We start from the raw sequence: 72,089 nt of genomic DNA, 5'->3' as shown, positions 1-72,089 counted from the left end.
AGCACCTGAAGGTGGCCTATAACCAACATAGTAATTACTATGGCTCTGTGTCCTGTGAAGTACTTCAAAAGAAAAGGATTTTACAGGTAAATTGTTATAAAAATCCTATTTTTCCCCAAGAACCTACAGAGGGAGGGGAATGAGCATTCCAATTGAGAATTACTTCTCTTGTTGCATAATCAAACAAATAAGGGATCAACAGTTTAGTACATCTAGGCCTCTGCTCATTGTCTTGAATTCCCAACAGTGCCAGTTCTGAAAAGATCAGAAGAGTCAGCTGAAGATGAAAGTTCATAGGTTCAACCACTTTTCTCCAAAACCGAGCCACCCCCGAACAATTTTAGAACATATGAATATACGTGCCTATACTATCACTACATCTAAGGCATTCCTGCGACCAGTGAGGGTAGATTGTGCGCAGTCTCTGGGGGGTATACAGGGGCGGACTGACAACTCATGGGGCCCCCGGGCAATAGGAGATTATGGGGCCACACAGTATACACACACAGTATACAATCACACAGTACACATACATGTACACACAGTATACGCAGACATGTTTCTATACTGGAGAGTTGGGGCAGCTATAATCTCAGGATTTTTAGACCAAAAGGAAGTCGGTAAGGGACATTTCAGAGACAGATGTAAAAAAAACTGATTTTTACATACTGTCCCTGGTTTTACTGAGGCTGGCAACCCTGATGGAGCCCCCTAGTGGCCCGAGGCCCTCGGGCAGTGCCCGAGTAGCCAAATGGTCAGTCCGCCCCTGGGGGTATAGTAAACCCTGTGTAAGAATTTTATCTGAATCAACTTGTCCCGAGAGGAATTTAATAATTTGGTACCATCTTCAAAAGAGTCCTCCCATTCTTCCCTATCAAGGTCAGGAAGGTTTGTTTTCCACAATTCCCAAAGCCTTTCAATCTTAGGGGAGTCCACACTTAGCAATGCCAGGTAAAGAGTGGACGATGGTTTAGACAATGATTCCTGAACAAAGAGTTCCTCTATGGCACATTTGTCAAACACAAGGCCCGCGGGCAAAATCCGGCCCTCCAGGCCATTTCATGTGGCACTCGCACCTCTTCTGCAGCTGCGCCCCCCTTTGTCCCCACCTTGTCTCAGCAGTTGGCAGCAGAGAAGACAACAGAACTCCTCTGCCAGATCCTGCACTTCTCTGTACAGCCGCAGCACCAACTCATCTCCACCTCACTGGTCTCATCATTCAGCAGCTGACTCCAGCCTTCCTTTTAATCATTCTCTAGACCCTGCACTATTTTTGCTTCCCAGCTCCACCCTAGCTTCTTCCCAGCAGCAGCACAAAGTAAGGGGGGACTCTTGACTTCTGACAGTGGGGTGGCTTGCTCTGGACATCTAGTCACTAGGGATGAGCCGAACACCCCCGAGTTCGGTTCGCACCAGAAACTTCAAACGGACCTAAAATTTGTACGAACTTTATATTAAAGTCTATGGGACTCGAACGTTTGAAATCAAAAGTGCTAATTTTAAAGGCTAATATGCAAGATATGCAACAGACAACACCAATAAGGGGTATCTTCAGGTGTATACTGTGCTGGAGGCACACAACACCCACTTTAACTCCTGCAGATGCCTGTATTAGAGAACACCAGCAATAAAGGGTAGATACAGGTGTATACTGTGCTGTGCTGGAGGCACACAACACTCACTAACTCCTGCAGATACCTGTATTAGAGAACACCAGCAATAAAGTGTAGATAAAGGTGTATATTGTGCTGGAGGCACACAACACCCACTAACTCCTGCAGATACCTTTATTATAGAACACCAGCAATAAAGGGTAGCTATAGGTGTATACTGTGCTGGAGGCACACAACACCCACTAACTCCGGCAGATGCCTTAATTAGAGAAAAACAGCAATAAAAGGTAGATACAGATGTATACTGTGCTGGAGGCACACAACACCCACTAACTCCTGCAGATGCCTGAGAAAAGAACACTGTCCCTGCCTATCTAGCTCTTTCCCTGCACGCCGGAACACACTACACAAGGCCGCCACGCTGGCAGCCTTATATAGTGTGGGGGGTGTGTACTAAACCCCCTGAGCTATAATTGGCTACAGGCATCCTGCCTGTGGCCAATTATGGCTCTCCTCGCTGCCGGAGCTGTGATTGGCCAAGCATGCAGGGTCAGGCCGCGTACACACGGGCGGACTGTTCGCCCAACTTTGTCCGCTGAACAGTGTTTGGGCGGACAGTCCGCTCGTGTGTGGGCTTTCAGCGGACAGTTTCAGCGGACAGTTTGACGGACAAGGTTTTTCGGAATTTGCGAAAAACTGTCCGCTGAAACCTTGTTTCAGCGAACAGTCCGCTCGTGTGTAGGCTTGTTCGTCAAACAAAGTTGCGCGCATGCTCAGAAAGGATTTTCACGCCGAAAGTTATAATGCAGTGTATAGGACGTCGTATTTTTCGTCCCGTCGTACGTGCCGTTCACGTCATCGCGCACGGTTTCAGCAAACTGTTCGTCCGTCGTGTGTGGCCATGTCCGTCCATGCTAAGTTTGAGCGGACTGTTTGCCGAAACTGTTTGACGGACAAAGTTGGGCGAACAGTCCGCGCGTGTGTACGCGGCCTCACAGTGCATGCTTGGCCAATCATGAGCCAGCAATGCACTGCGATGGCGTAGTGGATTATGTGCCACACAAATTTGGTGCGAACGATCCACAAAGTTCTGAATTCGCCGAACAGGCGAACGGCCAATGTTCAGGTCGAACACTGAGCTCATCAATACTAGTCACACATATACATATGAGGGCAACCATAATGCTGATGTGGCCCGCGATGAAATGGAGTTTGACACCCTTGCTCTATGGGGTCCATAGTGAGACTCTGAGAAACAGGGAACTGGGATTGGACCGCATGATGCATTTGTAAGTACTAGAAATACATCCAACCTGGTCATTTGAATATAGCTCTGAGTTCAGAGAAAGGGAGCAGGGCGTCTGCCGTTAACAAGTCTCCCAGTGTTTTGACTCTATACCTGGCTCAGATCTGAGGGTCAGGTAACGAGCCAAAATGCTGGAGGTTGGGATTACCCCAAAGTGAGCTATAGAGGGACCACCTGTTAGGATGTAAAAATCTGTGCCTGTTCACAGTTCAGACCAGTGATTCTCAACCTTTCTAGTGCCATGACCCTTTGATAAAATTTCCCAAGTTGTGGGGACCCGTAACAGTAAAATTATTTTCATAGCGTGGGTTGTCAGCACCCAAGGCAAGACAAAGTAATTTGCACCCCTAACCCATGGACATTTAGCACTCCCTGAGTCCCTTCCACTCGTACAGTATTAAAACCCCCCGATGGTACATTTTAGGATGTACCACTCTCTTTGTTCTCCTTTCTTACCCGTTTATCTCTCTCTATCCTAATTTCTTGTTTTTTTCCCCCATCCCTCTCTCTAGCCATCTTTCTTATTCTTTCTCTTATTCTTTCTCTCACCTTTTCTTTGTTCCTCCCCCTCTTTTCCTCTCCCTTTCATGTATTCTCTATTTGTATTCCTTCTCTTACTCCTTGGTGGGGGGGGGGGGGTGGGGGGATCGGTGAGTGGCAGTGCTGGTGGGGGATGGGATCAGTGGCAGTGCTGGGGGGAGTTCTGATCAGCCAACTTAGGTGCTCTTGATCAAGGTCATCTGCTGATCTGAGAACTGTAGTGGGGACTTTTAATGGCAACTCTAATCACAGCCTGGTAGTGTTGCTCACTGTGTCTCCAGCTATGTGATGTCTCCAACAGTAACATCTATGCCAAAATCAGGAGATAGGGTCTCCTGCGGCTCCTCCTTCTTCACATTCCTTACTAGTCAGCTGGCCTCTAGTCTCTCCCCCCACCCATGCTGTGAACTGAATGGGCTGCTGCAAAGAGGATGAGTGGGCAGCCACAGGCTACAGGGACAGCCCTGTTGGTCGGCCACGAAAAGGCTGGGAGAGAGCGGTGCATGCTTCAGGAACAGCCTAGGATTCATTGACCCCTGGCAAATTGTCATTTGACCCCGAGAGGGTCCAGACCCCAAGTGTCATTCTAGTGGGATGTAGAAGATCGGGATATGCCCGAGGACCACTATAAAACAGATTGCCTAGTTCCTGAAGCGATCCCAAAATGGCCACCTCTAGGCAGACTGCTGTATTAGGCTGAGAGAGCATACACCACCAATGGACAGTGACTAAAATGGCTGTCCAGTAGTAGTATGTCTGATAGGCAATTCTGATCCTCCACACCTCACAGAATGGAGTAAAGTTGATCTTTCCAACCTAGGGAGAGCACCCTCCCATATGAATGTCCCAACACACCGATCGACCTCCCTGAAAAAGGAATTTGGTATCCAGTTATGGAAAACAAAAGTTTAGGGGGAAAGATCATTTTTAGGAGGTTAATATGCCCCATGTGGTTCAACGGTAGGGAAGCCCAAGAGGCACACTTTGAACGAAGTTGAGAAAACAACGGAAGCAAATTAAGGTCCTGAAAAGCTCACCAGTTGCCGCCGGACCTGGATACCCAAATATCTGAACTGATCAACCCATACCACGCCTGGGGGTCTAAAGGGAATAGCGTAGATTTGGACCAGTTAATGTGGATCCCAGAGAACTATCCAAAGAGATCAAGGGCGGCTGTAGGAGACAATGCTGTAAGTCAGCGTCCTGGAGATATAAGAAAACGTTCATCCAGGGGCCCCACTGGCAACCCCTCAACAAAACTGGATTCCTGAATCAGAATAGCCAATGGCTCAAGGGCAAAAGCAAAGAGAGAAGGGGATAGGGGACACCCGTATTGAGTACCTCTCTGCAGCAGGAAAGACTCTGGCAATCTGTGATTGGTTCAAATGATAGCCTATGGAGCATGATATAGCATTCTCAACCACTGGAGGAAATTGGGCCCAAAGCCGAATCTATGCATCACCTCCCACAGGAATTCCCACTCTACCGAGTTAAACGCCTTTTCGGCATCGAGGGAGGCGATGACTCTAAATTAGGGATGGGCGAATGGCTCGGGGCGAGCACAAGTTCGGACCGAACTTTGGTTGTTTGGATGTTCGGAGAGCAACGTACATTATGCCGTGTTTGTGGAAAATTCTAAAGCCGTGGTAACCCGTTAAAGTAAATAAATAAATGAAAATGTCCCGCGATGTAGTTCTATCTCACGCCACCTGACGAGCCAAAAAAAAAAGTGGCAATATTGCGGGACATTTTAATTTTTTTATTTTTTAATAAAGGACTTGTGTCTCCTGTCTTTTTTACTATTTTTGACACTTTTTTGTAAAATGGTAGGGGTACAATGTACTGTTACCAATTCACATGGGGGGGCGGGATCTGGGGGTCCCCTTGTTAAAGGGGTTCCAGATTATGATAAGCACCCTGCCCCCATACCCCTACAATCACTGGACAAGGGTTGTCCCTTGTCCCCTTCAACATGGGGAGCCCAACATGGGTAACCCAAAGCATCCTTCTCATGTTCAGTGGCGTCATTAGGGTTGGTGTCACCCGGTGCAAAAAAAAAAAATGGTGTCACCCCCCCACCAACTATAGTCCCCCCTCAGTACAGACCCCCCTCCACTAACTACAGACCCCCCTCCCGCAGTATAGCTCCCCTCCCTCAGTACAGACTCCCCTCCCACAGTATAAACCTCTGGTCTCAGTACAGACACCCCTTCAGTGCAGACCCCTCCATCAGTACAGACACCCCCACCTCGTTGCAGACCCCCGTTACAGACCCCCCTCAGTGCAGACCCCCCCAGTACAGACACCCCCACCTCAGTGCAATCCCCCTCTATCAGTACAGACACCCCCACCTCAGTGCAGACTCCCCCAGCATTACAGACACCCCCTCAGTGCAGGCTCCTCCTCAGTACAGACACCATCCTTAGTGCAGACCTCCTCAGCAGTACAGACACCCCCCAGTGCAGACCCCCCCCTCAGTACAGACACCCCCCTGGGTGCAGACACCCCCAGTGCAGACCCCCCCAGTGCAGACACCACTAGTAGTACAGACATCCACCCTCAGAGCAGACCCCCTCAGTACAGACACCCCCCCCTCCATGCAGACCCCCGTGCAGACACTTCCCCAGTGCAGACACCCCAGTACAGACATCCCCAGCAGTACAGACACCCCCCCAGCAGTGCAGACCCCCCTCCATGCAGACCCCCCAGTACAGACACCCCCAGCAGTACAGACATACCTCAGAACAGCAGATACACACAGCGGTGTGTGTCCCTTCAGCTCAGGTTCCTCCTCCTCTGTGGATGTAAACAGAGAGGAGGGGGAGGCCGCTTCGTTCCGATCTGCTCAAGGACACAGCCGCAGCAGGAGACACAGGGCAGCGGCGGTGTTAGCGGTACCTACCGCTACCCACGGGTGTCACCCGGGTGCGGCCTGCCCCGCCGCACCCACCTAGCAACGCCACTGCTCATGTTGAGGGCATGTGGCCTGGTACGGTTCAGGAGGGGGGGTGCTCTCTTATCCCCCCCTCTTTTTCTGTGGCCTGCCAGGTTGCGTGCTCGGATAAGGGTCTGGTATGAATTTGGGGGGACCGCTACACCATTTTTTAAAAAAAATTGTCGCAGGGTTCCTCTTAAAACCCATACCAGACCTGAAGGGTCTGGTATGGATTTTGGGGGGTCCTATGCCATTATCTTTTTTATTTGGTGCAGGGTTCCCCTTAATATTCATACCAGACCCAAAATGCTAAATTGTCTATTGCCAGATGCTGCAAGAAGCAGATGGTCTCTCTAGCGACAGCAAAGTGAAAGATCTCCTGGATCATAATGCATGTATGACCAGTATTATGCAGTATTCAGTCAATAAATTTGAACTTACCTGGGAGCCATGGCTGAATTATATGAATATCTCCCTGATTTAAATGGGGGGAGCATATTTGTCCCTGTGATTGATTGGATCAGACCTCTTCTACGTCCTTGATTGGGTCCTATTTTCTTCTTTCATACGTTTCTCCTGTTTTCTTTCATAGACTGAATGAGTTGCAGCCCATCCTCAGGGTGCTTAGAGGGAGGGGTTAGCTTTCGTTACTGACAAGATGGGCCATGGGCCCTCTAAAATAACTCAATAATGGCCAATTCCTTATATCAAGTTGTTATAACGCTTTATATTTCTATTTTACATATGCTGTATCTACACATTCAGAATGTCTTTTATATATTCTTTATAATAACAATAAAAAACGATTGAAAAATAAAAATGTATTAAGAGGGTGTTTGTTTGTTTTTTGTGTGGAGGGGAGGTGTATCTAGGGTAGTTAATTTGATTTGACTCATTTAGTGTTTTTTTTTCTTTTTGTGTGTGTAATCATTAGTTTTACACTTTCACTTTAAATAGTTACATAGTCTGACTGCATTTAACTTTTTTCACTTTTTCTATAAAAAAGATTGTAAAAAGAGTGGCCATTTTTTTCCACAAGAATAGGCCCAATATAGTTTAAAGGAGCTTCTGTAAACCTTCATAGCTCATTGCGCCCCTTAAAAACCACCAGAAATGTATCTAAATCAAATCCTTAAAGTGTTTGTTACATAATTACATAGTTGCATAGTAGGTGCAAAAAAGACACAAGTCCATCAAGTCCAACCCATGTATGTGATTATATGTCAGTATTACCTTGTATATCCATTGTATAGACATGTGCATTTCGTTTCGTTACGGATCAAAATTCGGATGAATTTTCATTGTTCGGACATTCGGATGCATCCGAATTACCGAATTGCAATGCTAACTAATTCAAACGAAATTCAAATCAAATTTGAAAAATGACATTTTGCGACCTGAATTTGGGGTCACATATCTCGGGGTCACTTATAGCTAGAAACACCAAATTTGGTATGCAAACACAGTAGAACTAGCACTACAACATATCCAAATGCTAGCTATAAGTGGTCCCGAGATATGGGGCCCCAAAGTCGGGTTGCAAAATGTCATTCTCTTCTGCAGAAAAGTAATATAAATGAAATAAGATGTGTGTGTTTTTTTGCACTGCAAGTATGAGAAGTTGATGTGACAGATGTATATAAGTAACTAACCATCTTCCAAAATGTATAATTCAAATAGAAAAGATTAGAAAAAAATATAATTTAATAGAATAAAATAGAAAGAACAACCATCTTCTGAAATTCAAATTTCAAATAGAATAAATTTGAATTTCGAATAGTATGAATTCAAAAATTAATTTTAAATTTGGATAGAAAAGATTATAATAAAATAGAAAATAGACTAGAAAAATGATAGAACAGAACAGAATAGAATATATTATATTTTATTCTGTTCTGTTCTATTGTTTTTCTAGTCTATTCTTTTATATTCTATTAAAATCTTTTCTATTAAAATTGAAATCATTATATACTAAATTCGAATTTCGGAAGATGGTGGTTTTATAATATATATATATTTCTTTCCAACATTCGAATTTTGTATAGAATGAATTCGAATTTGAATAGCAAAGATTAGAATGGAAATAGAGAATAGACTAGAAAAACAATAGAATAGAATAGAATATAGATACTATCTATTTCATTTTTAATTTCTTTTGCAGATTACTTGTTTCCATACGATCTCCTGCAGACTATTAGCATCTATTTACATTTTTTGCAGATCTCCTGCAGACTATTAGTATCTATTTTGTTTTCTAACCAGATCTCCTGCAGACCATTAGCATCTATTTTTTTTAGCAGATCTCCTGTAGACTATCAACAGCCATTTCACTTCTTTTTTTTTTTGCAGATCTCCTGCAGACTGTTAGAATCAATTTCATTTTTTTGGAGATTACTATTTATTTCCATCAGATTTCCTGCAGTATAATAACATATATTTCATTGTTTGCAGATCTCCTGCAGACTATTAGCATCTATATCTAAAGGAAATGGCTGTTCTAATGCAAAAAAATAAAAATAAAAATGAAATAGATGCTAATAGTCTGCAGGAGATCTGCAAAAAAATAAATAGATGTTAATATACTGCAGGAGATCTGATGGAAATAAATAGTAATCTGCAAAAAAAAGTAAAATTAAATTGATTCTAACAGTCTGCAGGAGATCTGCAAAAAAAGAACTGAAATGGCTGTTAATAGTCTACATCTGCTAAAAAAGAATAGATGCTAATAGTCTGCAGGAGTTCTGCAAAAAAAATGAAATAGATGCTAATAGTCTGCAGGAGATCTGGTGAAAAAACAAAATAGATACTAATAGTCTGCAGGAGATCTGAAAAAAATGAAATAGATGCTAATAGTCTGCAGGAGATCTTATTAAAACAAATGGTAATCTGCAAAAAAATTAAAAATGAAATAGATAGTATCTATATTCTATTCTGTTCTATTGTTCTAGTCTATTCTCTATTTCTATTCTAATCTTTTCTATTCAAATTCAAATTCATTCTATACGAAATTCAAATGTTGGAAATATATATATATATATATATATATATATATATATATATATATATATATATATATATATATATATATATATATATATATATATATATATATATATGTATATGTATATATATATATATATATATATATATATATATATATATATAACCATCTTCCGAAATTCGAATTTAGTATATAATGATTTTGATTTTAATAGAAAAGATTTTAATAGAATATAAAAAAGAATAGACTAGAAAAACAATAGAACAGAACAGAATAAAATATAATATATTCTATTCTGTTCTGTTCTATCGTTTTTATAGTCTATTTTCTATTTTATTATAATCTTTTCTATCCAAATTTAAAATTAATTCATTTAAAAATTTGAATTCATACTATTCGAAATTCAAATTTATTCTATTCAAATTTGAATTTCAGAAGATGGTTGTATATTCTTCCTATTTTATTCTATTAAATAATTTTTTTTCTATTCTGTTCTAATCTTTTCGATTTGAATTAGAAATTTTGGAAGATGGTTAGTTACTTATACTTACTTATATATATCTGTCACATCAACTTTTCATACTTGCAGTGTACCAGTGCAAAAAAAACACACACATCTTATTTCATTTATATTTATGGTATCAATGAAGTTGTCAGCATGCCTGATTGAAGAAGTCACGGATGTCGATCGCAAGGCAAGTGCATATGCTGTATGTCATTGTCTACTTGCCAAAAGTTGTGTATTGTATTTGTCCACTTGCCACGTCCCCTGCCACAAGTTGTGTATTGTCCACTTGCCACGTGACCTGCCACAAGTTGTGTATTGTCCACTTGCCACGCAGAGGCGGCTCTCTAATTAGGCAAATAAGGCGGTTGCCTAAGGCCCCGCGCTCCCAGGGGCCTCGCGACCGCCTAATTTGCCTGATGTGCGTGTGGAAGAATGGGAAGAATGTCCCCGGTCAGTGTCCCCAAGCTGGCAGGGTTAGCGGGCCGGGATTGTAAAGCGTCACCGTCTTTACTGTACTGCTGCAGACGAATTGTAAAGGAGGCGGAGCTGCCGGCCACCGCTGAACCCGCCAGGATGTAGGGGCGGACTGGGAAGGGGGGGCTCGTAAAAAATGGGGCTTGCTCTGCATCGCTGCAGACAGCCTTGACACCTGCCGGCCGCCGCTGCACTGTGTTAAATCTGCAGCAGAGCGGTGCGAGTATGCTATGGGCCCGTCCAACGAACGCATTCACTTCCCTGTCAGGCGGAGTAATCTCCGCCCGACAGGAGCTTCCTAGTCCCGCCCGACGTGATATCATTCACAGGCCGGGAGGCGGGATGAAAAGGCAGAGGAGACTGCTGCTGCACAGAGCTGCGAGGAGCCAGTGAAGCCCCCTGCAACAGTGTAAGTAAGTTTGCAGATGCTATTTGTAATTGCAGCATGGAGGGGGTTAATGCATTACTATGCATTAGTGACCAGTGGCAGTTAACCCCTTTGTGCTGCATTAGTGGCAACAGTATCAGTGTTAATTAACCCCTATATGGTGCAGCATGAAAGGGTTCATTAACACTGATACTGTTGCCACTAATGCAGCACAAAGGGGTTAATTAACTGCCACTAGTCACTAATGCATTAGTGGTATATTTGATACTACCCCCCACCATACACTACGCACCCCTCTCATCTACATACTACCCCCCACCATACACTACGCACCCCTCTAGTGTCATACTCCCCACCATACACTACGCACTCCTCTCATCTATATACTACCCCCTACCATACACTACGCACCCCTCTCATCTACATACTACCCCCTACCATACACTACGCACCCCTCTCATCTACATACTACCCCCCACCATACACTACGCACCCCTCTCGTGTCATACTACTCCCCACCATACACTACGCACTCCTCTCATGTGATACTACCCACCATACACTACGCACCCCTCTCATCTACATACTAACCCCCACCATACACTACGCACCCCTCTCATCTACATACTACCCCCACCATACACTACGCACCCCTCTCATCTACATACTACCCCCCACCATACACTACGCACCCCTCTCATGTCATACTTCCCCCCACCATACACTACGCACCCCTCTCATCTACATACTACCCCCCACCATACACTACGCACCCCTCTCATCTACATACTACCCCCACCATACACTACGCACCCCTCTCAACTACATACTACCCCCCACCATACACTACGCACCCCTCTCATGTCATACTTCCCCCCACCATACACTACGCACCCCTCTCATCTACATACTACCCCCCACCATACACTACGCACCCCTCTCATCAAAATACTACCCCCCACCATACACTATGCACACCTCTCATCTACATACTACCCCCCACCATACACTACGCACCCCTCTCATCTACATACTACTCCCCACCATACACTACGCACCCCTCTCATCTACATACTACTCCCCACCATACACTACGCACCCCTCTCATGTCATTCTACCCACCATACACTCCACACCCCTATCATATACTACCCCCACATGTCATACTACGACCCACCATACACTCCACACCCCTCTCATGTCATACTACCCCCCACCATACACTCCACACCCCTATCATGTCATACTACCCCCCACCATACACTCCACACCCCTCTCATGTCATACTACCCCCCACCATACACTCCACACCCCTCTCATGTCATACTACCCCCCACCATACACTCCGCATGGAGGGGGGGGGGGGGGGGTATCATGACACTCCGCGACCTCCTAGGTCAGGTCAGTACTCACCCACCATACACTCCCACACCCCTATCATGTCATACTACCCCCCATCATACACTCCGCACCCCTCTCATGTCATACTACCCACCATACACTCCACACCCCACTCATGTCATACTACCCCCACCATACACTCCGCACCCCTCTCATGTCATACTACTCCCCACCATACACTCCACACCCCTCTCATGCAATTCTACCCCCCACCATACACTCCACACCCCTCTCATGTCATACTACCCCCCACCATACACTCCACACCCCTATCATGTCATACTACCCCCCACCATACGCTCCGCACCCCTCTCATGTCATACTACTCCCCACCATACACTCCAAACCCCTCTCATGTCATACTGCCCCCCACCATACACTCCACACCCCTATCATGTCATACTACCCCCCACCATACGCTCCGCACCCCTCTCATGTCATACTACTCCCCACCATACACTCCAAACCCCTCTCATGTCATACTACCCCCCACCATACACTCCGCACCCCTCATGTCATACTACCCCCCACCATACACTCCGCACCCCTCTCATGTCATACTACACCCCACCATACACTCCGCACCCCTCTCATGTCATACTACCCCCCACCATACACTCCGCACCCCTCTCATGTCATACTACCCCCCACCATACACTCCACACCCCTCTCATGTCATACTACCCCCCACCATACACTCCGCACCCCTCTCATGTCATACTACTCCCCACCATACACTCCGCACCCCTCTCATGTCATACTACTCCCCACCATACACTCCACACCCCTGTCATACTACCCCCCACCATACACTCCGCACCCCTCTCATGTCATACTACTCCCCACCATACACTCTGCACCCCTCTCATGTCATACTACCCCCCCACCATACACTCTGCACCTCTCTCATGTCATACTACCCCCCACCATACACCCTGCACCTCTCTCATGTACATTCTACCCACCATACACTCCGCTCCCCTCTCATATCATACTACCCCCACCATACACTCTGCACCTTTCTCATATCATACTACCCCCACCATACACTCTGCACCTTTCTCATATCATACTACCCCCACCATACACTCTGCACCTTTCTCATGTACATACTACCCCCCACCATACACGCCGCACCCCTCTCATGTACATACTACCCACCATACACTCCGCACCCCTCTCATGTACATACCTCCCACCTCCATACACTCCGCACCCCTCTCATGTACATACTACCCACCATACCCTCAACACCCCTCTCATGTACATACTACCCCCACCATACAATCCGCAGCCCCCTCATGTACGTATTACCCACCGTCACACCCTCCACTTTCCTCTCCTACTCCAATTTACCACCATTGTAGAGTAGGGCCCCTACTAGGGAGATGGTGACCTGTAGCATACAGAAAAACAGTGAGCGTGGATAAATTATGTTACCTATTGGGCATGGCTTTTTAGTTTGATTCAAAATTTTAGTCCCGATTTTATTTTTAATTTTTTTTATTTTTTTATATATTCTTCACAGTTATATATATATATTTTTTACAATCTTTTTATTTATTTATTTTTACGTTTTTTGGTGAGAGTTTTTGGTATCTTTGGTGAGATATCAGGGTTCTAAACGGGCCCCTGAAGTCTCACTTTTGAGACAGAGAAAGGAAATGAGGAAACACGTTCCCCAGTTCCTTTCTCTATAGAGTCAGCTGCACTGTAGATGAATGAACAGGAGACAGAGGCTCCTGTTAATTCATAAACTAAAGCATAGTATTCTATGAATGAACAAAGTGAGCGATCAGTTCCAATCATGCACTGTGTTCTTTTAGAAAAGGTAAGGGCTGGTAAATGTAATTTACCAGACCCTTTTCCCAGCCTCCATCCTGAAGATCCCCCCCCCCCCCCCCCCACAGCAGTCAGCTGGAGAGCAGAGGAGGGAAGTCGGCAGGGCTGTGACACCGTTATTTTTTATCGCTTGAATTATTTTTCCCATTAGGGGCGTGAGTAGGGCCTCATGTCTAAGTTTTGCCTAAGGTCTCACAAAGCCTAGAGCCGCCTCTGTTGCCACGACACCTGCCACGAGTGCCACGTGACCGGCCACGAGTGCCACGTGACCTGACACGAGTGCCTGTTGGCCGGCCACGAGTGCCATGTGATCTAGCCACCAAGCGACTCCAGATATGGGCAATATGAAAGTACTTTTCTGTAGCAGAGAATGACATTTTGCGACCCGAATTTGGGGCCACATATCTCGGGGTCACTTATAGCTAGAAACACCAATTTGGTATGCAAACACAATAGAACTAGCACTACAACATATCCAAATTTGGGGTTTCTAGCACTAAGTGACCCCGAGATACATGGCCCTAAAGTCGGGTCGCAAAATATTTTCGAATCCGGTTGAAATAGTTTCGAATGCGGTTGAAATAATTTCGAATCATTTTGAAATCATTTCAAATTCGGTAGAAATATTTTCGAATTTGGTTGAAATATTTTCAAATGTGACCGATTTTTCGAATTCGGCAGAAAACTAAATACGAAAACGAATTTAAAGAATTTAACTAATATAACTAAACGAAATTAATTAATTAACGAATTAAAATGAAACGAAACTAAACAAATTTTTTCCTTTTGCACATGTCTATCCATGTATGCTGTGGTTGTTCAGGTGCTTATCTAAGCCCTTGTACACATGGTCGGAGATTCCGACAACCAAATCCGTCGGAGCAATTCCGACGGATTAATTCCGGAAGAGGTCCGGAAGTGATTTTGCATACACACGGTCGGACTAAGTTGTCGGAAAATCCGATTGTACATAACCTGATGACGTTATTTCGTTAGGACGGGACTACGTTCAGGCTAGTAGCCAATAGCTTTGGTCTAGGAATTTGATCTGAGCATGCGTCCGTCAGAGTAGGCTACACATGATCGGAGTATGTCAGATCGGAGCATTTTGTCGGAAAATTTTACCGGCAAGTTGGAAAAGTTGGTCCGTCGGATATTCCGACGGAAACAGTCCGATGCAGACCACACACAGTCGGAATATCCGAAAAGACGGTCCGATAGGAAACATTCCGTCGGAATCTCCGACCGTGTGTACAAGGGCTTATAGTTTCTTGAAACTATCAATGCCCCTCCCTGAGACCACTGCCTGTGGAAGGGAACTCCATATGCTTGCTGCTCTTACAGTAAAGAACCCTCTATGTAATTTAAGGTTAAACCTCTTTTCTTCTAATTTTAATGAGTGGCTGCATGTCTTGTTAAACTTCCTTCCACAAAAAAGTTTTATCCCTATTGTGGGGTCACCAGTACGCTATTTGTAAATTGAAATCATATCCCTTCTCAAGGATTGAAACAGGATTAGTCCCAGCACAGAACTCTGACTATTCTGAGTACTCCCCATTTATCACCACCCTTTGAACTTGCCCTTGTAGCCAATTTTCAATCCATGTACCTATGGTCCATGCCACTGGACCTTATTGTGTACAGTAAACGTTTATGGTTAAACTGTGTCAAATGTGTCAATATGGTTGAACTGTGTCAAATCCAGATACACCACTTCTACGGGCCTTCCTTTATCAAGATGGCAACTCGCCTCCTCATAGAAAGTTAATAGATTGGTTTGTAAACCTCAGACACGAAACATAAACAAAGCATATCCCTCTATAGTGTGTACTTGTCTCAATTAAGAGCACTAGAATGCCTTGAAAAAGTATTCATACCCCTTGACATTTTCCACATTTTGTCATGTTACAACCAAAAACGCAGATGTATTTTATTGGGATTTTTTGTGATAAACCATCACAAAGTGGCACATAATTGTGAGGTGGAAGGAAAATGATAAATGGTTTTCAGAATTTTTTACAAATAAATATCTGAAAAGTGTGGCGTGTATTTAAATATAGCCACGCGAGTAAATACTTTGTAGAACCACATTTCGCTGCGATTACAGCGTCAAGTCTTTTTGGGTATGTCTCTGTCAGCTTTGCACATCTAGAGAGTGACATTTTTGCCCATTCTTCTTTGCAGAATAGCTCAAGCTCTGTCAGATTGGATGGAGTGTCTGTGAACAGAAATTTTCAAGTCTTGCCACAGATTTGGATTTAGGTCTGGACTTTGACTGGGCCATTCTAAAACACACAAATATGCTTTGACCTAAACCATTCAATTGTAGCTCTGGCTGTATGTTTAGGGTCGTTGTCCTGCTGGAAGGCGAACCTCCGCCCCAGTCTCAAGTCTTTGGAACACTATAAACAGGTTTTCTCCTAAGATTGCCTTGTATTTGTGTCTATCCATCTTCCCATCAACTCTGACCAGCTTCCCTGTCCCTGCTGAAGAAAAGCACCCCACAACATGATACTGCCACCACCATGTTTCACCATGGGCATGGTGTGTTCAGGGTGATGTGCAGTGTTAATTTTCCACCACACATAGTGCTTTACTTTTAGGCCAAAAAGTAAAATTTTGGTCTCATCTGACCAAAGCACCTTCTTCCACATATTTGCTGTGTCCCCTACATGGTTTCTCGCAAATGGGACTTCTTATGTTTTTCTTTTAACAATGGCTTTCTTCTTGCCACTTTTCCATAAAGGCCAGATTTGTGGAGTACACGACCAGGGGCGTAGATAAGGGGGGGGGGGTTTAAAACCCCCCAGAGCGTCAGTACAGTTGCCAGAACTAGTAGTTAAGTTATGTGTGGCTCTGGCCATGCTGGTGTGGCTGCACTAAGTACTGACTTTCCCACACTGTTGTTGTGTGCTGCCTGGGTCTGGCCTGCTGTTACACTGCCAGACCAGTGAAGAGAGTGTGCTGCCTTCCAAAAGATGGTGCCCCTTTGCACCTGCCCAATAAGATTGGCTATTACAGTGTACCACCCTGTGATAGGCAGTCCAATGGCTGAGAGCACTGACCACTGTGTTCTAGTGAAGGGGAGGGGGGGCAACCCCCTGCCAGAACACAATAGCACAGCGGGGGGGGGGGGGGGGTGAGATTGCTGTTACTACAGTGATCTGTCAGGGTTTTTTTTTTCCGTTCAGCCAGTATAAGGCTTTAGACTGGACAATAGCCACCCACACTGGGTAATGTTCATAAAAACTGAAAGAAGGCAAAACTGAAATCAGGTTACATTTTCAAGAGGATCTGAGAAAATAGAATTAAGCATGTGATTGCTTACTATGTGCAACACATCGTTTTTCCTTTTTTTTTTCCAAAAATGTATCTACAGCCCTGTGCACGACTAATAGTTGTCCTGTGGACAGATTCTCCCACCTGAGCTGTGTATCTCTGAAGATCCTCTAGAGCAGTGATGCAAGGTGTTTTTTTGTTGGGGGGGGGTTATAAACAACCGAACCCCCCCCACACTAGCTCAAACCCCCCACCACCCCCCCCCCCCACTGTCCTCTGATCGTTCCAGCGGCTCTTAACCCCGTCTAGGCGGCGGGGGACCGGGCATCCATGCAGCAGAAGGGACCAGGCGCCTCTTCTCCTCTTCACTTCCGCTGTGCGTCTCCTCCCCTCCTCCTAGGCATCCAATAGGATCACCTGTCCTTTCAGCCAATCAGTCGCGCTTCCCAAATGGCCGGGAGGAGGATCGATGTTGCGAAAGTAAATATTCATTCTCTTTTGTAGCACACCAGGGTGGGCGCATGACACATCCATGTCCAGAGCCCACCCCATTTCAACTTGTGTCAGACCAGTTAAGACGGCTCTCATAGGGAAACATTGATTTTCACACATCATGTGACATGAGCTCCCAATGTCGGAGAACCTGTACCAGTGTGAACCCAGCCTCATACTAAGATTAAATTACACACAGGTGGACTTTATTTACTAATTAGGTGACTTCTGAAGGCAATTGGTTCTACTAGATTTTAGTTAGGGGTATCAGAGTTAGGGTCGGTTCACACTGAGGCAGCACGACTGCCTCAGGCGACCTGCTTCCGACTTCAGCGGCGACTTGCAAAATGACTTCTGTATAGAAGTCAATGCAAGTCACCTGAAGTCGACCCCAAAGTAGTACAGGAACCCTTTTCTAAGTCGGAGCAACTTGTGTCGCTCCTATTAGAACGGTTCCGTTGTACAGAACGGAGCGCGACTTGTCAGGCGGCTAAGTCACCTGATAAGTCGTCCCAGTGTGAACCGAGTCTAAAGGGGGCTAAATACAAATGCACGCCACACTTTTCACATATTTATTGTAAAAAATGTTGAAAACCATTTATCATTTGCTTCTACTTCACAATTATGTGCCATTTTGTGTTGGTCTATCACATAAAATCCCAATAAAATACATATACCTTTTATACATATACATATGTATATATATATATATATATATATATACCTCACAATGACGGGGACCGGGCACGCAGAGACTTATATAGGGACATCGCCGGATGATGTCCCCGCCTATTATGATGTTACAGTCCCAGCATCCTCTGGGACTGTGACACCATAATGTGCGGGGACATCATCCGGGATGTCCCTATATAAGTCGCCGCGTGCCCGGTCCCCGTCATTGTGAGCAGAGGACTCGGCAAGGCAACATCTGAAGAAGAAGAAGAAGAGAACAGAAGAACAGAAGGCGGCAGCGGCGACAGAAGACCGGGCCACCGCCTGTAAAAGAGCTAGAAGAAGGTGCAGTGGCCCGGCAGAAGAACCGAAGAAGGGGACAAGACCCCCGAAGTCGGAAGAAGGACGGCGGCGAGGAAGAAAGCCGGGCTCCTCCGCTAGTAAAAGAGCTACAAGAAGATAGCGGAGGAGTCCGGCGAGAAGACCCCCGAAGACGGAAGACCCCAGAGCTGTGCAATAAACTATTTTATCTTGTGTGTTTTGTACTTTATTTTACAGGTGAATGGGTAGGGGTACATTGTACCCCATACTCATTCACATAGGGTGGGGGGCCGGTATCCGGGGGCCCCCTTATTAAAGGGGGCTCCCGGATTCCGATAAGCCCCTCGCCCGCAAACCCCGACAACCAACGGCCAGGGTTGTCGGGAAGAGACCCTTGTCCTCATCAACATGGGGACAAGGTGCTTTGGGGTGGGGGGGCCGCGCGGCCCCCCTTCCCCAAGGCACCCCCCATGTTGAGGGCACGCGGCCTGGTATGGCGCTCGCTCGTCCCCCCCTTTCCTGGCCGGCTGGGTAGCATGCTCGGACAAGGGTCTGATGTGGACCTGGGGGGCACGCAGATTTTTTTCGGCATTGGGGTTCCCCTTTAAGTCCATACCAGGCGGCGGGGCCAGCGACGTCTCCTTCGCGGGCCCCGCCTATCTGGAGACCCGCTCGAAATGAGCGGACTTTCCTCCGCGTGCGTGGGCGAGTCCATTCATTTCAAAAGTAGGGCGGAGAGTACGGCGGACTTAGTACGCCGTATTAGTCCGCTGAAAATGTGCTGTGTGTGGGCAAGTAGCCCGTTCGGAAAGTCCGACGGACAGTCTGGCGGGAAGTCCGCCAGACTAAGTCCGTCAGATAGACGGCTACGTGTGTATGCGGCATAAGTATCACTTTTGTCTGCTGCCTTTTTTCTCTGCTATCAGCATGAATCACTGACAAGTTTTCCTGACACCAAGAGAAAAAAAGGTGACAAAATAGGGATCTTCAGCTGATTGACAGCTTTAGCTCTATTCCTGTGTGAAGGGGGGGGGGAGGGTTGGCGCATCCCGTCCTGTCCTGTCCCATCCCTTCCCTTCCCTCCAGTAAGAACTCTCCACACTGAGCTCTGCGGAGTGTAACTTCAGCTCTTTGACCCCTTTTTTCTGACTGCTCAGAGGAGCTTTATAAGTCCCGCACTTAAAAGAGGAAGTAAACTCTCCCACTATGATGCTTCTTTTCATTTAGCCCATTATAATAAGTAATTAAACTATAGCCACTGTACTCCAGCCCAAATTGCATATTACTTACTTTTAAAAGAAACTTTAAAAAACTTGTTTCCAGGGGTTAGGCATCGCCATCTTAAGTATTGTTTTCTGAGTCCACAGTGGAGTGTATTTCCGCCCTTACATTGAGCACTTCCTGTACTGTTAACCAAGCCTCCTTCTCAATCCAAGGTTTCTATGGCAACCCTGCTTCCCTGTTCATAGCTGATTTGTTTTATTTCATAGTATTTACTTGTGCCAATTGTCTAATGTTTGCCTTTATCAGTCTTATGAGCTTCTGCTGATAAGACTACAGTAATGGCCAGGTTTACACTGCATGTGATGTCACATGGTGTGTAGGAGAAAGCTCTGAATGATTCTACAGCCTCCTGGGAGTTCAGTGGTGTGCCATAAAAAGTCCTGATAACAGATAGACAAGCACATAGAGAGTGTTCCGTAAATCAGGGTAGATCTGAGCATTAGTGACATCATTCTAAAGAACAAAGAGGATTACAACAATACTAAGCAAGTAAGGAGAGATCTACAAGCAGTGTTCATTAGGGAGAGTTTACAACAACTTTAAAGCGTAGAGTAGGGAAGTCTGCAGATAAACAGATACAACTTAGGTAGGAAGATTTGTTTAATCTCTGTGTATCACCTGAGGCCAGTCACTTCACTGGGGGTAAATGTACCACTTTACAACCACTTTAAAATATATCTAAAGCCAACATCTTTTCTTTTTTTGGATAGAGTTGGAAAGGCTTAAGTACCGTATTTATTGGCGTATAACACGCACCGGCGTATAACACGCACCCCAAGTTTAGGAGGAAAAAAACTTTTAGGAGGGAAGTTTAAGGAAAAAAAACTTACATTTAAATGCCCATCAATGCAGCCTTATCTTTGTCCATCTGAAGCCTTGTCAGTGTCATATGCAGCCTTGTCATGCAGCCTGTCCATCATTGCAGCCTTGTCATGCAACTTGTCCATCATTGCATCCTGTCTATCATTGCAGCCTGTCTATCATTGTAGCCTTGTAATGCAGCCTTGTCCATCGTTGTCCCCTTGACAGTGTTATTTTCAGGTTCTATTTTTAAAAATGCCGCCGCCGAGATGTCCTGTGTATCTCGGCGGCGCCCGGTAGTTCTCGACCGCCTTCAGCCCTTCTCGGCGGCTTTTGGCCCTTCTCGGCCGCTCTCGGCCATTCTTGACGGTTTTCGGCCGCCAAGAAGGGCCGAAAGCCGGCGAGAAAGGCCGAAAGCCGCCCAGAAGGGCCGAAGGTGGCCGAAAGCCGACCAAAGGCTCAAAAATCGCAGAGGATGGGCGTATAACTCGCACCTGCGATTTTCCCCTGATTTTAAGGGGAAAAAAGTGCATGTAATACGCCAATAAATACGGTAGTTTCTTTTTTTATTGTTTGGGTCACTGCAGGAAAGAATATTATGCTAGCCATACACCAGTCAAAACATTGTTCAAACGCGTTTTCAAAAAATGAACACATGGTCGTGAGAGCAAATGATATTGCCATCATGTAATGAACGACTCGTTCCGTTCAGTGGACATAAATGAATCTTTTTCTTGTTAGTTTCTTGCTTCTGGGTCTGGACGAAAAACACATTAACTTTTACATTTATTGTCCGTTCAGCAGAAGTTTCCCAAACTTTTCCTTTGATTTTTTGGCTCAAAAACTTCACAAACGATTTTCAATTTGTGCCTATTAACTTGACGAAAAACGAACATCTAGTGTATGTACACTACTATGCCTTGTTCACATGGTCGGAAATTCCGACAGAAAAGGTCCGATCGGATTATATTGTCGGAAAATCCGATCGTGTGTGGGCTCTATCGGACTTTTTCCGTCAGAAAATCCGATGGAAATTTTTTTAGAGCAGGATCTTAAGTTTTCCGACAAAAAAATCAGATAGGACTTTTTCCAATCGTTTGTAGATAATTCCGATCGGACAAACTGTCACGCATGCTCAGATCAAATTACGAGACCAAAGCTACTAGCCTCAACGTAGTCCCGTCGTAACGAACAAACGTCCCCACGTTCCAAACAATCGCATTTTCCGTCAACTTTGTCTGACCCTGTGTATGCAACACCAGTTTCGGACAAAATCCGTCGGAAAAAATGCGATGGATTTTGTGGTCGGAATGTCGGACCGTTTGTACAAGGCATAAGTCCTGGTGTCCATTGCAGCAAGAAATGAGAGTGGTCACAGGAATAGGAGATGAGGAAATCTTCCAATGAGGACACCTGTTTCAAAAAAATGTAAGGGAACTGGGAACCAAAATATAGAGTATCGAAGTACTGCTTGACAACTCATCCACTCACTGTCCAAAGGACATGGGGCTCTGCGGCAAATGGAGCTGCATAAAAAAATAGTGAGACTATACCAGAGAGGGGACAGTCAAAGGTGCCACATAAATGAGCCACAGGGATATAGTAATCAAAAAATCTATGAAAAACTAAATAAAAAAAAAAAAGGAAAGATACAAAAGTGAAAATTTTCCAGGAGGGGAATTCCTCTTATTTGCAGAAATGTTATGTCACATCTTTGGGACAGGAAGTGAAGGGGATTTCTCTGACAGGGAATGCATCCATCTCTACTCAAGATTTAAAAAAGAAAAAAAAACTTTTGGCATTACATGCACTTTATTGTCACTTTCCCAATGCATTTCACAAAGTGATGACATTTTGCCAAAGTCTCCTGATTTTCACCATAATTTCGGGAAAATTAACACTTAAAGTGGTTGTAAACCCTTACAACACACTTTGGCCTACAGGTAAACCTAGATTAAGGCTTACCTGTAGGTCCAAGAAATATCTCCTAAACCTACACGGTTTAGGAGATATTTACCGAAAGACAGGCACGCTGTCTATGGCGCATGCGCCGTAGACAGCGGCACGCAGGCGCACTGAGCGCAGCACCATCAACGGTGAATATGCCGCGATTGGCGGCTCCCGTGCGCATGCGCGGGAGTGATGTCATCGTGGCTTCGCCGAATGACAACGGCGGAGCAGCGAAGACCCACCGAGAAGATGGATGTGCCGGACTACAGGGGACATCGGTGACATCGCTGGCTCCTGTGTCAGGTAAGTGACACATAATGGACTACTGTGCGATGCATAGTAGTCCATTATGCTTTACCTTTGCAGGGAATGAAAGAGGAAGTAAACTCATCAGGGTTTACTTCCTCTTTAATTTTGTTTATACTCAGGTATATAAACAGTAAAAAAAAAAACATACCGTATATACTCGAGTATAGGCCGACCCGAATATAAGCCGAGGCCCCCAATTTACCCCCAAAAAAACTGGCAAACTTATTGACTCGTGTATAAGCCGAGGGTAAGACATGCCTGTCCATCCCTGTGTGTGTGTCCGTCCATCCCTGTGTGTCCGTCCATCCCTGTGTGTCCGTCCATCCCTGTGTGTCCGTCCATCCCTGTGTGTGTGTGTCTCCATCCATCCATCCATCCCTGTGTGTGTGTGTGTATCCGTGTGTGTGTGTGTGTGTGTGTGTGTGTGTGTGTGTGTGTGTGTGTGTGTGTGTGTGTCCAGCCTACCTGTGTCCTGAGCCTTTGTCCCGAGCCTCCGTCCCGTGCCGAGCCTCCTTGCCTCCGTGCCTCGCCGCCGTGCCTCGCCGCCGTGCCTCACCGCCGTGCCTTGCCTCCGGTCCCGTCCCGTCCCGTCCCGTGCCGTGCCGTCCTGTGCCTTGCCTCCGTCCCGTGCCCTCTTCGTTCGTCGGCGGCCATTGTAAAATTCAAAAGCTGCGCCGCCGCCTTCGCCTGTGATAGGCGGAACACTGAATTTCCCAGCAGCCTGTGTTCCGCCTATCACAGACGTCGTATCATCCTCGTCCGTAGTACGAGGATGATACGAAGTCCGTGATAGGCGGAACACAGGCTGCTGGGAAATTCAGTGTTCCGCCTATCACAGGCGAAGGGGGAGCCGGAGGCGCGGCTTTTGAATCAGAATGGCCGCTGTCTGTCTGCTCGACACGCTGATCGAGCGGGCAGACAGCGATGACTCGAGTATAAGCCGAGGGGGGCACTTTCAGCCTCAAAAAAGAGGCTGAAAATCTCGGCTTATACTCGAGTATATACGGTATATATATATATATACTGTGAATCTGGATTTATGCTATCCGATTTTCCTTTACAGGCTGCTCTCCTTAAAGAGGAAATGCAGTCTGCTCACATAATTTGTAATAAAAACATCTTTGCCATTCTGAAGCTTCCCTCCAACCACTTTGCATATTATTTTATATATACTGTGATTTGGTACTTGCCAAATATGCTGCAGAAATCTCCCTCCATTGAGTCTGGCTGCAACCATTTTAACTGTGGGCAGCTGAAGCTGCTGCCTGTTCACTTCCTGGATTTACGCAGACACACACCTGCAGCTAGGGTTGCCACCTGTACGGGAATGACCCGGACAGTCCGGGTTTTGACAGCTATGCCCGGGTTTCTCTCCTCCTGAAACCCGGACACAGCAGCATAGGCTCCAGCGAGTGTGGGAAGTGGGTGTTCATACCTCCACCCACCAGCAGCATAGCCCCCTCCCTGCTTTAGTTTACTGTACTCCGTCCCGTGTCTAGGGTTGCCACCTGTACGGGAATGACCCGGACAGTCCGGGTTTTGACAGCTATGCCCGGGTTTCTCTCCTCCTGAAACCCGGACACAGCAGCATAGGCTCCAGCGAGTGTGGGAAGTGGGTGTTCATACCTCCACCCACCAGCAGCATAGCCCCCTCCCTGCTTTAGTTTACTGTACTCCGTCCTGTGTCCCGGCAGCAGCGCGCCCCCCTCCTGTCACTGGATAGTGATACACACTCTCCAACATCACCTGCCCCTCTCTACGGCTCCTGTCCTGTGTGGCTTCACTGGTGAGCATTCCCCTCCATCCACCTCTTCCCCCTTCAGTGTGTCAATACCGATCGGCAAATGCAGCCTCTCCCGCCAGCAGCACGCTCGCCCGGGCCCCCCTCCTTCCCCTGCTTCAGTAGGGCTAATGACAGTGGTGAGTCGGACCTGGTCTGGTCCCTCTCACCGTCGCTGAATCCTGAATGCTGCAGCTCACTGTTTGCTCTCTTCCCCCAGCACCAAGCCAGCCTCCCTCATCTGCCAGCCCCCCTCATCTGCCAGTACTCCTCCTCTGCCAGCCCCCCTCCTCTGTCAGCCCCCCTTCTCTGTCAGCCCCCCTCCTCTGCCAGCCCACCTCATCTGCCAGCCCCCCTCATCTGCCAGCCCCCTCATCTTTCAGCCCCCCTCATCTACCAGCCCCCCTCCTCTGCCAGCCCCCCTCCTCTGCCAGTCCCCCTCATCTGCCAGTACTCCTCCTCTGTCAGCCCCCCTTCTCTGCCAGCCCCCTTTCTCTGTCAGCCCCCCTCCTCTGCCAGCCCCCTCCTCTGCCAGCCCCCTCCTCTACCAGCCCCCCTCATCTGTCAGCCCCCTCCTCTGCTAGCTCCCCCCTCTGCCAGCCCCCTCATCTGCCAGCCCCCCTCCTCTGCCAGCCCCCCTCATCTTTCAGCCCCCCTCATCTGCCAGCCCCCCTCCTCTGCCAGCCCCCCTCCTCTGCCAGTCCCACTCATCTGCCAGCCCCCCTCATCTGCCAGCCCCCCTCCTCTATCAGCCCCCTCCTCTGCCAGCCCCCCTCATCTGTCAGCCCCCCTTCTCTGTCAGCCCCCCTCCTCTGCCAGCCCCTCCTCTACCAGCCCCCCTCATCTTTCAGCCCCTCATCTTTCAGCCCCCTCATCTGCCAGCCCCCCTCATCTGCCAGCCCCCCTCCTCTGCCACCCCCCTCCTCTGCCAGCCCCCCTCCTCTGCCAGCCCCCCTCATCTGTCAGCCCCCCTCATCTGTCAGCCCCCCTTCTCTGTCAGCCCCCCTCCTCTGCCAGCCCCCTCATCTGCCAGCCCCCTCCTCTACCAGCCCCCCTCATCTTTCAGCCCCCTCCTCTGCCAGCCCCCCTCCTCTGCCAGCCCCCTCCTCTGCCAGCCCCCCTCATCTGCCAGCCCTCCTCCTCTGCCAGCCCCCCTCATCTGCCAGTACCCCTCCTCTGTCAGCCCCCCTCCTCTGCCAGCCCCCTCACCTGTCAGCCCCCTTCTCTGTCAGCCCCCCTCATCTGCCAGCCCCCCTCCTCTGCCAGCCCCCCCAAACCTTCAGCCCCCCTCCTCTGCCAGTCCCCCTCCTCTGCCAGCCCCCTCCATCTGCCAGTACTCCTCCTCTGTCAGCCCCCCTCCTCTGCCAGCCCCCTTTCTCTGTCAGCCCCCCTCCTCTGCCAGCCCCCCTCCTCTGCCAGCCCCCCTCATTTTTCAGCCCCCCTCCTCTGCCAGCCCCCTCATCTTACAGCCCCCCTCCTCTGCCAGCCCCCCTCATCTGTCAGCCCCCTCCTCTGCTAGCTCCCCCCTCTGCCAGCCCCCCTCATCTGCCTGCCCCCCTCCTCTGCCAGCCCCCTCCTTTGCTAGCTCCCTCCTCTGCTAGCTCCCCCCTCTGCCAGCCCCCCTCATCTGCCAGCCCCCCTCCTCTGCCAGCCCCCTCCTCTGCTAGCTCCCCCCTCTGCTAGCTCCCCCCTCTGCCAGCCCCCCTCATCTGCCAGTTCTCCTCCTCTGTCAGCCCCCCTCCTCTGCCAGCCCCCCTCATCTGTCAGCCCCGCTTCTCTGTCAGCCCCCCTCCTCTGTCAGCCACCCTCCTCTGCCAGCCCACCTCATCTGCCAGCCCCCTCCTCTACCAGCCCCCCTCATCTGCCAGCCCCCCTCCTCTTTCAGCCCCCCTCATCTGCCAGCCCCCCTCCTCTGCCAGCCCCCCTCCTCTGCCAGTCCCCCTCATCTGCCAGCCCCCCTCCTCTGCCACCCTCCCTCCTCTGCCAGCCCCCCTCCTCTGCCAGCCCCCCTCATCTGTCAGCCCCCCTTCTCTGTCAGCCCCCCTCCTCTGCCAGCCCCTCATCTGCCAGCCCCCTCCTCTACCAGCCCCCCTCATCTTTCAGCCCCCCAAACCTTCAGCCCCCTCCTCTGCCAGCCCCCCTCCTCTGCCAGCCCCACTCTGCCAGCCCCCCTCCTCTGCCAGCCCCCTCCTCTGCCAGCCCCCCTCATCTGCCAGCCCTCCTCCTCTGCCAGCCCCCCTCATCTGCCAGTACCCCTCCTCTGTCAGCCCCCCTCCTCTGCCAGCCCCCTCACCTGTCAGCCCCCTTCTCTGCCAGCCCCCCTCATCTGCCAGCCCCCTCCTCTACCAGCCCCCCTCATCTTTCAGCCCCCCTCCTCTGCCAGCCCCCCCAAACCTTCAGCCCCCCTCCTCTGCCAGTCCCCCTCCTCTGCCAGCCCCCTTCATCTGCCAGTACTCCTCCTCTGTCAGCCCCCCTCCTCTGCCAGCCCCCTTTCTCTGTCAGCCCCCCTCCTCTGCCAGCCCCCTCCTCTGCCAGCCCCCCAAACCTTCAGCCCCCTCATCTGCCAGCCCCCTCATCTGCCAGCCCCCCTCCTCTGCCAGCCCCCTCATCTTACAGCCCCCCTCCTCTGCCAGCCCCCCTCATCTGTCAGCCCCCTCCTCTGCTAGCTCCCCCCTCTGCTAGTTCCCCCCTCTGCTAGCTCCCCCCTCTGCCAGCCCCCCTCATCTGCCAGCCCCCCTCCTCTGCCAGCCCCCTCCTCTGCTAGCTCCCCCCTCTGCTAGCTCCCCCCTCTGCCAGCCCCCCTCATCTGCCAGTACTCCTCCTCTGCCAGCCCCCCTCATCTGCCAGCCCCCCTCATCTGTCAGCCCCCCTTCTCTGTCAGCCCCCCTCCTCTGTCAGCCCCCTCCTCTGCCAGCCCACCTCATCTGCCGGCCCCCTCCTCTACCAGCCCCCCTCATCTGCCAGCCCCCTCCTCTTTCAGCCCCCCTCATCTGCCAGCCCCCCTCCTCTGCCAGCCCCCCTCCTCTGCCAGCCCCCCTCATCTGCCAGTACTCCTCCTCTGCCAGCCCCCTTTCTCTGTCAGCCCCCCTCCTCTGCCAGCCCCCTCCTCTACCAGCCCCCCTCATCTTTCAGCCCCCCTCCTCTGCCAGCCCCCCCAAACCTTCAGCCCCCTCATCTGCCAGCCCCCTCCTCTCCAAGCCCCCTCATCTTACAGCCCCCCTCCTCTGCCAGCCCCCTCCTCTGCTAGCTCCCCCTTTGCCAGCCCCCCTCATCTGGCAGCCCCCCTCATCTGCCAGTACCCCTCCTCTGCCACCCCCCCTCCTCTGCCAGCCCCCCTCATTTGCCAGCCCCCCTCATCTGCCAGCCCCCCTCATCTGCCAGTCCCCTCCTCTGCCAGCCCCCTCATCTGCCAGCCCCCTCATCTGCCAGCCCCCTCCTCTGCCAGTCCCCCTCATCTTTCAGCCCCCCTCCTCTGCCAGCCCCCTCATCTGTCAGCCCCCCTCCTCTGCCAGCCCCTCTCATCTTTCAGCCCCCCTCCTCTGCCAGCCCCCTTCATCTGTTAGCCCCCCTCCTCTGCCAGCCCCCCTCCTCTGCCAGCCACCCCCCTCCTCTGTCAGCCACCCCCTCCTCTTTCAGCCACCCCCCTCCTCTGTCAGCTACTCCCCCTCCTCTGTCAGCTACCCCCCCTCCTCTGTCAGCTACCCCCCCTCCTCTGTCAGCTACCCCCCTCCTCTGTCAGCTACCCCCCCTCCTCTGTCAGCTACCCCCTCTTCTTTCAGATACCCCCTCCTCTGTCAGCTACCCCCTCTTCTTTCAGCTACCCCCCTCCTCTGTCCTGCAGCTGGGTCACACTGCACTGTCTGTGTGCTCTCTCTCCCTCCCAGCCACCAATGCCGCCAGAGACAGTGAATGGAGGGCCACTGGACTGGTATCCTAGCTACTAGGGATGCTTTTGCAGGATAAAACATTGTATTACAGACTCCGCCCCCTAACAGGTTCACACACACACATCTTTGCAGCGGCTCCTGGAAGGTAAGGTTTTTTTTGTAATGGAGATCTCTATTGGGGGGGGGGGGGGGGGGGCACAGGCACAGTCTGATATTTAATGTGTTAGTTTCCACTGCTCTATATCTGCTCTACTGACACCATCCACTGCTCTAATGACACTGTCCTCTGCCCTACTGACACTGTCCACTGCCCTACTGACACCGTCCACTGCACTACTGACACCGTCCACTGCTCTACTGACGCCATCATCTGCTCTACCGACACCGTCCACTGCACTACTGACACCGTCCACTGCTCTACCGACACCACCCACTGCTCTACCGACACCGCCCTCTGCTCTACCGACACCACCCACTGCTCTACTGACACCGCCCTCTGCTCTACCGACACCGCCCACTGCTCTACCGACACCGTCCACTGCTCTACCGACACCGTCCACTGCCCTACCGACACCGCCCACTGCTCTACCGACACCGTCCACTGCTCTACCGACACCGTCCACTGCTCTACTGACATCGTCCACTGCTCTACTGACACCGTCCTCTGCCCTACTGACACCGTCCACTGCTCTACTGACACCGTCCTCTGCCCTACTGGCTGACAGTGTCCACTTTTAAGGTAGGCTAGTTTCATATTTTAACTGACATTTCTTTTATTAATCGAATCATATTTTATGGGTACACAAATGCTTTTGTCTTATTTAACCATGTGCCTTTAAGTCCCCCCTCGCTCTTAATGCAATTTGGCCACAGCCACTGTTCACCATAGAACACCTCATTACTACTCTCTTTGGGTAACCCAAAAGGTGTCCCAGGTATTTTACAATCCTATAGCGTGTACTACAAAAAAATTGCTGTGCGCCGTGAAAGTGTTCGGGTTTGGCTTGAAGAAAAGGTGGCAACCCTACCTGCAGCTCTCATTGTCCCTTTTATGACTCATCCCCTCTCCCTTCCTGGCAAACTCTTACAAGAGTGAGACAGAGAGCTGTGCATGATGTCATAAGCCTAGGCTTTTTACCAGACAAGAAACAGGAAATGGGCTGCATAAGGTATTTACTGGCAGAAAAAAAGTTTTACTAGCCAAAGTTAAAACACCAAGGGCAGAGGATTTAATAGATGGAAAGTTGAAAAAATTACTGAAGGTCCACTTTAATGAAATTAGCTTCCTGTGAAATCAGAGTAAGCAATCACATTGTGCATTAGAAGCAGGAAGTCATACAGAGCTTGTATCATTTTTGGAATGTAGGATATCCTCTTTCATTGATTTATTGGATTTCACTTCTCACAATAATAAAGGCTGCAAATAATACCTGCCTAGGAATACTCACTCCTCCAGTGTGAAACCTGCCATCGGTTGCAGGCGGGCGAGCCCCTACCAGCAGTGGGCAGCAGCCAGTTTGCGGGCTCCTACGGGCAGTGAGTTGCGGGCTCCTATGGGCAGCGGCTTCTGTGTCCTCTCTGCTTCATGGCGGCTTATGCCGTGCGGCTCCTCCCTCCTCCTCCTAGGCATCCAATAGGATCGCCTCTTCTTTCAGCTAATCTCGTGACCACTGTCAAAACCAGCTTCCTGATTGGCCAGGGGGAGAATCAGTGTTACAACAGTGAATATTGATTCGCTGTTGTAACACACCAGGGTGGGCTCGGAGTGCGCTCTCTGCGACCCAAGCCCACCCTATATTGAAGCCTATTAGAACCTCTGGCTCTAATGGGTGCTTCAAAAAGACACCCCCTCCACACTGGAATCCATGCGCTGGTGTCCTGAAATGGGTCGGAAAAATGGATGGGGGGGGGAGCTTTGCCCGTGTGGCCAAGCGCCCTTAATGGACAGGGTGTCCCTGTACAGTACCCTGCCAGCCTCTCCCACCAGCCATAATCTGCATGCATTTAATAGAGAAGCACAGTAACCCAGTAATGATATCACTTGGTCTAATATAAAGCATGAAATGAAAATATAAATATTTCCTTTAAAAATGTCATTAACGTGTTGTTGAGGGGATAGTAGAGGAATCATGAAAGGCAAAATAGAAGTAGATAAGATTAGTCTATTTGTCAGTGTTTTCACCCAAGATTCATACAACTTCCAGCCAAGATTCAATAAAAAATAAATAAAAAAAAGTGTGATTCTTGGGTGAAAACATTGACACTTGGGGGTGGGGATTTACTAACACTGGTGCATTCAGAATCTGGCGCAGCTGTGCATGGTAGCCAATCAGCTTCTAAAGCTGGCCATACATTATACAATTTTCTTATTCAATTTCCTTTAGATTTACCTTTAACTATCTAGTACAAGAGCCTGCCTGATTGCATACAAATTGAAAGTGTTTAAGTATGACCTCATATTATATGGTTTTGGTATATCTAAAGGAAAATTGTACCAGAAAATTGTACAGTGTATGGCCAGCCAAAGGCTCGGTTCACACTAATGCAAGTTCTGCATTTTGCTCAGGCAGGGCAGCCCATTCATTTGCTGTTCCCGCGATCGCTCTACGGGCTGAAGTGTATGGGGGTGCCATTCAGAATGAATTGCAGCCCAGTGCATATCACAATAGCAGTGCGATTTGGCTACAGGAATCAATGCAATTCCCGCACCCGCAACCAGAACACGTCTGGCACTAGTTTTGCAATAAATCCTGGTTGCTGATTGGTTACTATGCAGAGCTGCACCGGATTTTGTACTCTCCAGCTTTAGTAAATACTCCCCTTAGACAAGGATGTATCCTTTGCACTTCCACAGTAATTGACTAGTACTTCTATTGCTGGCACTAGGTATACGTTTTCTGCCTGCCACTTATGGATGCAATTCTTTCTTTATATATAATGTTGGGTCCTTCAACATATAAAGCACCTGAGGAAGGACGATATCCAAAATTTTCAAACTGTCTGCCGTTCTTATCCTTTGAAAAACAGAAGATTTCCTTAACAGCAGAACCACATATTAATTCTGCGCTGACAGGTACTCTTGACATTGGCTCACATCGCCCTTTGCAACAAGCGCTGAGTAACAGTTCGATCTTACATATCCGCTCTACCGGAAGGGGGTCAGACAGACATCATAACAATGTAACTACAAGCGCCCTGACCACCAAAGAACACGAACGCAAAGATCGGTCATTATTACGTTTGTCAAAACAGCCGGAGTTTGGCAGCCCCTCTGCGCTTCTTCTAGGAAACCTGGCGAAGATATTCGATAACATTCGCCTACCGCGTCTCCTGGAGGTCGCTCTTCCAGATGTGAGAGGGGCAAGGCCGCAAAATCAAACTTCTTCCTAACAGATGCTGCATGGTTCACCCAGAAAAAGAAAAAAAAAAGAAAATCGATGCTGATTAAAACAGAGAGAATTGGAAACATGTCAGTGTAATATTCATGACGGGTCAGGAAAAACAAGAGGCCCACGGGGATTCCGCCTGACAGTAATCCATGGCGAAAGTCATAAAACATGGGATCACGTTACATATGCGGACGGGTCCAGCCGCCGTTGCGCCCGGTGATTTTTTGAGAGATACATTTATTAAAGTGGAAATAATCTAGTTAGAATGAAAAATAGGAAATAAAGCTGTATGTAAGAAGTCCTGATGTAGATTAGGATAATAAATCCGGTGATGTGTCCTGACAGATGTCAGTTCTAGAATATTTGGATGCTGTTATGGCGATTCCTTTCCTCATGCAGAGTGCAGAGATGAGGGCGATTCTATTATCAGTATAGTTTAAAGTGGATCCGTCATTAAAACTCACATGCATCAGTACAATATGTATTAGCACTCCCAAGTGACAAAAAAAAAAGAATACCTGCTCCCATGATAAAAGAAACAAAAAATAAATTATCAGTCTATAATTTTAATGGTAAGTTTATTTTAACAGTGAGAGACAGAATAAATCCAGAAAAACGCATGTCAAAAAAGTTATGTAGCACGACCTCCTTGGGGACTGCTTAGATTTACCTGCTCATCTGCACCACCATGACCCTGGGAACATTCCAACGCACCTGACACTCTAGGTTCAGACATCTCTGCACCACCTTAAAGTAATCACTCAAACAACTTGATGAGTTTATATTCTATTAACATTTACTAGATAACTCAAGGAAGATTTTGTTGCACAGAGGAGATAATAGATCAACTGAACTTTGGATAACAGTCCTAGTTAGTCCTGTCCAAAACTCTGCAGCAAGGATCCTGATGAGAGTGAAGAAACATGAGCACATTACCCCTATTCTCCACTCACTCCACTGGCTTTCTGTCTCCGCCAGGATTGAGTATAAGGTTTCCCTCCTCACACATCCATGCACATGCCCCCCCCCCCACCTCAAAGAACTTCTTAAACTTCTTAAACCACAAAACCGAACACGTTCCCTCCATTACACTCATTCAAACTTTCTGAGACCGCATTGATGGGCACAGAGAGGCCACAATGATGGGCACAGAGAGGCTGCACTGATGGGCACGGCGAGGCTGCATTGATGGGCATGGGGAGGCTGAATTGATGGACATGGTGAGGCTGCATTGATGGGCATGGCAAAGGCTGCATTGATGGGCATGGCGAGGCTGCATTGATGGGCACAGCGAGTCTGCATTGATGGGCACAGTGAGGCTGCAATGATGGGCACAGACAGGCTGAATCGATGGGCACCATAAAGCTGCATTTGATGGGCACAGTGAGGCTGAAATGTTAGGCACAGTGAGGCTACAATGATGGGCATAGTGAGGCTGCATTGTTGGGCACTGATGAGGCTGCATTGATCTCTTGTTTCATGTCTGCAGTCTCTGGCCATCTCTTGTACTATGTCTGCAGTCTCTGACCATATTTAGTATGATGCCCTCAGTCTCTAACCATCTCCTGTACCATGCCCACAGCCTCTGACACCTCCTGTATCATGCCTGTAGCCTCTGACATCTCTTGTATTGTGTCCGCAGCCTCTGACTATCTCTTGTACCATGTTCTCAGTCTCTAACCATCTCTTGTGTTCTGTTCTCAGTCTCTAACCATCTCTTGTATCATGTCCTCAGTCTGTAGCCATCTCTTGCATTCTGTTATGATGTTGGGCTGGTATAGCAATGCTATGGGCTGATATGAAATTTTTTACAGGGCTCGTTTTTATTCCCAGTCCAGCCGTGCAATGGAGTACCACTTGAACATGACCTGAAAGGATAAGCGAGCGTTAAGCATTAATTCTGGCAAGACTTCTAAATGGGCAACCCAGGCTGGCCGATTTAACTTTTAATCCTAATGAGAGATCAAATAAAGAAGAACGATATGAGGGCCCTTTAAGTAGTAATGACAGCAATGTCCCAGTTGCGGGCATGATGGTCTGCGCCGGCAGTCGGAGCTCATTAACTATATCCAATATAGTGCTAGCAACTAGGCAATGGTATTGATGGGAATGGTTAATGTGATAGATGTACAGCATTCAAATAAAAATGCAGTAAAAAGTGTTTCCCCAGGGTAAAGCTGTCTGTGCACAGTGTCCCAGTGAAGCAACAAAGAAAGGTTTGCAAAGGTGGGCAATTGCCCTCTCACCAATAACCAGGGCGAGAGGTCCATCACACACCAGGCTCAGGAGGAAGAGAGCGTGGGGCGGGTCTCTGGCATCTTTTATAGCTCTTCGCAGAATTCTCTCTGATGGTAGCAAAGATCCCTCGGATATGTAGTCCAGGTGCATGGTCATACAGAGCAATTGTCATTCTGAGGAATTACTAATCCCACAATCCCTTTGGTTGGCTCACAGATGTTATGTCAGTTAGTGACGCTGGGCACTAGAGGGACAATACAGTACATAGAAATGACAGGGAATCATTATGCTTTGCAATTGTAGTCCACATTGCTACAGTTATTAATTGATTTGCATTTTAAAAAAGAGTGAAATTAGTATTTGACCTCTTTGCAAAACATGACTTAGTACTTGGTGGCAAAACTCTTGTTGGCAATCACAGAGGTCAGAAATTTCTTGTAGTTGGCTACCAGGTTTGCACAAATGTCAGGAGGGATTTTGTCCCACTCTGCTTTGCAGATCCTCTCTAAGTCATGACATTTGTAGGACTTAAGCCCAGTATCCTGATCACCTCTTTTTCCATGACCTCACCCCTCCAAACCCTTCACAAATGGCTTGACTAGGTTTTGGAGTAAGTGGCCTTGTTGGCCTTTTCATTAACAAAATATAAAGTTAAATAAATAACATCTTTAAAATTCACCATAAACTTCAATATACTTATAATGGGTCATGGGTGGGGGAAACAACAAACCACTGGTCAATGCGAACAACTTCCTTGAACTTTAAACTTTAGGCCTCCAGTTGGAAACCCCTGACTCCGAGGCGGTACCAAGCCTTCGCAGTGACCTACCCTTTTGTAACCCTTCCAGGTTAACCCCTCGTAACATGAAAGTACCATAAAACAACCCGCATCCCATGGATGGGTACAACATGTTCCATACATGTACCTCTCTCTTCTCCTCTTCCAGTGACCCAAAAACTGCTATGTCATGTTGACCTGTTCCTTACCCCCTTTTCAACTTCACTCAGAGCGGGTGGGTGGGAATCGCTTCCTCCTCTGCTCTGTGACTGACGTCACTTCCCCCCTCTCTCCTCTTTCCCTGTCCTGAGCGCCGCCCAGCCCCAAGCTCCTCCCCCTTTCTTAAGGCACCAACACTAACCACTCTCAAGGCGGCGTCTGTGCAGTGCAGTCCAGTGCGCCTATTTCCTTTGGGATAGCTCTGGGACTCTCTTTAGGCCTCATGCACACTAGACGTTTTTACAGCTGCTTATAGAGGCGTCTGACTTTTTTATTTCCTGCCTCTAAACGCCCCTCCATGTTAGCCTATGTATTCATGCACACACAGGCTTTTAGCAGCACTTAGTGGCAGGAGCTTTTAGAGGCTGTCAGAAGCAGGAAAAAAATAAAAAAACGACTGCCAGTGTATTCAGGAGCAGCAGAGTTTGGTCAGAAAAACATTTGAAGCTACTATCAGCTATCAGCTTCTAAAAGCTGTTAAACATGAGTGCTTGAGCATTAATTCATTTCAACGACCAGAATAAATTATTTATTCTGGCTAATGAAATGAATTAACGCCTGCAAAAGCTCCTAAAAGCTTGTAAAAGCTTAAGGCCTCATGTACACTGCTGCTGGTAAACGGACATTTAGGGGCAGTTGGGCGTTTTTTTTTCAGCGGCCCCTGAACTCTCCTCTATGTTATCCTATCTGCCCATGTACACAGGGTCGTTTATAGTTGTTTCTAGGCAGTTGAGTTTGGAGGCATTTTTTGGAGTGCAAAAAAATGCGTTCAGAAGCTGAGTTTACAGGTATTTCAAGCGCCAAACGCATTTAAACATGGTAACTCGCATTTAGCCACGTTTCGTTTACAGGCGTTTTTCATTTTCGGTTAATAAAAAAAAAAATTCCCGGGAGGCTGTCATATGACGGCCTCCACTGCGCACGCTCCCTTTGTGCACGCTGTGATCACCGAGTCACTGAGACTCGGGTGATCACCGATCCGAGCTAGGGGCCGGTCCCGGCCCCTTACCATGTGATCAGCTATCAGCCAATGACAGCTGATCACATGATGTAAACAAAAGCTCAGTGATCTTTTTTTTTTCTCCTCACGCTGACAGCGGAGGAGAAAAAAAAAGCCGATCACCGGCTTATCTTAAAGGGACATTGGTCCCGAAAAGGAAGAGGCAATTATGTCTCATTTATAACAGTAACAGTGCCCACAAGTGCCACCTATCGATGCCCACAAGTGCCACCTATCAATGCACACCAGTGCCACCTATCAATGCCACCTAGAAGTGCTGCCTATCAGTGTAACCGATCAGTGCCCATCGCTGTCACCCATCAGTGCCAATCACTGCCACCCATCGGTGCCCATTAGTGCCGCCTCATCAGCCTACATCAATGATGGACAAAAATTACCCGTTTATAACATTTTACAACAAAATAAAAAAGATTGTTTTTCAAAAAATTTCCAACATGCCAGATTAATCAAATTCGATGGCCACACAAAAATTGGCTTTTGCTGCAGCCCAATAATGGTGCGAAATTTGAACGAAAATTCTTATATAAGATTTTCTAAAGAAAATTCTTTTGAAATTCAACCCATGTATGTGGAAAAAAAGAAAAGAAAAGAAACGCGCTGTCTTAAAGTGATAAATAATAGCTGCCAGCACAACAGAAATCTGTGAATATGTGAACAAATGGGAAAGTGGTAAAGTGCAGCGCTAAAAGTGAAGGTGAAAGTGAGATTACCCCGATGGGAATGGGTAAAAAAACATTACTGATGTGCAAATCATGATAAAATACATACAATATTACTTTAATATATAAACAAAAATAATGATGATGTTTACATAAACCAACAGTGCATATATATATATATATATATATATATATATATATATATATATATTGAAACTTTATTTTATAGAACTGTGTGTTGCCTATAAAGTCCATCCAGGGGAACCCCTTTTTCCTTCACTTTATATATTGGAGTCACTTTAGGGATTTTCATTCTAATTTTATATATATATATATATATATATATATATTTATTAGAATGAAAATCCCTAAAGTGACTCCAATATATAAAGTGAAGGAAAAAGGGGTTCCCCTGGATGGACTTTATAGGCAACACACAGTTCTATAAAAGAAAGTTTCAATAGAGTAATATCAAGAAAATATGTATAGTAAAAACTATTATTTATTGAAAATCACACATAATAAAAAAGTTAGCACATTGATTTTCTGAACATAGTAAATATCACCATATCAAGCATTGGTGTGATACATTCTCCTTACACCCGACGCGTTCCGGAAAATTCCTTCTTCAAGGGCGCAGAGGAAAAAGGAAAGATTCATACATTAGAAATAGGTGATATATGTCTCAATGATATAAACATTAAAAACGAGGAAAAGGCAGCATGTAGATGGTATATCAGTGGGGGTACTATCCCGTGGCAAAAAGAGGGCATCAAAAAAACGTGTTTTTCACATATAATTGATATTAAGATTACTGAAAAACTTTAGCATCGATTCCCAGATGTCCCAGCCAGAAAGCCGCCAATATGGTCCCACTGGAGCCGAGAAAAACGGGGGGCCGAGAAAAAAGAGCATATGCTAAGCCAGAAGAAAGCCGAATTGGTTGGGATATAATGTCCACTTCCATCAGTGCGTACGAGTGAATGGACACCCAGCTACACGTCCCAGCATCCAGCTACATACTGCTGAGATAAATGAGTGAGATACATCTGTGAACTAATCCACCACCAATAGGAAAGGCTTACCATACAAGTTGAACCCAACTAGGCATACGTCTGAGGAGTCAATAAAGCTTGTTGTGCAACACACCCAGGGAAGAAAATCAGCATACACGGTTTCCAATGTAAACCAATCAGGCAGAGGTCCATCACAATGTATAACATCAATATCTGTTCCAAGGGAACAGTGACCAAAGATCAAGAACGGATCCTCCCAGCATTATATATGGTAAAAGGAAAATAAATGCGCCACATAGTGTGATTCCATTTACATAAAAGGCATTTTATTGAAATAAGTAAAATGGTCACTCACATTTGAGAAGGCATTAAAAGGCATGTAAGTAAAATCAAATATCGCAGTGGCATCAGCAGAGCCCATCCCGACCGGTTTAGTCTCAATAAGACATCATCTGTATGGCCTGCCTTAGCCCTTGTACACACGGTCGGACATTCTGACAACAAAATCCGTCAGATTTTTTCAGACGGATTTTGTCCGAAACTGGTGTTGCATACACACAGTCGGACAAAGTTGTTGAAAATTCCGATCGTTTCAGAACATGATGACGTTCGTTGGTTACAACGGGACTACGTTCAGGCTAGTAGCCAAAAGCTTTGGTCTTGTCATTTGATCTGAGCATGCGTGGCACTTTGTCCAATCGGAATTCTCTACAAACGATTGGACAAAGTCCGATCGGATCATGTTGTCGGAAAATTTTATATCCAGCTCTCACACTTTGTTGGTCGGACATTCCGACGGAAAAAGTCCGATGGAGCCCACACATGGTCGGATTGTCCGACAACACGGTCCGATCGGACATTTTCCGTCAGAATTTCCGACCGTGTGTACAAGGGCTAAGACACTTTTTACAAGTGTCAGACATTTTTTCTGTAAAAACGCTGCTGGCTTCTAGGAGAGTTAAATAAACATGGTGGAATCTTGCATGGAGCCCCAGACAGTTATTTTGTGTTTCTTCCATTTGTGAATAATCGCACTAACTGTTGTCACCCTCTCACCAAGCTGCTTAGCGATGGTCTTGTAGCAAGTTCCAGCCTTCCATCCAGGTGGAGAGATTGGAATCTGATTGATTGATTGATTGCGTCTGTGGACAGGTGTTTTTTATACAGGTAACAAGCTGAGGTTAGGAGCACTCTCTTTAAGAGAGTGCTCCTAATCTCAGCTAGTTATCTGTATAGAAGACACCTGGGAGCCAGAAATCTTGCTGATTGATAAGGAATCAAATACTTATTTCACTCCTTAACCGGTTCCCGACCAGCTCATGTCTTTTTCGAGGCAGAATGGCACCAATGAGCGAAACCCCATATATATACTGTCTTCCCTTTAAGAGCCGGCAGAGGGCGCGTGATCATGTGCACGAGAGCCAGCCCAGGGATTTCTGTGTGCAAACACACCAATCCCTGTCCTGTCAGAGGAGAGGTAAGTACTACTAGTAAGTAGGAACAACGACATGTGTCATTCCCTAGTCAGTCCTTTCGCCGTACAGTTAGAACCCACTGAGGGAACACACATTTAAGCCCTTGATCGCCCCCTAGTGTTAACCCCTTCCCTACCAGTGACATTTACACAGTAAGCAGTGCATATTTATAGCACTGATCGCTGTATAAATGTCAGTGGTCTCAAAAATGTGTCAAAAGTTTACGATCTGTCCATCACAATACCGCTAAAAATTACAGATCACCGCCATACTAGTAAAACAAACAAACAAAGTTGTTGCTCTTTTTTTGTTTATAGCGCAAAAAATAAAAACTGCAGAGGTGATCAAATACCACCAAAAGAAAGCTCTATTTGTGGGAAAAAAAGGGAAATAAATTTTGTTTGGGCACAGCATTGCATGACCGCGCAATTACCAGTTAAAGCGCCGCAGTGCCAAATTGTAAAAAGCTCTGGTCGGGAAGGGGGTAAAGCCTTCCGGGGCTGAGGTGGTTAAAATGCAAGTCAATTTATAACTTTTTTAAAATGCGTTTTTCTGGATATTTTTGTCATTATGTCTCTCGCTGTTAAAATAAACCTACCATTAAAATGATAGATTGATAATTTCTTTGTCAGTGTGCATACAAAATCAGCAGGGGATCAAATACTTTTTTCCCCTCATTTTAGGGAGTGCTTAATCACATAATGGGTTGGTTTACTAAAATTGGAGTGCAAAATCTGGTGCAGCTGTGCATGGTAGCAAATCAGCATGTTCAAATAATAACCTGGTTTTGCACTCTTTAGTTTTAGTAAATCAACAGTCTCTGACTACTTGGAGCCCAGGTTCATACTGACTGTGGGTTAGAAATCGGCAAGTTCAGCTGAACTCGCACAATTTTAATCGCCCCCACCCCCCCCCCAAAAGTAGTACAGGAACTACATTTGGAAATCGTTCAACGCCGCAAAGTTGGCATCGCACCGATTTGGACGTTACTATTGCCGGTAAATAGCCACCGACTTGGCATGTCAAATCACATGCCAGATGGGACCAATGTGAACCTAGGCTTAGTCTTGCGAGTGTTTCAGGCCATTAGAGCTTTCACTTTTAGGTCTCATGCACACTGGATGTTTTTGCAGCTGCTGTTAGAGGCGTCAGACATTTTTTTTTTTCCTGCCTCTTAACTCCCCTGCATGTTAGCCTGTGTCCATGTTGCACACCTAGGCGTTGATTTATTAAAACTGCTGAGTGCAAAATCTGGTGCAGTTGTGCATGGTAGCCAATCAGCTTCTAGCTTCAGCTTGTTCAATTAAGCTTTGACTAAAAAAACTGGAAGCTGATTGGTTTATATTCAGAGCTGCACCAGAGTTTGTACTCTCCAGTTTTTGTAAATCAATCCCATAGACTTTTAGCAGCGTTTAGTGGTAGGGAAAAAAACGCTTGCCACTGCTAATCGTTGCCAAAAGTGCCTAAACGCTAGCCACGTTTAGCGCTTGAGCGTTATTTAATTTCAATGGCCAGAATAAATTGATATTCGGGCAAATGAAATTAATTAACGTCCAAGCTCTTGATACCTGTAAACATGCTTAAAAGCTTGTAAAAGCTATAAAACACTTTTACAAGTGTCAGGCTTTTTTTTTCTGCCAAAACAGTGTTACCAGAAAAAACGGATTCTAGGAGAGTTTACAAAACATCCTGGGTCCATGAGGCCTTAGCCCCTGCTCACACCGGTACTGCTTTGAAATCGCACTACTTCAGCATACACATCAGATTTGCACTGCCGATTTAATTGCGACTTCACTTTATACAACAGAAGTCAATGCAAGTCGAATGAAAGCGGCTAAAACTAGTGCAGGAACCCTTTTTGAAATTTACGACAATCTGAACAATTCCATTGCCGACAATGGGGTGCAAAATGTGATGCGACTTGGAACTGTCCAATCGCATGACAAATCACGCCAGTGTGAACAGGGGTTTAATCATACACACCATACATAAGAGACTTGTAAGATAAAAAAGGACTTGCATATGAAATAATTAAATATGGCTTCCCTCCCATGTAAATGCATAATTACTGTGTATAGAGAAGAAAGGTGTGGAAAACAAACACACACTGATAAATATTTAGCTGATCTCTTTCTAAATGCATTAAAGCTGAATTCCAGGTATGTTTTTTTTTTTTGGACCAATGTAAGTATGCATGTCCTATATCTGACTGACCCTTGTGGAACTGGAGAATCATTGTACTATCTCCTGCTGCTGCTACAGTGAATCAGTCTGTCTTCTGGGTCTTGGCTGCGCTAACGCATAGTAACCCCAGGGGGGCGCTTGCTCCTAATCAGCACTGTTTAGGGAACACCTTGCATTTTCTCACTATAAATGCAAAGCATTCTCTAATTGGACGAGGTGGAGAGGCGGGAAGGTGACTCCACTGTTCAATCAGAGAATGCTTTGCATTCATTGAGAAAAATTCTCTGCATGGATTCCATGCCAAGCGAGCACAAACCCCTGTGAATACTTTGCAGCGGGGCAGCTGCTCAGCATGAGATCTGGAAGACAGCAAGTATTCCTGTAGTAGTAGAGGCTACTACCGTGATTCTTCACTTCTGCAGGGATTGGCCAAGTATAAAATATGCAAACTTAGATTGGTCCATCTAGGAACTACACCAAAAAAAAAAATACATAAATGGAATTCAGCTTTCACTACTTGGCGACTGCGCTATAGCCGAAAGACGGCTGTAGCGCGGGCCTTAATAGCCGGGAGGGCATCCCTGGACGTCCTCCCAAGCAGCACACTCTGTGATCACTGAGTCTATGAGACTCAATGATCAAAGATCCGAGTGAGCGGTCGATCCCGGCCCCTTACCACGTGATCAGCTGTCAGCCAATAACGGCTGAACACATGATGTAATTGGGAGCTCGGTAATCTGTATTTTTTTCCCTCACGCTTTCAGAGGGACATCGGTCCCTCACTCAGAAAGCTGCGGCTTTACCCACTAATATCACCTGCCAGTGCCCACAGTGCCACCTACCAGTGCCCACAGTGCCACCTACCATTACCCACAGTGGCACCCATCAATGCCCACCAATGCTGCCAATCAATGCCCATCACTGTCTAATAATCAGTGCCACAGATCAGTGCTGCCTATCACTGTCACCTACCAGTGCCCATCAGTGCCACCCATCAGTGTCCATCAGTGCCACCTATCAGTTCTTCTGACTGTAGGCTTACTGCGGGTGGGTGTACCAAGATGGCCGTGTTGGAACGTCCCTTCCGTTGCATATTCTGATAGCTAGCGGCTTTCTGACACGACACAAGCTCTGTGAAATGTGTGACACAGCAGTGCCAGTTCACAGGGCATAGTGAATACATGTCACAGAATTCAAGGAAGTAAATATGTCAGGAAGGACCTATTTCTAGGTCTGTCTGATTTTTTTTTTTTTTGAAAAACGATTGGACTAGCCCACACACGATTGGATTGTCCGACGGACCTAGTCTGCCGGAAAGTCCGCTAGTGTGTTTACGCGGCATTAAAGTAACGCAGTGCCATATCGCAAAAAATGGCCTGGTCAAGAAGGGGGTTAAATCTTTCGGAGGTCAAGTGGTTAATATATGATTTTAAATTTTGAACAAACATGCATTGAAAAAAAAAAACACTGCAATTTCTCCTTAAAGTAAATCATTCGGTCATACATAAAGCATGGGCAACATAAAGAAGCATTTTATATTTCATCATTAGCATATGTTATATTTCATGTTCCCCTTGCCCAGTAATTAACAGTGGAAAAGCAGCATTGCCATATACATGAAGCTTAAGAATTAATCTTATTATCTATCTATCTATCTATCTATCTATCTATCTATCTATCTATCTATCTATATCTATCTCTATCTATCTATATTTATCTATCTATCTATCTATCTATCTATCTATCTATCTATCTATCTATCTATCTATCTATCTATCTATCTATCTATCTATCTCTATCTATTTCTATCTATTTATATTTATCTATCTATCCATCTATCTATCTTTATCTATCTCTCTATCTCTCTATCTATCTCTATCTCTCTATCTCTCTCTATCTATCTATCTATCTATCTATCTATCTATCTATCTATCATCTCTTTTCTTCCTTTCTTTCTTTCTTTCATTTGTTTGTTCGTCAAGCTTTTTATTAATTTCAGAACAGAAAGGCACAGATGGGTTGGATAAATGTGAAATAAAATAGATATATATTTAGATAGATAGAAAGATAGAAAGATAGATAGATAGATAGATAGATAGATAGATAGATAGATAGATAGATAGATAGATAGATAGATAGATAGATAGATAGATAGATAGATAGATAGATAGATAGATCAACACTAATATCAGAGTCAGATATTGACATACCGCCAAACCACTTACCAGTGGTGAGTAAGCACACGGTCATGACAAGGGTGGGGAACTCAGAATTATTCTGGGACAAACATCAATGGAGGGCGTAAGAAAATTCAGTTCATCAAGTGTAAATGAGAAAGAAGAGGAAGCTGGGGATTGTGGAAAGAATAAAACAATTCAAAGGAAATTGAAACGGACTTAATCTTATACTGAGATGGGGAAGAAAATATAAAAATCACAAAAATAGGGCAGAAAAAGGAAATGACAGCAAGGGTGGGAGCTGAGAAACTGAGATACAGAATATTCATCAGAGTTTGTAGAGTGAGGGCCAGTTCACACCACATGCAGTCCAGTGCGTTTTTGTTCTGTATCAAAAATGCATGGAAAGTAGGTAATATTTAATGGCATAATTCACACCAGTGCAGTCAGTTCCAGGGCTTTTCAGTTCCAGAAAAATAAGTAGAAAATGCCCCTTTTTTTCTGCACTGGACTGTATTGGAATGCAGTAAAACATATCAAAAATGCATTGGAATGCATCAACAACGCACTGGACCCTAGTATAGTGAAAAAAAAAAAAAAAAAGAAAAATGCACCTGGAATGCATCCGGAAAGCACTAAAAACATTCCAGAACTCATAAAAAACGCGTTAAAAACACGCATGCAGAAAAGCATCCAGAAGGGACCATGTGTGTTTTTGTGGTGTGAAACGGCCCTAAATGTGAGCGAATGAGGGGCAGGGGCATCCTGCGGCACTGAGGTCTGTTTGCTTCCCAACATAGCTACATTTGTATGAAGTCTGAATTCACTTCCTACCAAAAACATACAAGCATGTGAATATCAGAGATTGGATTTGAGATGTAGCAGAATTAAACTGTACTCAAGAACTGATGTGAAAGGAGAAGTTATAATCAATAAAGTGCTGTGGATTATATCTAGGCTCGGTATGTAATTTGGGAAGCACTTTTATTTTTATATTTAAGGGCAAGTGAGCTTCTTTCACAGCTCCATATACTAAGACATCATCCGCTCTAAGCTGCACCTATAGTATATTCTACCATGAACCGGAAGTATTCTCAGATTTGCCCTGTGGGTTTGGACATTGCACACATACGCCTCTTCTGTGATATTCGTTTTGCTTGCTGGGTTTCACTTGTTAAAGCAGAACTTTAGCCCACATTAACAAGCTACAATGAATAGCACATAATAAAAAAAAAAAAAAAAAAAAAACATTTTTTGTTGCATTAGTCAGTTTGAATGTGGAGCTATCTCCTGCAGTACTTCTTTTCCTCCACAAGATGCCCCCAGTGTGATGGCCAGCATCATTCACAGACTGTCCTGGGCCTGCCCCTTGTCTGTGACTGGACAGTGAAAGCAGACACAGAACAGCGATGAGCTCATATATCTGTCACTCTGCGCTCTTCTCCTATCAGCATGCTTCTTGTCAACTCAATTAATTGATTACTTGAAATTATTTTTTCTCTCACACTCCAGGCCTGCAGAACAGGGGCTGCAAGAGGCTGATGCCAGGTTAAATTCAGGTACTTACAATACTTGCATGCAAAGCGGTAGTAAACCGCAACATTAAAAGAAGAAAAAAAAATCCCCTGCAAAGCAATGGCATAATGTGCTAGTATGCATTGCATTATGAACTACGTATGTTAGAATGAAGCCCTCCAGTGGTGTGCTGTCACCGCTGACAGGGCTTCCATCTTCACCCGGTCTTCCTTCCGGGTTTGCAGGCTCCGGGAGCTTGAATGGCCGACTTGCAATAGCATCACTCCTGCACATGCGTGCATGAGTCACCGCCACAGGTATGTCGTTCCTTCAGAGCACATGCCCTGGTGATGTCACCGGCTGCCAAAAGACTATATCTCCTAAACGGTGCACGTTTAGGACTTATTCATTTTACCTACAGGTAAGTTTTATTATAAACGTATCTGTAGGTATAAATCACAAAGCCGACTTTTCTACGGTTTTCAGACATTCATCTAGTGATGTAATAATGATTGCAGAGCTGTATTCATGTGTTTCTATTATATCAACTTTGAGTTTAGAATTAAAGCGTATACTGTAGAAGACTTCAGTCCTTGGACTTACCCATACTTTAAAGTAGTGGGGACTGGTGTTTTTTTTTGGGGGGGGGGGGGGGGTCGTCAGCGGGTGGGTCGTTTGACCAGTTGGTCAGTCAGTCAGATCTCCTTTTAGCCAATCGGGTGACGGGTCTCATGACCCACTTTCTGATTGACCGGGAGGAGAATCAGTGTTACAGTAGCGAACATTCATTCCCTATTGTCACACAACTGGGTGGGCTTAGGGCGCAGTGCTCTGCCCCCCAAGCCCACCCTTTTTTGAAGCCTATTAGAGCCTGTGGCTCTAATCACATGCTTTAAAAAAAAAAAACCTTATTGGAATCCATGCGTCCGGTGCCCTGCATGTAGATCAGGTGGCTAGACGTATGTATAAGGGGGGCAGTGCCCATGCGCCCCTAATGGACAGGCCGCCACTGCTTTAAGGGCTGATTCGTACCATTGTGTTGTGGTAACACATGGTAAATACCTGATAGCAGTGCACCCCAACACATTCCCAAAACAGGATTGTGTTACAGCGCACCACAATGCAAACATTATCCCTCTTTACCAACTCAGAAAGTCAGAAATTATGCTATTTGCTTAATTACAGCTGAACTCCGGCTTTCCCTTCGGTCTTAAAGTTTTAAAGGTTCAGTTTTAAAGGTTCTTCTCTTGTACTGAAATTGCTTACTTTGATTTCACTGCACACTGTGAGCTTCTTATAATATGCATTGGAAGTTTCAGCAAGTCAAATAGCCCTCCTCTCATTTCCTGGCTTGAGGACATCCAGCATCATCTAGCACTTTCCTTCCTAGCCCGACTGTCCCTTTATCCCCCTATCACTCAATGGATTTCATGTCTTGCAATCATGGAGGCTCAGCATCACATGTGGGCATTACCTAGGGTGGTCTGTCCCCCTCCATTCATTATCTGGATTTCACTTTCAATCATGAAAGAGGAAGTAAACCCTGATGAGTTTACTTCCTCTTTCATTCCCTGCAAAGGTAAAGCATAATGGACTACTATGCATCGCATAGTAGCCCATTATGTGTCACTTACCTGACACAGGAGCCAGCGAAGTCGCCGCTGTCCCTTGTAGTCCGCCACATCTATCTTGTTGGTGGGGTCTTGCAGCTCCGCCGCTGTCATTTGGCGAAGCCGCGATGACGTCACTCCCGCACATGCGCACGGGAGCCGACCCGCGCGGCAGCTCCGTCGCTGAGAATGCCGCGCTCAGTGCGCCTGCGCGCCGATGTCTACGGCGCATGCGCCGTAGACAGCGGTGCCCGTTTTCCGGCAAATATCTCCTAAACCATATAGGTTTAGGAGATATTGCTTGGACCTACAGGTAAGCCTTAATCTAGGCTTAGGCCGCGTACACACGGGCGGACTGTTCGCCCAACCTTGTCCGCTGAACAGTGTTTGGGCGGACAGTCCGCTCGTGTGTGGGCTTTCAGCGGACAGTTTCAGCGGACAGTTGGACGGACAAAGTCTTTCGGAAATTCCGAAAAACTGTCCGCTGAAACTGTGTTTGAGCGAACAGTCCGCCCGTGTGTGGGCCTGTCCGCTGTACTTTCGAAATGAGCGGACTGTTCCCGCTCGGAAAGTCCGCCCATTTCGAGCGCGTGTACAGGTAGGCGGGGCCCGCGAAGGAGACGTCGCGGGCTCCGCCGCCTGGAATGGGCTTAAAGGGGAACCCCAACGCCGAAAAAAATCGGCGTGGGGGTTCCCCCCAAGTCCACACCAGACCCTTGTCCGAGCACGCTACCCGGCCGGCCAGGAAAGGGGGGCGAGCGAGCGCGCCCCCCCTCCTGAGCCGTACCAGGCCGCGTGCCCTCAACATGGGGGGGTGCCTTGGGGAAGGGGGGGGCCGCGCGGCCCCCCCACCCCAAAGCACCTTGTCCCCATGTTGATGAGGACAAGGGCCTCTTCCCGACAACCCTGGCCGTTGGTTGTCGGGGTCTGCGGGCGGGGGGCTTATCGGAATCCGGGAGCCCCCTTTAAGAAGGGGGCCCCCGGATACCGGCCCCCCACCCTATGTGAATGAGTATGGGGTACAATGTACCCCTACCCATTCACCTGTGAAATAAAGTACAAATAAAAACACAACACAGGGGGAAAAAATATTTTATTGCACAGCCGGGGGTCTTCCGTCTTCGGGGGTCTTCTCGCCGGACTCCTCCGCTATGTGTGTGTAGCTCTTTTGCCAGCGGAGGAGTCCGGCTTTCTTCCTCCCCGCCGCCGGCCTCTTCTCCCGACTTCGGGGGTCTTGTCCCCCTCTTCGGTTCTTCTGCCGGGCCACCGCGCCTGGTCCGGTGGCCCGGTCTTCTGTCGCCGTCTTCCGTTCTTCTGTCGCCGCCTTCGGTTCTTCTGCCGGGCCACCGCGCCTTCTTGTAGCTCTTTTACAGGCGGTGGCCCGGTCTTCTGTCGCCGTCGCCGCCTTCCGTTCTTGTTCTTCTTCTTGTTCTTCTTGTTCTTCTCCAGGCGATGTTGACTCGACGAGCTCTCCGGCCGGAATGCCGGGGACGCGCTGTGCGGTCACTTATATAGTGACAATGGGGCGGGGTCACATGGTATATGTCACATGGGTTGGTCACATGGGTTGATGTCACATGGGGACTATGACATCGTAAGGGGGCGGGGTCACCATGTGACATCAACCCATGTGACATATACCATGTGACCCCGCCCCATTGTCACTATATAAGTCACAGCGCAGGGCGGCTCTGGCATTCCGGCCGGAGGGAGCGACGTGTCAACATCGCCTGGAGAAGAACAAGAAGAACAAGAAGAAGAACAAGAACGGAAGGCGGCGACGGCGACAGAAGACCGGGCCACCGCCTGTAAAAGAGCTACAAGAAGGCGCGGTGGCCCGGCAGAAGAACCGAAGGCGGCGACAGAAGAACGGAAGACGGCGACAGAAGACCGGGCCACCGGACCAGGCGCGGTGGCCCGGCAGAAGAACCGAAGAGGGGGACAAGACCCCCGAAGTCGGGAGAAGAGGCCGGCGGCGGGGAGGAAGAAAGCCGGACTCCTCCGCTAGCAAAAGAGCTACACACACATAGCGGAGGAGTCCGGCGAGAAGACCCCCGAAGACGGAAGACCCCCCGGAGCTGTGCAATAAAATATTTTTTTCCCCTGTGTTGTGTTTTTATTTGTACTTTATTTCACAGGTGAATGGGTAGGGGTACATTGTACCCCATACTCATTCACATAGGGTGGGGGGCCGGTATCCGGGGGCCCCCTTCTTAAAGGGGGCTCCCGGATTCCGATAAGCCCCCCGCCCGCAGACCCCGACAACCAACGGCCAGGGTTGTCGGGAAGAGGCCCTTGTCCTCATCAACATGGGGACAAGGTGCTTTGGGGTGGGGGGGCCGAGAGGCCCCCCCTTCCCCAAGGCACCCCCCCATGTTGAGGGCACGCGGCCTGGTACGGCTCAGGAGGGGGGGCGCGCTCGCTCGCCCCCCTTTCCTGGCCGGCCGGGTAGCGTGCTCGGACAAGGGTCTGGTGTGGACTTGGGGGGAACCCCCACGCCGATTTTTTTCGGCGTTGGGGTTCCCCTTTAAGCCCATTCCAGGCGGCGGAGCCCGCGACGTATCCTTCGCGGGCCCCGCCTACCTGTACACGCGCTCGAAGTGGGCGGATTTGCCTCCTCCTTACGTGGGCGAGTCCGTTCATTTCAAAAGTTGAGCGAACTGTTTGCCCAACCTTGTTCGTCAAACAGTCCGCTCGTGTGTGGGCAAGTCCGCTCATGCAAATTTTGAGCGGACTGTTTGACAAACTGTTTGCCGAACAAGGTTGGGCGAACAGTCCGCGCGTGTGTACGCGGCCTAACCTGTAGGTCAAAGTGGTTTGTAAGGGTTTACAACCACTTGAAAGCTCAGCATCACATCTGGGCCTTACATAAGGTGGTGTGCATGCACATACTGCTTTGCGAATGGGCATGCTTAGGAACATCCACTCCTCCAGACTGTCACATGCCCATGAAAGCATTTTGATATTTGCATAACTCCTCCACCAGAGCCAGTCCACTGCTAAGTACTGGGGCAGGATGCTGTGATGTTTCCAGGAAGATATGTACAGCACCCTGCTGGCCCCTCCTACTAGCCATGATCTGCCTGCATTGCATGGGGAAGCACAGAGGCCTAGTGAGGACAACACCAGGTCTAAAACAAGAAATCGAATGAAAACAAAAAGGCTTAAAAATGTCAATAGCAATTTGATGGGGTGTGTGTGGGTGTGTTGGGAGGTATTTTGGAAAGCCAAAATATAAGCAGAATAAACTTCTGTTAGTGTTACTAAACCCACAACAGTTAAATCAATTTGTATGTCTAGTAAAGCATGCTTGTTATACTCACTGTGCAACCCACGGGGTTAATTCTTTACATTTTGTATAAAGGATGTTTGAGTCTGTCTTCTCAAATTCTCTTCTTCTTCAACTGTCTCCAAAAAAAAAAATATGATATTTACAGAGCCCAGTGGCAGCTGTTTCTGAAAATTTTTGGTTGCGTGCAAACAAAAAAAATAAAAAATCAATTGCAGTCTCACTGTGCCCATCAAACGCAGCCACTGTGCCTTCAAACGCAGCCGCTGTGCCATCAAATGCAACCACTGTGCCCATCAAACACAGCCACTGCGCCCATCAATTGCAGCCACTGTGCCATCAAATGCAGCCTCTGTGCCCATCAAACGCAGCCAATGTGCCATCAAACGCAGCCTCTGTGCCCCATCAAACACTGCCACTGTGCCCCATCAAATGCTGCCACTGTGCCGCATCAAATTCTGCCACTGTGCCCATCAAATGCTGCCACTGTGCCTATCAAATAGTGCCACATCAAATGCTGCCACTGTGCCCATCAAATAGTGCCACTGTGATCCCCGCCCGCTCACCGTCTGCCTGGCACTTACAATCTCATTGCCGGGTCAGGTAATGGGTGACGGTGGGGAGTGGTGGGGCCTTGTAGCGGGTCAGACAGCAGCTCCTGTGTCATCCGTGCGTTCCCTCCCCTCCTCCCGATAGGCGTTCATTGTCAAATATTTATTTGCTCTTCTTATGCCACGTACACACGATTGGAATTCCGCCCAGAAAAAGACCGATGAGAGCTTTTCATGGGAAAATGCGACCGTGTGTATGCTCCATCGGAATTTAGCTGTCCGAATTTCCGCTAGCCAAAAATTGATAGCATGTTCTCAATTTTCCAGACGGAAAAACTTTCTATCGGTAATTCCGATCGTGTGTATAGCGATACCCTCACTTAAGAGGGCCGCAAGTTTGGTTTGGGTCCTGAGCACAGCTCCGCCAACCCCCCGGCAATCTGCACTACCCACTCTGGCACAGTTAGTATCTAGCAATACACATTAAATCACTTATACTCTAAATATGTGTGTGTGTGTGCGTGCATGGGTAACTCAAGCTCATAGACAATCTTTGAAAGTATATAACTGACTTTACTTATTGTTTTTATAAAAGGAATAACATGAATCAAACATTTGGATTGCAACACATAATCAGGTCCCTGCAGTAACCAGTAATAAAGATAAACAGAGTAATCAGCATAATAAAGTATTGCTATGCAACTCTAGCGCTGCCCTTTTTCAGCTACTTCCCCACATGGGTAAACACCCAGCACTGTCTACCTATGCAGTCAGGCCTGACTGATCTAGATGGAAGTCCAGTAAAACAATATTCGCTAGCAATCTTTCGGTGGTGCACTTGAAGAACAACTTTGTAATCCAAATGAATAATAAAGATAAAGCATCTGTCTTTAAACAGCTCTCACCACCCGGACAAGTCCAAGTCCGGTTTCTCTGCCTTTTCGTCTAGGAACAGGAATCCACCGACCTCCGAGTCTTCAATCCTTCTGGTGTACAGCAGCAAGGAATGAGAAAATGTCTCTCAGGTGCAACTAGGCTGGCAGAGAGCTCTTTGGAAAAGAGCACAAGGCCCAGGCTTCAGGCCTTGTGCCTCAGCAGTTCAGCACAGATCTCCTCTTGCTTGAAGAGAGGGGGGTGTCCAAAGAGAGCGAACTAGGCCTCTCCCCCTCCTTATATTTCCTCCCCCATAAGTCTCTGGGGCATAACTCAAAGCATCCTGGGAACCAGCGGGGTTCTGGGAACAGTAGTTTTATAGTTCTTAAAGAGACCCCGCTACACACTCCCCCCACTTAAACTCTTTGGTCCCCAAAGATAAACTTTTAACACATATCCTGTACCAATTTTGAAAGTGCTGAGTATGATGTTGGTACAGGGAATTTCCACCAGAACTCAGAGGTGGGATTCCCTGTCCCACAGGTCACACTGACATGAGTGGCCTGCCTAACTGTGCCAGAGAGTGAGCTGGGGTTGCCCTCCACCAAATGGTCAGTGGAAGGATTAGAGCGTTCAGCACTTCTTCTAGCAGTCACAACAGAGTCCTCAGAGCTCTCTCCCATTTGAGAGTAGGTTAGCTTCTTGGGGGGTCTCACAACTCGGCGAGCTCTCTGTTCTCTTGGGACTTCAGGCTCTGGTGCCACAGGCTCTACTTCAGGAACACATTCTGACAGCATCACTAGTTCTGGAACATCAGTTCCTTCCTCTTCTGAGTAAATGCTAGGGATATCTTCCCAGCCTTCAGGCACACCACTAGATGGAATGAACTCTGTAGCTTCTGGGTTCAGTGTCCCATCCTGTGTATCCTCAGTAGGTGGGAGATCTATGGCAGAATTTCCTGGAGTTGATGAAGGCCACAGCCACTCAAGCTCTCCTCTTCCACCTTCACCTTGTTGGGAATCTTGTCCATCTCTAACCCGGGAGGTCTGAGACCGAGTGCTGGGTCCTGGGGTATCCAGAATGGAAACAGATTCAGGTGGATCTCTCACTGGAGGTATTCTGACTGCTTCAGTAAGCGGGAGCAAATGATTCCTGTGCCAAGTTTTCAAGGGCCCCACTTTCCCCTCTGGTTTTAGCTTATACACAGGCAATCCAGGTAGCTTTCTGCAAATGACATAGGGCTCCGATCTCCATCTATCAGCAAGCTTGTGCTTCCCAGGAATCCCCAGATTGCGTAGCAGTACACGGTCCCCAGGCTGCAGGTCTTGCACTCGAACCTTCAGATCGAAGTTCCTCTTGTTGCGGGCTCCCCTTTGGTCCGAGGCCGCCTGAGCTCGTTCATGGGCCACTTTCAAATTGTGTCTAAGTCGGTCCACATATCCCTTGTGGGAGGTAGCAGAGGCATGGTCTAGGGAAATGCCAAAGGCCAGATCCACCGGCAATCTTGCTTCTCTCCCAAACATGAGCCGGTAGGGGGAGTAACCCGTCACATCACTTGTGGTGCAGTTGTAAGCGTGCACCAGAGCTGATATGTGTTGGCTCCAGTGTTGCTTCTTCTCTGTCTCTAGAGTTCCAAGCATGTTTAGTAAGGTCTGATTAAACCTCTCAGGTTGGGCATCTCCTTGTGGATGATAAGGTGTAGTCCTGGTCTTCTCTACTCCCAATGAGTCCAGTAGGTTCTGGATCAGACGACTCTCAAAGTCCCTTCCTTGGTCTGAGTGAATTCTCTGTGGTAATCCATAGTGGACAAAGTATTTTTCCATGAGCACCTTGGCCACAGTGGAGGCCTTTTGGTCTTTGGTGGGGAAAGCCTGGGCATAACGGGTGAAATGATCGGTTACCACCAGAACATTTCCCAATCCACTCAAATCGGGTTCGAGGCAGAGAAAGTCAATGCATACCAGATCCATTGGACCCTGACTCTGTAGGTGGCCCATTGGGGCAGCTTGATGGGGTAGAGTCTTCCTCTGGATGCATCGTGCACAAGAACGGCAATATTCCTCCACTTCTGCCCTCATACAGGGCCAATAGAACCGGCTTCTGACAAGCTGAAAAGTTCTCTCCGCCCCTAGATGGCCATGCTGGTCATGTAAGGCAATTAGTACCGTCTCTTGGTGCTTCTCTGGGAGAAACAACTGCAACTTATCTTCTGAGTTATCAGAGGGGCCCCTTCGGTAGACCACTCCCTGATGTACTTGTAGCTTATCCAACTCTTTCCTCAGCAGGCGAGCCTCCTTGGAAGGGTGATGTCGAAGTCCCTCTGGATTCTCATTCTCCAAAGCTTCAAGGACCAATCTCCCCATGGGGTCTTCCAATTGGTCATAGCTCAGCTCCTTTCTGGACAGCTTTGGCAGGAGTTCCTCTGCTAGTTGAATTACCCCACAGTAGGGTTGAGGGACTCCCACTGCGGTGACTCCTATCTCCTCTGCTCTGGAGCCCCCTCTTGCTTGAAACTCAGCACCCTGACAGAGTGCTCGCACTCCTTCCGGTGCTACCTGAGTCCAGTCTTCCCAGTCATCGACCATGACATGAGATCTTCGGGACAGGGCATCTGCATCCCTATTTCCAGCCCCTGGTCTGTATTTTAGACTGAAGTTGAATCCGGATAATGCAGCCAACCATCTGTGTCCGGTTGCATCTAACTTTGCAGTAGTGAAGAGGTAGGTCAGAGGATTGTTATCTGTCTTTACGGTAAACTCCGCCCCATAGAGATAGTCCTTCAGTTTGTCTACTACTGCCCATTTGAGGGCCAAGAACTCCAATTTATGAGTGGGGTAGTTCTTCTCCGAGGGAGTCAGGCTCCGGCTCACATAGGCCACTGGTCGCAGCTGCTCTTCATGCTCTTGATAGAGCACTCCGCCTAGGCCCTCATGACTGGCATCGACATGTAGCTCATATGGTCTGGTGGGGTCGGCATAGGCCAGGACTGGGGCCGTGGTAAGGCTCCTCTTCAAGGTTCGGAAAGCCTCTTCACACCTTGGGCTCCACTGATCTTGAACCGACTCACCGGCCCTCCTGGGTCCCAAACCATCCTCTTCTCCTTCAGTCTTGAGCAATTCGTTCAGTGGCTTGGCAATCCGGGCAAACCCATCCACAAATCTTCTATAATAGGAGCAGAACCCCAGGAAAGATCTGAGCTCTGTGACTGTTGTCGGTCTTGGCCAAGAGGTAACTGCCTCCAACTTCTCAGGGTCTGTAGCCACTCCCTTTTCAGACACTATGTGTCCCAGATAGTTCACAGAGGATTGGTAAAACCGGCACTTCTCGGGAGAAAGCTTGAGTCCCTCTTCGCTGAGTCTTCTCAACACCTTCTCCAACCTGGCCTCATGTTCTTCCAAAGTCTTCCCGAAGACAATGACATCGTCCAAATACACAAGGACTTCTATGAGGTTCATGTCTCCAAAGGTCTTCTCCATGAGGCGTTGAAAGGTAGCAGGGGCTCCAGACAGGCCCTGAGGCATTCTGTTGAATTCAAAGAATCCCACTGGGGTTATGAAAGCTGTCTTTTCTCGGTCTTCCTTGTGCATGGGGATTTGGTAGTACCCACTCTTGAGGTCCATTACACTGAACCACTTGGCACCAGCCAAACTCTGTAGGGCATCCTCTATTCTCGGTGTGGTATACTGGTCAGGGATGGTCCTCCTGTTGAGAGTCCTGTAGTCAATACAAAGCCTCAACGACCCATTCTTTTTCCTGACCACCACTATGGGGGAGGCATAGGGACTTCTAGACTCCCGAATCACACCAGTTTTCTTCAACTCCGCAAGCTGCTCCCTCAGATCCTCCAGGTCAGCTAGAGGGACCCGCCTAACCCTTTCCCTGAAGGGTTTGTCTTCTTGGAGGCGGATGCGGTGGGTGGCACTCCTGGCACATCCAACATCAAACTCATCCTTTGAGAAAATCCTCTCCCATCTAGTCAGCTGGGCCTTGGCTCTCTCCTTCCAGGCTCCAGGTAGGTCCGGGTTCTCCATGGAAAGTTTTTCCCAAACATCTCCTCCTTCACCCGTTCCTTTTACTTCAGACCAGCTGACTGGGGCCGCAGGACTCACCTGCCCCAACAGCATTCTGGCAGGGATCTCTATGGGTCTCTCCGTAGGGTTTCTCACACTCACTGGGACTCTTCCTCGAGCCTTCTTCAGGGCCTTGATTGAAATCACTTCCGGTATCACTTCCAGGCCTGAGTGATCCTCCCTTGGATCGGATTCCAGCATGACAAAGGGGCCAGGCTGCTCCCAGGTAAGCTTCACCGTGGCCCTGAGGCAGGCTACCTCTCCGGGCTGCAGCACCACTCCCTCTCTCCCAAGTCTCCAAACCTTCCCTATCCCCTCTCCTGGGGTCTTCTGCTCTAGGACCAACCGTTGGTAGGCTGTCTTCAGCATGGAATGGATATTGGGATCTTGATGGTTACTCGTCTCCACTAGAGGGGTCAGAAGTCTTCGCACCAGATCCGTATTGGTCCCTATGATGAGGGACATCTTGCTGGCCCCGGGCGGTCTAGGACACACAACTGCCAGGGTGTCAAACACCTCCGTTTTCCCTGCCACAGATGGATCGAAGGTCAGCTTTATGGGCAGGTAACCATCGTAGGGGAAACTCTGAGTTCCAAGGCCCCATATCTCCAGCTCTTCTATCTTCTGTATAGGCAAATGGCTCAAGTGCCTATCATAGAAGTCTCTGTACAACAAAGTCACTTGAGCTCCAGTGTCCAGGAGGGCCTTCGTGTAGACTCCTTCCACCTGGATGGAGACAGTGGGGGACGGGCCGACCAATTCTTCTGGGAAGGGCCGGGTTGAGGCCACCCTCTTCTGGGGACCCGTCTTCATCCAGTTGGTTTTTGACTTTACTCTTTTTCGAGCCTGGTATGCATTGACCCTCCCCACAGTAATGGGAGTACAAACCCGCTGAGGGATGTTATTGTCTCTTATTTGTAGGCATTCCTTCTGAGGGGTCTGGTTTTCTCTCTCTCTCTTCCTTCTATTCAGTTTGGAGTTCACTGAAAGGCATGGGCACCCGGTTGACTCCCTCACCGGGGCCCTCTGAAGTTTCCCGCCGGCTGGCGGTTATCTATCTTCTTCTTCTTGGGACTGGAACATCTACTGGCGAAGTGGCCACTGCCCCCGCAGTTGTAGCATATCATCTCTTCTCGGTCTCGAGTGGGGCTTGGTGTTGGTGTATCTGGAAACAACTCCCTCCTAGGACTTGGTTTCTCGGCTCCCCCTTGACCTTTCGCCATCATAGCAGTCAACATCTCCATCACCTGGGACATCTGTAACTTCAAAGTGTCCAGCTCCTTATCTCTAGCGGGAGTCATGGCCGGTGTAACTATTGCTACCGGTTGGTTGACGAGCTCGGTGAGATCTTCTTCCCTTTTCTCTTCCAGTAGGGCCTCTTCCTCTCTGATCATTCGGATGAGGTCAGTGTACTCCAGATTCTTCCCATCCAGTCGGGCACGCAGTGTCCATGCAATAGGATCCATGGGTTGAGCTCCCCTCAGTACCTGTTGAGCACGGGCCTCATCTACTTTTCCTGGGCTGATCCCCTTCTTTAGGATCATCCTATGCAGGATTTTATCTAAACGCCCCATGTAGTCTGATAGTTTTTCACCTTTCTTCTGGTAGCAATGCTCTAACTGATAAGCAAGCTCAGAGATTTTCTCTGTCCCACCAAACACAGTCTGTAGTACATCTAGGTACTCCTGCGCATTACAGTCTGTCCTGCTCATCTTCAGGTTGCGAACGGCCTCTAGAGCAGGCCCCTTTAGACTTTCCACAATCCTCTGCTTCTTTCTGCGCTCTGGAACTTCCCATTCCTCTAGTGCCTGAGTTGCGCTATCTAACCAATCTTCAAATCCCTCTTCTTCCGAAGGTACAGGTTTCCTCCCTGAAAACATCCGGAGTTTTCTGTACGCCGACATCGGGTAATCTGTGGGATCCTTCTTGCACTGGGCCACAATCTCCCCCAGGACAGCACACAGTTCTGCGCTAAGGGTGGCCGGTGCTGATCTGAGACTCTCGGGTGAGGTACGGGCCGCAGCCTGCGGTGATCCCGTTGGCGATGGCTCCTCCTTTGTTGCGTGCGCCAACCTATAGGATCTGTTGTCTTGTGTCCGTACACGGTTGCGCTTGCAAGCCTCCGGCATCCCATCCCAGTATTCCACTAGCGCATACTGATATGAGATGTCTGGGTCTGATTTTATCTCCATCACGCATGGTTCATGGTCTGGGGACACTGACTTCATTAACTCCTCTACGGTCTCAGTCGACCATTTCTCCCCTGGGAGGCTAATGACCACTGACTGACTTGGGTCGGCCTTAGCCGCTTCACACCACGCTCTGACTCCCTGTGGGTCCATGCCGGTACCTCTGGCGTGTTCACCGCTGTCTCAGAAATCCCGGATAGCAATACCCTCACTTAAGAGGGCCGCAAGTTTGGTTTGGGTCCTGAGCACAGCTCCGCCAACCCCCCGGCAATCTGCACTACCCACTCTGGCACAGTTAGTATCTAGCAATACACATTAAATCACTTATACTCTAAATATGTGTGTGTGTGTGCGTGCGTGGGTAACTCAAGCTCATAGACAATCTTTGAAAGTATATAACTGACTTTACTTATTGTTTTTATAAAAGGAATAACATGAATCAAACATTTGGATTGCAACACATAATCAGGTCCCTGCAGTAACCAGTAATAAAGATAAACAGAGTAATCAGCATAATAAAGTATTGCTATGCAACTCTAGCGCTGCCCTTTTTCAGCTACTTCCCCACATGGGTAAACACCCAGCACTGTCTACCTATGCAGTCAGGCCTGACTGATCTAGATGGAAGTCCAGTAAAACAATATTCGCTAGCAATCTTTCGGTGGTGCACTTGAAGAACAACTTTGTAATCCAAATGAATAATAAAGATAAAGCATCTGTCTTTAAACAGCTCTCACCACCCGGACAAGTCCAAGTCCGGTTTCTCTGCCTTTTCGTCTAGGAACAGGAATCCACCGACCTCCGAGTCTTCAATCCTTCTGGTGTACAGCAGCAAGGAATGAGAAAATGTCTCTCAGGTGCAACTAGGCTGGCAGAGAGCTCTTTGGAAAAGAGCACAAGGCCCAGGCTTCAGGCCTTGTGCCTCAGCAGTTCAGCACAGATCTCCTCTTGCTTGAAGAGAGGGGGGTGTCCAAAGAGAGCGAACTAGGCCTCTCCCCCTCCTTATATTTCCTCCCCCATAAGTCTCTGGGGCATAACTCAAAGCATCCTGGGAACCAGCGGGGTTCTGGGAACAGTAGTTTTATAGTTCTTAAAGAGACCCCGCTACATGTGTATGCAATTCCGACATGCCAAAAATCACGCATGCTCAGATTCAACTACGAGACAGAAGCTATTGGCCACTGGCTATTGAACTTCATTTTTCTAGTCACGTCGTACGTGTTGTACGTCACCGCGTTATAAATGATCGAAATTTGATGTGACCATGTGTAGGCAAGACAGCTTGAGCCGAATTCCGTTGGAATTCCATCAGGAAAACCATCAGAGCTTTTTCCGACGAGAATTCTGATCATGTGTACGCGGCATAACACATCTCGGTAAACTGCGAGCACACTGCTTTGCGCTCGCAGTTCACCTTTTTTGAAGCTTATTAGAGCCTAAGGCTCTAATCAAGTGCTTCAAAAACACCCCCCGCCGCTGGAATTCAGGTGCCTGGCATCTGAAAAGGGGCCGGGCCCCTGAATAGGGGTTGGCTACAGCGGCCATGGATAGATTCATGAAATGCATGAATCTATCCATTATACACAGAGGGAGGTGGCTGGAGAGAGGGGGTTGTGCTGTGCGCCCTTAATGGATGGACTGCACATGCTCAGTGTGGTGTGTATTGCTAGAGAGTTTTTTTTTTTTTTTGTTCGGCAGGGTGCATGTGATCAGCACAGGGCCAATCAGCACTGTCCAGGCATGTCCAGACAAAGGATCAAGAGAGAATGCAAACTCCTCCTACAAGGTTTGCTGGGAACTGATAGAAGTCACAAGACTGCTATATACTGCTGATGAAAAAAGGTATTTATCAGTTTATATTCACTAAAATAATTTCATTTCCATGTTCTGTGTACTGTGGGAGACAAGATATAGTGAATGCAGGGTCCTGGGTTAAGTAACACTTTAATAGTAAACTAAAACCTAACTCTAAACCTACTACCACCCCCATTCTAAGCCTAATCTATCTAACCCTGTAAAAAAACACTATACTTACCTATTCTGAAGCCGCTCTGTTCTGGTCCAAGGCTGAGTTGTCTTCAGGCTTCAGTGTGTGGGAGAGGCAGCTGACAACGGAAGTCCCCTATGAACTCTATGGGTGACGTCACTTCCCAGGCATTGTCGGCTTTCTCCTGCACAAAGAGGGTGCCATTGGACACCAAACTGATTGGAGCAGCTTCAGAATAGGTAAGTATAGCAATCTTTTCTTTACAGGTTTAGATAGATTAGGCTTAGAATGTGAGTAGGTTTAGAGTTAGTTAGGTTTTGCCTTTACTTCCACTTTAACCTGAAAGTCCTACTACATCAACTGTTTGGTCCCTTAGTTGGTCTGCAATGAATAACTATCTATTGTTTGACCTTCCCGGAAACAAGAGATTGCTGCAACTTGCCAAGAAGCATCGCTGGGTGTTTTCTGTATGCGAGGAAGTACCTGGCAGCACAAGAAAGACCGGGCAATGGCCTTTCTTTCACCGCGGCAGCTAATATCCTGACATGCCACTGATAGGTCAGGGACAGCTTTTGATTCCACTGCCAGCCTCTGTATTTCTTATCTTCATTAACACTCATACCTTTCCTTCACTCTGCAGTAGAGACCAGAAGAAACAACCTTATCTCCGGCCTTTAAAAGCCATCCACATCAATGTGTGCTGTATACCAGGAAGCTGACCTGCGTGCTATCTCCCCATAAAACTGACATGCTTGTGACCTTTAGATCATGGGCCCCCTTGGCCTATTGGTTGGCTAACAAACATTATTTCCAATACCTGTTGAAATTAAAAATGCTTGGATACTTTCCACCACTGCAAAATATTTATATCCTTGTAAATGCCAAGCTTGGAGACAGAAGATAACACCCACCTATAACATTAACCTAACAAGACAGTAAACTTTTATATGACAATAAACCTCACACAAGAGGAAGACACGTGCAAGGAAACCGTGAATTTGTTCGACAACATAAGTTAGTTGTGACACGCGTCAAAGAAAGGTTAAAATGTTTAAAGAAGGTCTCTTATCAATCTAGGTCTTTCCTTTTTTGTTGGAGGAAAAGGCAGGATTTGTTGCTCTGGTGGGTCTTCACAGATCTTTCCCCTCATTCTGCATGCAGCTAATTATCCTTTGGGGTTTATTTACTACAACTGGAAATTACAAAATATGGTGCAATTCTGCATAGAAACCAATCATTTTCCAGGTTTTATTGCCAGAGCTTCATTGAACAAACTGAAGTTAGGATCTGACTGGCTACCATGCACAGCTGTTCCAGATTGTGAGTGCTCCAGTTTTAGTAAATCTACACCATTGGCATCTGTTGAAGTGAGTTCAACATGTATTCCTAGGGAGAATCCACTAGAGCAGTGGTTCTCAACCTTTCAACCTCTCAACCGTGACCCCTTGATAAAAAGTTATGGGGACCCCTAATGGTAAAATTATTTTTGTGGCATGGGTTGTCAGCACCCAAGGCAAGACAAGTAATTTGCACCCCTAACCCACGGACATTTAGTGCTTTCTGAGTCCCTTCCACTCGTACAGTATTCAAACCCCTTATGGTACATTTTAGGATGTACCACTCTTTCTCTTTTGTTCTTCTTTCTTTCCCTTTTATCTCTCTCTATCCTAATTTCTTGTTTGGGGGAACGCATCCCTCTCTCTAGCCGTTTTTCTTGTTTTTTCTCTTATTCTTTCTCTCCCTTTTTCTTTGTCCCCCCCCCCCTTTTCCTCTCCCTTCCGTGTATTCTATATTTTTATTCCTTCTCTTACTCCTTGGTAGTGGGAATGGGATGAGTGGCAGTGCTGGTGAGGGGTGGGGTGAGTGGCAGTGCTGGTGGGAGTTCTGATCAGCCAACTTAGGTGCTCTTGATCAAGGTCATCTGCTGATCTGAAAACTGTAGTGGGGACTTTAAGGCCGGGTTCACACCGCTGCGATGCGGGAACGCCGCGAATCCGCGGCGTTTTCCCGCATCGCACACCTCCCGCCGGCAGTTCACACTGCCCTATGCGGACGGCTGGGAGTGTCAATGTTATGTTAATGACACCCCCAGATCCGTCGGCATATCGCAGTGCGATCTGCCGACTCGCACAGGAATCGGATCGCATGGTGTGAACCCCCATGCGATCCGATTCTGTTGCGGACCCAAAAAAGGGTCCCGTGCGAGTTTGCTGCGGGAGCGCTGCGAATTCAGCCATACTATCTGTATGGCTGAACTCGCATTGCTACGGAGATCGGATGTGATTTGCTGTGCGAATCACATCCGGATCTCCCCCCGCAGCAGTGTGAACCCAGCCTTAATGGCAACTATAATCACAGATAGTGTTACTGTGTCTCTGGATTCACTGTGTCTCCGACTTTGTGGTGTCTCGTAGCAGTGACCTCTATGTCGAAATCAGGAGATAGGGTCCCATCCAGCCCCTCCCACTTAACAGTCAGCTGACCTCTAGTCTCTGCCCCCCCAGCCATCCCATGATCAGAATGGGCAGCTGCAAAGAGGCTGAGTGGGTGGCCGCGGGCTCCAGTAACAGCCCTGCAGGGCAGCCACAGGCTCCAGGGACAGCTCTGCTTGGCTGCCGCAAAAAGGCTGGGAGAGTGGTACAGTCTTCAGGATCAGCCCAGGATTCGGTGACCCCTGGCAGATCGTCATTCGACCACCGAGGGGGTCCCGAACCCCAGGTTGGGAACCGCTGCACTAGAGGGTGCTGAATGGGGAAATGTAGCATCATCTACCTTCTTAGTGGACTCTACTTTGGAACATACTGTACATAGAGAACTTGGTTCAGCAGGTGAGGATGGACATTAGGATGAACAGTTGTCCTGATTTTTGGATAACAAAAAGCGAGGGGCTTACCAAAGTGAAAATGTTCAAACATGCATGCATACAAATGGAGTTCAACTAGGAGCTTATATGGCTCCAGTGTTTTGCTATTTTAAGATAAGAAGAAATTTTTTTTAAAGACACCAGGGATGAAAATGTTTTGAAAGAAAAGCTAGCTCAATACATTTGTAATAATCTCTGGTGATCCTTTCATGAAGTTCCTCGTGTAGATATTACTGCTAAGTGGTGACAATGCTCTATCCTTTTGTAGCAATTGTGCTTCTGCATTGTCATACTATCACATGTCCCCCTGGTAGAGATTAGAAGTGGAGTGGTGATGCCAACATACATTGCTCAGGCTTGATCCGCCATTGTCACTATCAGTAAGCCAGTCCAGAGCAAGGATGTGCATGCAGACAGGTTGTAGCTGAAATATTTTGGAGATGATCAGCAGCATTAAGATGAAAAAAGGCTTAAAAAATCCAGTATATTCTATAAAAAAAATATTTTATTTAATAAGCAGTACACATAACAAATGAAATGTCATCAATTTATGGTTTACACCTACTTTAAAACATTACCTGCAGTTCCCTGATGACTGCTATTGTTAAAGTTAGGTGAGTTTCCTTTTGGCTCAAATCACGCTACCTGCAATGGCTATGTTGATCATATGGATCCAGAAATCTTTTGTTGTGGACAGACCTGTAGACATTATGGTACCGTAGGCTGAATGTTAAAGTAGATTGTTAGCTCTATGTCTAAACTATACACTTAAGGGCGAAAAAAGAGACCAGTAATTGGTTAAGCTTAGTGAATGCTGTGTTTTTCTTAGCCCTTGTACACACGGTCGGGATTAATTCCGGAAGAGGTCCGGAAGTGATGTTGCATACACACGGTCGGACTAAGTTGTCGGAAAATCCGATTGTACATAACGTGATGACGTTATTTCGTTACGACGGGACTACGTTCAGGCTAGTAGCCAATAGCTTTGGTCTAGGAATTTGATCTGAGTATGCGTGGCACTTTGTCCGTCGGAGTAGGCTACACATGATCGGAGTATGTCCGGTCGGAGCACTTTTTCGGAAAATTTTACCAGCAAGTTGGAAACGATGGTCCGTCAGATATTCCGACGGAAACAGTCCGATGGAGACCACATCCGACAAAACGGTCCGATAGGACACATTCCGTCGGAATCTCCGACCGTGTGTACAAGGGCTTAGTGTTCTTGGTCAGACTGCAGATGTCTTTTGACCTGCTATGATCAGATATAAAGCAATCTCTGGTTAGAAATTTTTGGAGTGAAAGGTCAAAGATAAGTTGTAGGTGGTGGGGGGGGGGGGGGGTAACTAAGGAGCAGAGAGTGGCATACTGATGTAACCCAAATGGGAGAACGTACGCGGCTTTTGCGTCAGAGCTGCTTATAACGGAGGCCCCTGTCATCTCACAGCTCCAAGTCACTCTGAGGGCTTCATGACATTAATGTGTGCTAATGTATGACCTTTCCCATGACAGATGCGAATGGTGCAATTGTCGCACTCCGCAACTACTGCTACGCCTCATCTCTCGGATGATAAACTGATTCTAATTATAAATGATTAACCTACTTATTTGGATGTTACAATGAACAGAAGAAGGTTCTCCTGTACATCGTGGCTTGTAGCAAATAAAATAGCTTTATTTATGTCTTACGTCCGCTATTATGTCACACCAATATGATGACATCACTATACAAGTTTATTTGTTTTTCATCAGTAATAAAAACTCTCCTTTAAGTATAGTCTGTGACTTGCCATGATTTCCTATACCTGTCAAATAAAAGTCAGCTTTATCTGCACCATAGGAGCAGACTACACTTATGCCGCGTACACACGTAGCCGACTATCCGGCAGACTTAGTCTGGCGGACTTCCCGCCGGACTGTCCGTCCGACTTTCCGAACGGGCTACTTGCCCACACACGGCACTTTTTCAGCGGACTAATACGGTGTACTAAGTCTGCCGTACTATCCGCCGTACTTTTGAAATGAACAGACTCGCCCACACACACGGAGGAAAGTCCGCTCATTTCAAGCACGTCTCCAGGTAGACGGGGCCCGCGAAGGAGATGTCGCTGACCCCGCCACCTGGTATGAACTTAAAGGGGAACCCCAACGCCGAAAAAAATCAGCGTGGGGTTCCCAACAGGTCCACATCAGACCCTTGTCTGAGCACGCTACCCGGCCGGCCTTGAAAGGGGGGGACGAGCGAGCGCCCCCCCTCCTGAGCCGTACCAGGCCGCGTGCCCTCAACATGGGGGGTGCCTTGGGGAAGGGGGGGCCGCGCGCCCCCCCACCCCAAAGCACCTTGTCCCCATGTTGATGAGGACAAGGGCCTCTTCCCGACAACCCTGGCCGTTGGTTTTCGGGGTCTGCGGGCGGGGGGCTTATCGGAATCCGGAGCCCCCTTTAATAAGGGGGCTCCCGGATCCTGGCCCCCCAACCTATGTGAATGAGTATGGGGTACAATGTACCCCTACCCATTCACCTGTAAAATAAAGTAAAAAAAAACACAACACACAAGAAAAAATAGTTTATTGCACAGCTCCGGGGGTCTTCCGTCTTCGGGGGTCTTCTCACCGGACTCCTCCGCTATCTTCTGCTAGATCTTTTACTAGCGGAGGAGCCCGGCTTTCTTCTTCGCTGCCGCCCTCTTCTTCCGACTTCGGGGGTCTTGTCCCCCTCTTTGGTTCTTCTGCTGGGCCACCGCGCCTTCTTATAGCTCTTTTACAGGCGGTGGCCCGGTCTTCTGTCGCCGCTATCGTCGTCGCCGCCTTCTGTTCTTCTGTTCTTCTCTTCAGATGTTGACTCGTCGCTCCGTTCGCTCACAATGATGGGGACCGGGCGCGCGGCGACTTATATAGGGACATCACCGGATGATGTCCCCGCCTATTATGATGTCACAGTCCCAGCATCCTCTGGGACTGTGACATCATAATAGGCGGGGACATCATCCGGTGATGTCCCTATATAAGTCGCCGCGCGTCCGGTCCCCGTCATTGTGAGCGGAGGGAGCGACGAGTCAACATCTGAAGAGAAGAACAGAAGAACAGAAGGTGGCGATGACGACAACGACGACAGAAGTAAAAGAGCTAGAAGAAGATAGCGGAGGAGTCCGGCGAGAAGAGCCCCTGAAGACGGAAGGCCCCCGGAGCTGTGCAGTAAACTATTTTTACCCTGTGTTGTGTTTTTTTTGTACTTTTTTTCACAGGTGAATGGGTAGGGGTACATTGTACCCCATACTCATTCACATAGGGTGGGGGGCCGGTATCCGGGGGCCCCCTTATTAAAGGGGGCTCCCGGATTTCGATAAGCCCCCCGTCTGCAGACCCCGACAAACACGGGGACAAGGTGCTTTGGGGTGGGGGGGGCCGCACGCCCCCCCTTCCCCAAGGCACCCCCCATGTTGAGGGCACGTGGCCTGGTACGGCTCAGGAGGGGGGGCGCTTGCTCGTCCCCCCTTTCCTGGCCGGCTGGATAGCATGCCCGGACAAGGGTCTGATGTGGACCTGGGGGGACCCCCACGCCGATTTTTTTCGGCGTTGGGGTTCCCCTTTAAGTCCATATCAGGTGGCGGGGTCAGCGATGTCTCCTTCGTGGGCCCCCCTACCTGGAGACCCGCTCAAAATTAGCTGACTTTTCTCTGGGCGGGAAAAGTCCATTCATTTCAAAAGTACGGCGGACTGGCATGCGCACGGCCGGATTGTCCGCCGAAATACAAGTCCGGCGGGAAGATTGGAGTGCAAAACTACTTTCTAAGTCCGCCGTACTTTCGGGTTAAAAAAGTACGCCGGAGGCTACACACGGGGGGATTGTCCGGCGGACTTGAGTTTGCCGGACTTTTCCACCCGATTGTTTGATCGTGTGTACGCGGCATTAGAAGTAATTTTGCCTGGACCTTTTTACTCCTGCTCCTGTACCTGGCTCAACAAATTTCACAAAGCTATGCATAAGGCGACATTATGGTGTGTTCTGTATGGGGCACACGTATATATAATGTAGTGTGGGAGGTGTATTCCATGTATCAGATTTATCTGTACCATAGTAACATACTACACGTATGTAGCACCCTGTAGTTTAGGCAGGGAGCTCCTCCCAAATTTACTTGCCAGGAGTAGTTATCCTGGTTGATGGATAGAGAGCTATTGATTTCTCCCTAATTTTGGCCTTGTTGCACTTTTCTCTTCTACCACTAAGTGGCCGGGTACTTGGTGGTACTAGATATAAGAAGGGCAACCCAAGGTCAGGCTATGAGTATGTGGTGTATCCCAGCCAATGGGCAGGGGTTTTCCTGAATCCCTTGGCCTGCTGGGAGAACCTATATATTCGGGTGGAGTCAGGTGATCTAGGTTCTGTGCCACCTGGATGGCTATCTGGGTGGACGTGTGTCGTATTGCCTGGGCTGCTAGGCCGGAAATTCGGCCCATCCTGAGCACATCTGGCTGCAATACTGTCTGAGGGCCTATCCAGAAGCAAGAGAGTGGTGCGGGGTTGGGATTGCAGCTTGCAGCCCAACCAAAAGTGATGGTTCTGCCGGATGGAGAACCTGTCATGGTCAGAGGTAGAGGGGAAGCTGTCGCCAGTAAGGGACTATCCACCTTATTACCAGGGACCACAGAGAGTAACTGAAGCAAGTATCGGAGCAGCATTCTCACCAGACAGGAACGGTGAAGAATCTGGAAACTTCAGTGGGAATCAAGCCAGGGACCCAGTCAGCGGAGGTGATGCTTGCAGAACAACTCTGTGTGTCAAGCCAGGGACCGAGTGGGCCAGTGGGGTGAAGTTTGAGAGGTATCTAGAGTGCCAAGCTAGGGACCCAGCAGAGAAGCGGGGGTGGCGCTTGAGGAAGATACCATCATGAAGATTGGAGGGGCTCAAGGGATTCAGTGGCAGTGAATCAGAGGGTCTAGTGAGAGACCGGGAGCTCAGTGTATGGAAGAACCACAAGGAGAAGTTGTAGTGAAGTTGAAAGAACTGTTACGCTTTGTGTTAGGAACTGTTAAAGACTGTTGCCATAGGAGACAACATTCCTGCACGTGTGGCTTCTTGCTGGAGGCTTTTCTCTGTACGGCTGTCCTCCTATTGAAGTCTCTGAGTCTGATAATTGAGTTTGCAACTATCTAAGAGTGTCCTGGCCCTAACCCTCTTTCCCCCCAAAAATACAAAAAGGACTGTTAAGAGAAATAAAACCTCTTTTATATCCAAGAAGTGTATGATACCCAATGACGTTCACCATCTTTGCACCCACTATGGCTCCCAACCCACTACATACAGAAGGACGTCAGCTATCTCTGGCTCTGGAGGTTCTCATTAGACCGAAGAAGGCCTGGGACCTTGGTACACTTAATTTTGCCTGGACCTTCTTACCCCTGCTCCTGTACCTGGCAAGTGTATTTATTATTGAATATTAAGTGTTTTAGGTTTCTAGTACTCAGTTTAGTAGGTAGTAAGTTGTGTAGTAGGTATATTCAGTGAGAGTTGTTTTGCAGGAGGAGGTACATCTAGTATAGGTTTTTTTTTTGCAGGGTATTTATTTCCTTTATGGTGTGTTGTGTAGATTATATACAGGTACAGTATATAAGATACTGTTTGTTCAGGAGTTGTATGCAGTATTGGGTGGGTTGTAGGAGGAAGTAAATATATACTGTAAGTATAAAACAGTGTTTTTGTTTGTACGTAGAAAAATATTTGCAAATTACTGTATAGGATCTGTGTGAGAGATGTATTCATAGTTGGTAAGGTCGAATAAAGACACCAGTCCATCCAGCTTAAACTGAGTTTGTATGTGTGCGTTTATGTCACTAGCATTCTCCAAATCCCTGTACATTTCACGTTCGCTATGAAATACATCTGAAAGTTTTTTTTAAATTAATATACACTCCCCGAGTGTGGAGTGTTTTATAGAAGGTATAGATAGTATAATGTTTGTGTTTTGTAGGCCCACTCTTTGCAGCTATGACAGCTTCAACTCTTCTAGGAAGTCTCTGTTATAATTCATCCCAAAGGTTTTCTATCAGGTTGAGGTCAGGTGAGTCAAGTTCCTCCACCCTAAACTCACTCATCCATGTCTTTGTGCACTGGTCCAAATCATTTGGTGGAAGGAGGATTATGGTGTGGGGTTGTTTTTCAGGTGTTGGGCTTGGCCCCTTAGTTCTAGTGAAGGGAACTCTTAAGGCGTCAGCATGCCAAGACATTTTGGACAAATTCATGCTCCCAATTTTGTGGAAATAGTTTGAGATGGTCTCTTCCTGTTCCAACATGACTGTGCACAAACAAGGTCCATAAAGACATGGATGAGCACGTTTGGGGTGGAGGAACTTGACTGGCCTGCACAGAGTCCTGATCTGAACCCAATAGAACACCTTTGTGTTGAATTAGAGTGGAGATTGCGAGCCAGGCCTTCTTGCCCACATCAGTGCCTGATCTCACAAATGCGCTTCTGGAAGAATGGTCAAAGATTCCTATAGACACACTCCTAAACCTTGTGAGCAGCCTTCCCAGAAGAGTTGAAGCTGTTATAGCTGCAAAGGGTGACCCAGCTTAATATTGAACCCTACGGACCAAGACTGGGATGCCATTAAAGTTCATGTGCGTGTAAATGCAGGTGTCCTAATACTTTTGGTAGTATAGTGTGTGTGTGTATATATATATATATATATATATATATATATATATATATATATATATTTAGAAGGTTTGTGCGGGAGGTATATATAATGTGAATTGTATTTTAGAAGGTGGAGTATAGGCTTTGTGCAGGAGGTTTATTTTTTGTGAGTTTTTTTGTAATAGGCATTTCTACTACAGGTGTAGAAAACATAATCAGTATGAGATGGCGTATAGAAAGAAGTAAATATGGTCCAGAGATTGTGTGAAAGGTGTATTCAGAATAGCAAGTTTTGAGGAGAAGGTATATATAGCATGGGTTTTGTGCAAGGTATATTCAGTATGGTATGATTTGTAGGCAGAGGTATATATAATAGAGGGTGTGGTGTAAGAGGTGTAATCAGTATAAGGTGTTTTGTAGGCGGAAGAATAAATAGTATGAGGGCCAAGGTTTTTAGGTACCTCTGTTCCTATAACATCAACAGTGGTGTGCCTACAGGAGACACATTTTGCCCCTCACGCCACTCCTCTGTATTTTGCCACACAATATAAAGAAATATATCATGCTACTGCTCCGACTAAACGTTGTGGATTCCTGGTGGCTTTTTACAATAAAGTCCCCTTCGCGTGTCAAAAGTTTATTATTAATACGGTTGAGCCGAACACCCCCCCGGTTTGATTCGCACCAGAACCTTCGAGCGGACCTAAAATTCGTATGAACTTTAGAACCCTATTAAAGTCTATGGGACTTGAACGTTCAAAATCAAAAGTGCTCATTTTAAAGGCTAATATGCTAGATATGTGACAGACAACACCAGCAATAAGGGGTATCTTCAGGTGTATACTGTGCTGGAGGCACAAAACACCCACTTTAACTCCTGCAGATGTCTGTACTGTGCTGTGCTGGAGGCACACAACACCCACTAACTCCTGCAGATGCCTGTATTAGAGAACACCAGCAATAAAGGGTAGATACAGGTGTAAATTGTGCTGGAGGCACACAACACCCACTAACTTCTGCAGATGCCTTAATTAGGGAAAAACAGCAATAAAGGGTAGATACAGGTGTATACTGTGCTGGAGGCACACAACACCACTTTAACTTTAGGATGCCTGAGAAAAGAACACACTGTTCCTGCCTATCTAGCTCTTTCCCTGCACGCCGGAACACACTACACAAGGCCGCCGCGCTGGCAGCCTTAAATAGTGTGGGGCGTGTACTAAACCCCCTGACCTATAATTGGCCACAGACATCCTGCCTGTGGCCAATTATGGCTCTCCTCGCTGCCGGCGCTGTGATTGGCCAAGCATGCGGGATCACAGTGTATGCTTGGCCAACATGAGCCAGCAATGCATTGCGATGGCGCAGTGCATTGTGGACCGTTTGTGCCACACGAATTTGGTGCGAACGGTCCACAAAGTTCTGAAGTCGCCAAACAGACGAACGGCCGATGTTCGAGACGAACGGCCGATGTTCGAGACGAACATGCGTTCGAGTCGAACACTGAGCTCATCCCTAATTATTAATCCCCAGGGTCATTACTTACTGTTCCAGGACTCCTTAACCACTTGGTTCCCACACTACGTCTATTGACGTCATGGGCTTTCAGTGGTTATATCTAAATGATGCCTGAGGCCACAGACATCATTCAGATATTGCCGTTTTCAGCCGGTGATTCCCTGCACCATAAGAATGATCATATCGGCTGTTCCACCGCTTGATCGTTCTTAAGGGCGGCAGGAGGGGACGCCCCCCTCCCGCCGCCCTCCGGGGCTTCTACCGACTCACCGTTTCCATCGGTGAGTCGGTCACAGGATCCGCCGGCCCCAGCAAGTAATCATAGAGATTTCCGGCTGACTAGATTGTCCCCGGAGTCTCTATGATCGTTCGGAGGCCGGGCGTGATGTTATGACGTCACGCCCAGCCTCGGTATTCAAATTAATGGCGCCGATCTGGCTAGGAAGCCAGGATCGTTTTTTTTTTTTTTTTATTCTTCCCAGCCTAGAGGTGAGATATGGGGTCTTATTGACCCCATATTTCACTGTAAATAGGTCCGATCGGGCCATATTCCTATTACAAGGGATGTTTACATTCCTTGTAATAGGAATAAAAGTCATCAAATTTTTTTTTTTTAAGTGTAAAACTAAAAAAATAAAAATAAAATTAACAATAAAAAAAAATAAAAAATTTAAAGCGCCCCTGTCCCCGTGAGCTCGCACACAGAAGCGAACACATATGTAAGTCCCGCCCACATATGAAAACGGTGTTCAAACCACACATGTGAGGTATCGCCGCGAACGTTAGAGCGAGAGCAATAATTGTAGCCCTAGACCTCCTCTGTAACCCAAAATATGTAACGAGTAAAAAAATTTAAAGCGTCGCCTATGGGGATTTTTAAATACCAAAGTTTGGCGCCATTCCACGACCTCGTGCAATTTTGAAGCGTGACATGTTGGGTATCTATTTACTCGGCGTATCCTCCTCTTTCACATTATGCAAAAAAATTGGGCTAACTTTACTGTTTGTTTTTTTTGTAAGCATGAAACTGTTTTTTTTCTGAAAAAAC

Source organism: Lithobates pipiens, unplaced genomic scaffold, assembly GCF_037356315.1.
Source record: "Lithobates pipiens isolate NorthernLeopardFrog02 unplaced genomic scaffold, aLitPip1_a1.2 Scaffold_8, whole genome shotgun sequence".
In the NCBI taxonomy this organism is placed as follows: Eukaryota; Metazoa; Chordata; class Amphibia; order Anura; family Ranidae; genus Lithobates; species Lithobates pipiens.
The sequence above is the reverse complement of the archived record's forward strand: the minus strand, read 5'-3'. Positions refer to the sequence as shown.